The sequence below is a fragment of the Triticum aestivum genome, chromosome 3A (assembly GCF_018294505.1).
Source record: "Triticum aestivum cultivar Chinese Spring chromosome 3A, IWGSC CS RefSeq v2.1, whole genome shotgun sequence".
NCBI classification, from domain to species: Eukaryota; Viridiplantae; Streptophyta; class Magnoliopsida; order Poales; family Poaceae; genus Triticum; species Triticum aestivum.
In genome coordinates this window covers 640,100,870-640,172,958 of record NC_057800.1, presented here as the reverse complement: position 1 = coordinate 640,172,958, position 72,089 = coordinate 640,100,870, and positions in this window count along the sequence as shown.

Genomic DNA, 72,089 nt, shown 5'->3' with positions numbered 1-72,089 from the left:
TACATGGGCCAGGATTCAGGCCCGCAGAAGGCCCAATAGGCCCACAGGCAGTAGCAAGTTTAGGCCCGAAAGCCTGCATTAGAGAGGAGCTCGAATGGGGGGGGGGCACACCAGCGCTTATAAACCAGTGCCGGCGCCCTTCAGCTAGCGATGTGGGACTAAACTTTTGGGCGCGGGGCAGCACAACGGCATTGGTCCCGGTTGGTGGCACCAACCGGGACTAAAGGGGGCATTGGTCCCGGTTCGTGGCACCAACCGTGACCATTGCCCCCCTATAGTCCCGGTTGGTGCCACCAACCGGGACCAATGGCCTTCGCTTCCCGCCCTTTCGGCTGCTGAAAATTGGCCTTTGGCCCCGGTTCGTCGCACCAACCGGGACTAAAGGGAGCATTAGTCCCGGGTCATAGCACGAACCGGGACCATTACTCTGGCTATATAAGCCAACACTTGTGAAATTTTTGGCCAACCGCCTCCCATTCGCCCCGACGCCCCCAGGCCGTTCGTCGTCGTCGTCGCCGCCCCGAGCCCGTCGTCGCCCCGCGCCCGCCGCTGTCGCCCCGCCCCGCCATCGCCCCGCCCCGGCCCGCCGTTGCCCCGTCCCGCCCCGTCGCCGCCCCGAGCCCGTACGGTGTCGCCCCGCGCCGTCGCCCCGAGCCCATCGTCGCCCCGCGCCCGCCGCCGTCGCCCCGCCCCGTCGCCGCCCCGAGCCCGCCGCCGTCGCCCCGCCCCGTCGCCGCCCCGATCCTGTCACCGCCCCGAGCCCGTGGTCGCCCCGCCCCGTGGTCGCCCCGCGCCGGCACCGGCCCTTTAGGTTGATGATGTTGATGATATGATGATATGATGATGTTTTTTTTCTGTTGATGATATGATGATGTTTTTTTCTGTTGATGATATGATGATGTTTTTTTCATATATGCATTTTTTCATATATGTATTAATTTTTTAAGTTGTTAGTAGATATCGATTTTAGGTTAGTGCATTTTATCACTGATTTTAGGTTAGTTGAGCCTCTTTAGTGCATTTTATGTTTGTTGCATTTTAGGTTAGTGCATTTTATGTTAGTGGAGAGGAAAAAGTAAAATAAGGAAAAGGAAAATAAGTAGAGAAAGAAGGAGAAGAAGAAGGAGAAGACGAGGAGAGGAAGAAAAGGAAGAGGAGAAGAAGAAAGGAATAGAGGAGAAGAAGAAAAAATAGAATTTTTTTTCTATTTTTTCTTCTTCTCCTCTATTCCTTTCTTCTTCTCCTCTTCTTTTTCTTCTTTTTTCTTCTTCTTATTTATTTTTCCTCTTCGAGGGGTCGAGGGTCGGGAACTAGGGTAGAGGGTCGAGGGTTCCAGTAGGGTCGTCTAGGGGTCGAGGGGTCGAGGATCGCCGAGGGGTGGAGAGAGGTTTCCTAGTGTCAAAGTATTGAAGAAATCCATGCCTTCATCATTAGCCGGAAGTAACCAGGGCATGTTGGTACGAAGTTCTGCAAAGTTGTTCTGGAATGGAGTCCCGGATAGAATAATCCGCCTTTTCGTATGAATTCAGCGAAAGCCTTCCAAATAGCGATATTCAGAAGGCTCTTGCTGAACTTAGTACCAAAAAGCGAATTATCCTATCTGGGACTCCGTTCCAGAACAACTTTGAAGAGCTTCGTACCATCATGCACATGTTACTTTCGCCTAATGATGAAGACATGGTTTTGTTGAATCCTTTGACACTAGGCAACCTCCCGACCCCTCGGCGATCCTCTCCAACATGAGAGGAAGAAGAGGGTCGTCTAGGGGTCGAGGATTCAAGGGTTCTTCTCCTCTATTCTTTCTTCTCCTCTTTTTTTCTTCTTCTTCCTCTTTTTTTATCGGGAACGAGGGTCGTCGAGGGACATAGATGTAGTGTCATCGTTGTCGATATATACCCCCTCCCGATAGCTTACTATGATTAGGTAGCTAGTTCTATGTTTGGCACTAATATAGCCATCTGTCATGTTTGAATAATAATTGCCATGTTGTAAATATTTGTAGAAACTATGGACACCGCCCTAGACGAAGCAACAAAAGAAGCGTTGTTGAGGGACATAATCGCAGAAGGAAGTGATGCCATCTCGTTGTTTCTCAACGAAACCGATGGTCTGGAAGGAGAGGGTGAACAGGCTGGCTACGGTGACCTAATGCCGGTGCAAGAAGAAGAACATGAGGACGGCTCCGGTGACCGAACCGAGTCCGGCCAGGTATATATATTAGTTAAGCCTATGCTGACTAGCTGATTGATGCATTCATTGTTTTGGTATGTACACATATTAATTAAGTCTTTGTTCTTTTTTCTAGCCCTCCGGATCGAGCACAACTTCGGTAAAGAGACGAGGCCCGAATAAAAAGTTGAGCTCGGATGAAAAGTTTGAGATCATAGCAATCGCGCCCGACGGCCAACCTATTGAACCCCTCCGGACAAAGAGCGCATTTGTTGCTTAGTGCGGGGTTCTAGTTAGGGACAAGATCCCGATAAGCATCCAACAATGGTTTAAGCCGGCTACAGAAGACCCTGAGGTCTCTTATGTCAATGATATGCAGAAAAATGATCTTTGGACTGAGCTGAAGTCAAATTTCACCCTACCGCCTGAGGATAATCCAGAGAACCCAGTTAAAGAGAAATTAATCAAGTCTTTTGCTCTGAAGAGGATGGCAGAACTATTCAGGAGGTGGAAGAAAGAGCTAAATAAGTTTGTCGAAAATAATGAGACACCAGAATTCAAGGGCAGATATGAGAAGATCAGAGATCACTGGCCCGCATTTGTGGCCCACAAGACATCAGAAAAGAGTCAGAAGATGTCGGCGACAAACAAGCAAAATGCTGCAAAGAAGAAGCTTCACCATCGCACGGGGTCAGGTGGCTACCTCGTAGCCCGGCCTAAGTGGTCCAAGACTGAGAATGATCTGGTTCATAAAGGGATTGAACCTGAGACAATTAACTGGCCAGACCGTTGCCGGACTTGGTTCTTCGGGGCTGGCGGAACCCTGGACCCTGTAACAGGGAAGTGCATTTGAATGAATGATCAAATGGACATACCAGTCAGTAAGCTTAAGCAGTATATCGAAGCAGCGCGGGAAGGGACGTTCTTTCCAGACAGAGAGAACGACGAGCTCACAATGGCCCTCGGGAATCCTGAGCACCCTGGACGGACACAAGGCACGCCAGGCTCCATTCCGTGGAAGGTTGGGTTTCCGGACGCAGGCGGTTACAAATCCCATGAGAGGAGGAAAAAAGTGCAGCAGACCCAAATGCAGGCACTGCAAGCAAGGGTAGACGCGATAGAGGAACGAGAAGAAAATCGCAGCAAACGTACTGCCGAAGCCTCCCCCGAAGCTACCCCGCCATCTCAGCGCAGAAGCAGCATGGCTTCCACCGAGCTGCTTCAGCCGGAGCATGCCTTGACGGCTCCTGCCAGCTATCCCGTGGATGCTATAACGGAGTCTCAAAATTGCCACCTTATGACGCAATGGATGAATTTGAAGGTCAAGGCGGCTGTTGGCTCTGTTTATCCTACTGAACCCGGCGCAACTTTTCACTGCCGGCCGATTCCAGAAGGATATGCTAGGGTGATGGTGATGAGATAACGGAGGGATTTGAGGACCTCCAGCTTGACCACCCTACCGGTGAAGGGGAGACTCGGCTGGGGTCTGCTCTGAAGACTCCATGCCTATGGCGGAAGGAGCTCATCAATCTTCCGAACTCGACGCCACCGCCTCCTCCTCCTCCTCCGGCGAGTCAGGGCACTCCGCCTCCACCGCCTCCTCCTCCGGCGAGTGACGATCAGGGCCCTCGGCCGGCTCCTTCTCTGGCGCGTGGCGGCACTCCGCCTCCTTCTCCGCCTGCGCCGACGCGCCCGAGCAGCCAGCCTCCTCCTTCTTCGCCTCATCAGCAAGGGCGGAAGAGACCTGCCGCCGCTCTAGCTGCTCCGGTGCGTCGTAGTCCTTCTCCTCCGCCTCTTAAGCAAGTAAAGAATACAATCGCTACGTCTGCTCGGTCGGCGTCTAGCAGTACAACCAGAGGCGGGAGGACATACAGATTTGGTCCTTCTCTAAAGACTCCAGAGAAGTTACCATATGAGAGGACCCTGGAGGAGAACGCCGAGATCACGCGAGAAGAAGTGAGGAACTTCTTTGAAGGGGTGAAAGAAAAGAAACATCCACCTCCGGAGCAGAAGGTAGATCGGGTGAAAGTGAAGCGCACTCTAGCTGCCCTGACAAAACCACCGAAGTCTGATCCGCCGAAAGGAAACTATGACCGCATTATTGGAAAGGAATTTGCCGAAGCGGAGCGGTCAGGAAGTACTGTCAGTGATCAAAGGCAGAAAGAATGACGAGCTGGGAAACAAATTGCCCAGCTCGGCAAACAAGCGAAGCAATCGTGCCCCCACTCAAGGTGCCTAGCCACAGCGTCGCTAATGATCCGAGGATGGTGCCCGGTTATAGCAATCTTGCAGATTACCTGCCCGACGAAGTACATTATGAACCCATGGACGTGCAGATACAAAGATACGGGTACGGGAAGCCTCTCGTCAAAGATGAAAGATCTCTATCAACGATGATGCGAAGATTGCAGGATTGGTACTTGAAAATCTGCAGAGACTCTGGGGGAGGAGTACTTTGTATGTGAAAGTTAAAAAGGAGCATGACCTCGTTGGAATTGATCTGTTGCCTGTTCCATTTGAGGAGTTCTATCAGTTTTTCAATCAACTGGCCCTCGATAAAACAACGGTCGCCTGCTACTGTCTGTAAGTAGTACTACTTCTGTCATTAAGTTTCTCTATATAGCTTAGCTCTTTCATTGCATGTATTTATAATCATCCTCACTATATTATGCAGATTGAAGATCGCCGAATTGAAGAAAAGACAAGTCGGTGATATTGGGTTCATTAACACATATCTCATAGATGCAACTGAGGTTAAACTTCATGCCGCAGCTACCGAGGCCAACTTGCTTCGATCGTTCGTAATAAATCAAAACAAAGATATAATACTCTTTCCTTACAACTTCAGTTGAGTGTTACTGTCTTGTGCGTATTCGGTTTCCCTTATATATTAGTCAAGGTTATAGTAATGTAATTGATGAGTTATGCATATGTGTGCAGTTTCCACTATATTCTCCTAGAGATTAAGCTTGAGCAGGGAGTAGTAACCGTCTTAGACTCTAAACGAAAAGATCCCCAGGACTATGCAGACATGACTCAAATACTCCAGAAGTAAGTTAAATCGATCATTATCCACCATATCAGCAACTTTGTTCATTTCCTGATATCAAGTAATTGTTTTCTTTGTCTGGCAGGGTTTGGAGAAAATTCACCAAAACAGTTCCGGGACTGCCGAAGGAGCTGGAATTTAGACACCCGAAAGTAAGTACTATAGTAGCATGTTCCGCGCATCTCCTAGTGATTCAAGCGCTAGTTTCATCAATACCATTTAGCATTCTTGCTTATCAGTTTGATTGACCTCTTTTTCTTGTAAAGTGGTTGTGGCAGGAACAAGGGAATGATTTCTGTGGATACTACATCTGCGAGTCCATCCGCCACACGACCTGTGAGCGGGGCGGGTACTCTAACGAACAATATGAAGTACGTAAATAACAACATTCACAATTTTATTTTATTAACATCATTTGTGTTGAGTTTCATTCATTCATATATATATGTATTGACCCCCTTCTTCAAATTAGATGTTTCGGAAGCGGGATGAACCCCTAGCACCAGCTCGCATGCGAGCAATTCAAGAGGAATTGGCGGCATTCTTCCTTGACCACGTGATCCCTGAAGATGGAGAATTCTATGTGGACCCTGAGTCCGTATGATTATATTTGTAAGAGATAATTATTGTATATATGTAGCCGGTAGTGTCAGATAGATATACGAGAACTTGTTGTTCGACCAATCTCTCGGAGAAGGAGAGGTGGTCGATATCACTTCTCTCTGTATGCATATATGTTCATGACGATCTTCTGTTTCCTTCGTTTTCTTACTAGCTAGCCAGCGTGTCTAGTCCTCTCTATACGTATGTATAGTACGTAGCGTCGACCAAGCACGGACATAAGAGAGGACACTTCTCTCTATTAATTATAGCTAGCTAACACAATATATGAAACACCTAAATTAACCCCCCAAAACCCCCAACCCCCCCCCTTCAAAAAAAAACAAAAACCCCAGCCACAGAAATGCTGACGCGTGGATGCCTATTGGTCCCGGTTGGTGCCACCAACCGGGACCAAAGGGTCTCCTGACTGGGCTCTGCGCACTGCCCACGTGGAGGGCCTTTAGTCCCGGTTCTGGATTGAACCGAGACTAAAGGGGGAGGTATTAGTACCGACACTTTAGTCCCGGTTCCGGAACTGGGACTAAAGGCCCTTACGAACCAGGACTGTAGACCCTTTTCTACCAGTGCCAAGAGAGGGAAGATATCCGTGTCAGATTGTTCGGGTTCGGAAGCCGATATTGTCGTAACGTACCTCCGTGGGGACAAGCCCGTCACCGAATCGTAAGTGAGCAAGGGTTCTCTAGACACATCCCATTCTTTTCGGGTCGCAAGTGTAACATTTAAACTATATGTTTGCAGCCCGGCCCGCTATCTTCCCCCACAGTCCTCCTCATCGGGGGACTTGCTTCCGAAGATGATGGAAAGCGAGACGCCTCCACAGGCTTCCTTGCCCCTTAGGGACGACGACTTCAAGGTGTCGTCCCGGAGGATCTCCCCTGACCATCAAGTGGCGCTGGGGACAAAGAAGACAGCACCCGAAGGTGATACTTCGGTCGTCAAGGGTCCAGGGGGCGCACCCCCCAAGGGGACCAACAATGAGGGCCCCGAACTATCCGGTTTACAGCCAAAGACGACTCTAGGGACGAGTAAGCGTACCCCTTTGAAGAGAGTCCATACTCCCGTAGCAGCCTCCAGGAATCCGGAGGTGCCGGATATGCTGATGGGCACATTACAAAGTGTGTCCATCTCAAAGGAACATCGTACATTCTGTCCGCAAGAAGCGGATCGAATGAAGCCTTCACGGGCCTTCTGAGAGGCTTCGAGGTACACAATGTAACGGCTTAACCACTCTTTACATGCAAAATGTGCCTGTGTATAGATAGTAGCCCCTGAGACTCTGGTCGGTTTCCACAGGGAGGCGATCAGAGGATCAAAAAGATATGCTTAGGAAGTAACATAATTAATTGGAAAACGAGCTGTTATGTCAATGGCGACCGCCCAATCTACGAAAGTTGCACATCTAAAGCATATGTCGGATCTCTGGTTCCAGCAAAACCCTTAAGGTTCGAACTCTGGTGTGCGCGCGAAGATCTCTCCCTCACGGATCACGCCCTCACACGCTTTGCGATCTCTAGGCTAGCTCGACGAACTCGCAACACAAGGGACACAGGATTTATACTGGTTCGGGCCACCGTTTTGGTGTAATACGCTACTCCAGTGTGGTGGTGGATTGCCTCTTGGGCTAGGGATGAATAGTACAAGGGGAAGAACAGCCTCCTGAGGAGAGGTGTTCCTGTACTTGGTGAACTTGAGGGTGTGTGGATCGCTCAAGATGAGATTGATCTGCCTCTGAATGAGTTGCCTCCTACGGTGGTGGCTAGTCCTATTTATAGAGGCCCCGGTCCTCTTCCCAAATATTCAGCAGGAAGGGATCCCACAACGGTCAATTTGAAGGGGGACAGCTAGTACAGTTTATCCTGACAAAAGTAGTCTTCGCCTGCCAAAGGCTCTGGTGGTGACGCTGCCTTGGGCTCCTCGGTGATCTCTGTCTTTCCGTCCTGCTGGTCTTGGTCTCATTGCACCGATAGGGAAACCTTTGCTTGACGCCTCGGTACTCCTCGCCTGCGCTTGCCCCCTTAGCGCCAAAGGGGAAACAAGGACACTGCATGCGCTGGCGCCCGCCTGGTCTCGATCATCATGGCTCACATCACGAGAACCTCGCGAGGTTTGCCTTGCCTTGATCTCTCCGCCCCTCGTGAGCCGGCCTGGTGAGGCCGCTCCCGAGGAGGTCTTGCGTCGTCCGCCTCGTGAGGCTTGGCCCCTCGCGAGGGTCTTGAATGCTTGTTGATGAAGATGGGCTGTACGGGCCCGCTCATAGAGCCATGTCGTGGGCCGCATGCAGGCAAGTCTGGGGACCCCCGTTCCCAGGACGCCGATAGTAGCCCCCTGGCCCAAGGCACGCTTGGACTTGGCTTCGAGGCGAAGCCAACGGGCTAGTGCGGAGCGCCGCAGGCCCCAACAACCTACGGCCTTGGTCGACGCGTGGCGGTTGATTGGACGTGGGCGCCTCCACTTCCCCATGCTGCCTCGGCAAACTGCCCAAATTGACAAGTCCTTGCTGCATGCACAGAAAAACCATCATTACCTACGGTCATGGAGGTCGACAGTTGGCCTCCTTCAGACTATAACTGCGGGGGGGGGGGGCATTGCCCGTCTCTTCCTGCTTCACTTGATTCTTCTCTGTTGCTCCATAACCAGCTTCGATTCCAATGTCACCGATTTGAAGGTTTTCCGATGCAGAGAAAGGAAAGGCTCCCCGCGATGAGCTTGGGCCGCTTCCGCCGAAGAAGTGGCCAGCGCATCGCTGTGACATGGTCGTGAGGGCGGAGGTGACGAGGCCCTGGTGTGAGCGGCCGCCTCCTGGATACCCATTGCCCTTGCACGCCCAAGCCGAGAGCTTAGGAGGAAGAGGCAGTGAGTGGCGGCGCGCGCGCCGCGGCCATGGTCTCCTACCATGGTGGCACGCGTCGCTGCCCCTGGAGTCCACACGGCGGACTCTCCGTGTGAGCTGGTGCTGTGGCGGCGATGCCCCCGAGCACCTGGATCCGCTTCCCTTCCTTCTTCTCTGCCGAGATACCGCCAAGGGGGCCCCTCGAGCTTTGGCTGCAGCACGCCGACTGTGACGCGCCGGCGACTGGAGCGGAGGTTGAAGCCGCCTCCTCGGGCAAGATCTTCATGACCCGAGGCTAGGGTGAGGTCGCCCAAGTGTGCCATGAGGAGGGCGCCCTTGCAATCCACTCCGAGTACGACGGCGCCTCCAGGCTGTTCTTCAAGGTCTTTGATGCAGAAAGCCGCCGCCTGGAGTGTTGTTCCGGGAGGGGTTATCGGGTTGACACCGCAGCAGGAGCAGGGCCTGCTATTTGCGTTGCCAGCGGCTCCTCTGGAAGCCGCAGCGACGCTTGGGAGAACTGCGATTCTCCCGAGCTCTACGAGACTCCGGAGATGAGGGACGACAACTACGTGCCCCCAAGCTCTCGCCGAGCCTGAAGCAGAGCTGCAGCATCCGACCGCCACCGCCGCTGATGTGGATGAGGTTGGCGCCGGCCTCTGGTGGCCCACTGTTGATGATGGCATCAGCGACAGGGGCGTGTGTAGATAGGACTCCTTGAAGCTTTTCCCTTTTGTTTTCTGCGAAAAATCGAGAGGTGCCTCATGGGGGCGTGTAAAGGGTCTGTAATGTCTTTTGTCAATATTATCCTTATTATGAACTTGCGCGGGCACGAGTCCTGCTTCAGCTCGGTCTCCCCTTTCCAACCTCGCGATGACTTGGTGCTCTACACTGACAGGTCCCAGTCCCTAGGCAGGCTGCAGCCATCGCTGGTATGCCAGGTCGCGTGCCGTGGTCAAGGCCAGGAGGTGAGCGGCCCGAGGTCCAGTAAGAGTTCCTGAGGCGCGATGCTCAGGAGGTCCCCTTTAGCGCTCAAGCAGCCGTCAGGAGGTAAGAAAGGGGGGTGACTTTGCCGCAGCAGGGCTGCGGCTAGTGTGGTTCCTAGGCCTTAGCGGTTTTAGCCAACCCGGGAGCGAGACTTATCTTGACGGTCTAGAGTCGATTCCTCGTGATGCGCCAGATTCGTGCGTAGGTGTCCGTAGCATAGCTAGGCCAGGCCCATACGAGCCTCCCCCTCTTCTCCACGATCTCCTTGGTGCTCTACGTCCTCAGGTCCCGGCCCTCGAGCGAGCTCAGCCACCGCTGGTATGCTAGGTCGCGTGCCGTGGTCAAGGCCAGGGGGTGAGGGCTGGAGAGCCAGTAAGAGCTCCTGAGTCGTGATGCTCAGGAGCCCCCCTTTTAATGCTCAAGCGGATTGCATGGGAGAAGAGGGAGCTCGCGGTGCCGCCTGTTGTCATCCTCAGGGGATTCCAGCAAGCCAGCACAAGGAGAAACACAACTTGCCATTACGGTTGCCGGTCTGCCACCGGTTGCTCCACGAGGAGATGAAGGCACTAAGGGCCTGGTGAGGTGACATGTGCGGGGCGTGCCGCGAGCCAGAGCTCGACCGCTCAGGTTTGTCGATGTTGCAGGGATGGACCAGAGCACAAGCGCCATGCCAGCGTGAGCAGCTCCCGTGGTGGCTGACAATCGAGCAGGTGATAGTCATAGATAGATTAAGCATGGAAAGCAAACTGGCTCAAGTAAATGCAGGGAAGATACATGCCATTGGGTCAGGCCCAAGCGGCTTGGGGATGGTGCAGCCCGAGGGGCGCCCCCAGCAAGGTAAGCTAACGACATAAAGAAAAAAAAGGATACATGCCACAGGGACGGACCCACGCGGCCTGGGAATGATGCAGCCCGAGGGGCGCTCCCGGCTAATTAAACATGGAAAATGTCACTTGGTTCTGTTGTTGAAGAAATGTTGAGGCAGCTGAAGAGGCGTGGCGAAGGGGTTGCTCCTCACGAGCCACCAGGACCCTGAGCCTTAGGACGCTCTAGGGGTCCAGGCAGTTCCTTGAGGACCGTCTCCATCTCCGTCAGGACGGCACGGTGCCTAGCCTCCTAAGCCGCCAGGACGCGCCGCAAGTTGCGCTGATAAGCGGATGCCATGCTCGGCAGGCCAAATGGCATGCGAATGTAGCTATGCGGTGGGCCCTCGCAGCATCCCACGCGCGAAGGCCAGAAGGGCTCCTGAGACGCGGCCCTGTTGAGTCCTAGGACGTTGATGCAGACATGCAGCCCGGCATCCTCGCATGTATGGGGAGCTGCGCCCAGTGAGCGGCGGTCGCCGCGCATTGCTCTCGCATCCTGCAGTTCCTGAGTGGTCTTGGCGATGAACTCCTGAGCATTGGGCGCCCCTCGCCATGTGTCCTCCTGAGGGAGATGTGCCGCGATGCACGCCTCCAAGTGGTGCCCGAGCACCTCCCTCATGATGTTGGCGAGGTCTGACGCCCTCCAAAAGAGAGCCCCCGAGCCCTGCCCGAGGAGGGCGCCGGGATCGCCTTCCTATGCGAGGGAGGGAGGCGCCCCAGGTGCGGGCGCTGATCCTGATGAGGTACCACTCGCGACGCCACCCTACTGAGGTCCTGCACGGAGTAGCTGCTTCTTCTTCTTGGGCACAACGTCGGGTGGGTATCGAGCTGTGCTGTTGTTGAGGTCTTCAATTGACGCTGCTTGGAAGGCATGCTCGAGGGAGCACATCGCATCTCTTTCTTCGCAGGGGACAGTGATGATCCCACCGCTCCTTGGCATCTTGAGAACGTTGTAGCCGTGGTGTGTCACCGCCATGAACTTGGCCAGGGCTAGATACCCGAGGATGGCATTGTACGGCAGAAGGATGTGTGCGACATCGAAGTCAATGAGCTCGGTGCGGTAGTTGTTGCGTTCTCCAAAGGTGACAGGGAGGCGGACCTTCCCTACCGGTGTGGTGGAACCGTCGGTCACTCCTGAGAAAGGCTTGGTAGGCCAAAGCTGGTTGTAGGGCACTTGAAGGTTGTCGAACATGTCGACGGATAAGACGTTGAGTCCTGCGCCGCCGTCGATGAGGGTCTTGGTGACTTGTACGTTGCTAATGATGGGTGAACAAAGCATTGGGAGAGCGCAAGCGGTAGCCGCGCACTTGAGCTGATCTACCAAACTGAAAGTGATGGCGCACTTGGACCACCTGAGCAGGTGAGTGGCCTCGAGCTTGGGGAGGACTGCGTTCACCTCGTGGGCAAACTGCTTGAAGATTCGATGTGAGGCTGGGGCTTGAGCTCCGCCCAAGATGCAGGCGATAGCATGCGGCTCCTGGAAGCCCCCAGCCCCTTCGTCTTGATGGTGGTCGTCGTTCCTTCTTGGTGGGGACGGCAGCGGAGGAAGCCCAGCATTGCCCTTAGGACGGTCCTCGCGAGGCTGATCCCTCCAGGCACCCTCGCGAGGCTGATCCCTCCAGGCACCCTCGCGAGGCCAGTCGCGCCACTCCTGGCGTGGGCCACGGTCGTCCCAGCGTCCTCCGGCACGTCCTCCTCCTCGGCCATAGCCTCGGTCGTTGCGCTCGGGGTGTCGACCGAAGCGTCCATCGCGAATGGCCCTGAGCTCTTGACAATCGTTGGTGTTGTGACTGTGCATGTTGTGGAAGGCGCAGAACGGTCGGCTGCTCTTGGATGACTTAGGCTGGTCCCTGTCGCGCTTCGTGTCTAGCTCTGCCGCGAGTACGGCTGCTCCCTTGCACTTCACGTCCTTGACCTTGGCTTTCTTCACCTCCAGGTCGGCGACTGGAGCTCGAGAAGGGAAAGGCACCCTTCCTCAGCCCTTGCGCACTTGGTCGCCAGGTTAAACAGCTCCAGGGATGTGCACAGCTCCTCGTGGATGGAGAGCTCCTCCTTCACCTTGACGTCGCGGACGCCAGAGAACGCCGACATGATGGCCTCATCCATCACCTTGGGGCTCTTGAGACGAACATTGTTGAAGCGCTGGATGTACTTCTGGAGGGTCTCTCCTGGTTGTTGCTTGACGCCGTGCAGATCACCCACGGCCGGGGGGCGGTTGCGAATGCCCTAGAAGTTGGCGATGAAGCGGTCGCACATCTCATACCAGGAGGAGATCGAGCCTGGAGGCAGGTTCAGGAGCCACGAACGAGCACCATCTTTGAGCGCCATGGGGAACCAGTTCGCCATGACTTTCTCGTCGCTGTTGACCGCCTCGATGCTCAGCTCGTAGAGCTGCAAGAACTCCACGGGGTCGGGTGTGCCGTCGTAACGAGGAGGCAGATCTGGCTTGAACATGCCCGGCCAGGCGACGCTACGCAGCTCAGGGGTGAAGGCGCGGAAACCGGCCGTGGTCACCGGGGCCCATCTTGGAGGTGGAGCTTGGTCTTGGCACCCGTGCGCCGCCAGGCAAGCGGCGCATGGCCCTGCCGCAGCAAGCGATCCTGACGTGGCGGTGCGTGGAGTGGTGGAGCATTCTCTTGCGGGCGAGGGACTTCTTTGCAGCTTCCTTCTTCGCACATAGGCGCCAGACGCGGTGGGTAACGCCGCGGGGCCGCGCACCTTGGTGCTAGGGCACCGTCTGGGTGCAGAGGTGGTGGAGGTTCTCCGTGAGCTATGTCTCCTGTAGCTGGCAGTGGATGAGGCAGCGAGAGGGACGGTGCAGGGGAGCCCCCTACGGTGTTGACAGGCTCAGTGGTGCGGTCCAGCCAGTCCTCGTAGAGGTCGTCGACGGGGCTGTAGCATAGGAGCTCACATGCCATGCACAGTGCATCTTGCGCGTCCGTGGGAGCATGACGGGCATGGGACGACGAGCCAGCTGGGGTCAGCGATGGAGTGGTGGTGCTGCCTCCCGCTGCACCGAGGGGTGCAGCGAGGAGGCTTGCTGCTCGTTCCCTACCAGGCCAGTGGCGGCGTTGGCGGCAGGCAACGGAGAACGACGAGGTGGCCCACCAACAGGAGCCGTCTGGGCGACGCGGGTGGCGAGGGCAGCCCGGCACTCAGCGCGAGCTCGGCCAGCATCCGCCATGGAGATGACGAAGCAACGGGGTGCGGAGCGATGGATGGAAAGCTTCGACGCACCCCTACCTGGCACGCCAAATGTCGGATCTCAGGTTCCGGCAAAACCCTTAAGGTTCAAACTCTGGGGTGCGCGCGAAGATCTCTATGTTACGGATCACGCCCTCACACACTTCGCGATCTCTAGGCTAGCTCCACGAACTCGCAACACAAGGGACACAGGATTTATACTGGTTCGGGCCACAGTTGTGGTGTAATACCCTACTCTAGTGTGGTGGTGGTGGACTGCCTCTTGGGCTAGGGATGACCAGTACAAGGGGAAGAACAGCCTCCTGAGGAGAGGTGTTCCTATACTTGGTGAACTTGAGGGTGTGTGGATCGCTCAAGATGAGTTCGATCTGCCTCTGAATAAGTTGCCTCCTATTGTGGTGGCTAGTCTTATTTATAGAGGCCCTTGTCCTCTTCCCAAATATTCAGCGGGAAGGGATCCCACAACGGCCAATTTGAAAGGGGACAACTAGTACAACTTATCCTACCAAAAGTAGTCTTCGCCTGCCAAAGGCTCTGGTGGTGACGCCGCCTTGGGCTGCACGGTGACCTCCGTCTTGCCGTCCTGTTGGTCTTGGTCTTGTTGCACCGATAGGGAAACCTTTGCTTGATGCCACGGTACTCCTCGCCCGCGCTTGCCCCCTTAGCGCCAAAGGGGAAACAAGGACACTGCACGTGCTGGCACCCACCTGGCGCCCGCCTGCTCTCGATCGTCATGGCTCACGTCCTTACTAAAGGTGGTCTTCGCCTGACAAAGGCTCTCGTGGTGACGCCGCCTTGGGCTCCACGGTGACCTCCGTCTTGCTGCCCTGCTGGTCTTTGTCTCGTTGCACCGATATGGAAACCTTTGCTTGACGCCTCGGTACTCCTCGCCTGTGCTTGCCTCCTTGGCACCAAAGATGAAATGAGGACACTGTGCGTGCTGGCGCCCGCCTGGCCTTGGTCGTCATGGCTCACGTCACAAGAACCTCACGAGGTTTGCCTTGCCTTGATCTCTCCGCCCCTCGCGAGCCGGCCTAGTGAGGCCACTCCCGAGGAGGTCTTGCATCGTCCGCCTCGTGAGGGATGGCCCCTCGCGAGGGTCTTGAATGCTTGTTGATGAAGATGGGTCGTACAGGCCCGCTCGCAGAGCCACGCCGTGGGCCACAGGAAGCCCAGTCTGGTGACCCCCGTTCCCAAGATGCCGACAACATAAACTTGAGTTAGTGGATGACCCACAAGATGTCCGGAGCTTCCATAAAGGACATCGTGGTCCGGCTATGGCCGGCTGAACCAATTCCGAACAGCTATTTCGGCTTGGTGCAGTGACTTGTCGATGCAGTGCCGCGTATCGACACCGTTAAGCAGTCGGCGTGCATAGAAGGTGCATGGATGGCCTTCGCCCGCGTCAAGATGTACTGGGCAAAGATGAAGGTCAATGATGTTGCAGCGAAGGGCCCACCCGGAGGCATCAAGGACCATCGCACGTCGGAGCATTATTTGGAGGATGTCCTAGATGGAGCCTGCTTGATAGAGGGTCAGTGCGCGAAGGATATTATGTTCGAGTGAATGTATCGGAATTGTGAGAACAATATTATGATACATTAAGGCTGTGTTATATTTATGCCTTTGCCTGAAATTTATTTCCTCCGGTGCGGCTGTTTTTATAGTCTGAAAGTTTGCCAGTCGTCGGCTTCAGCCCCCTCGCATATAATACGGGGGTGTTTGGAATAGCACCTGACCACACTTGACCCAACGTCTTGGTCCGTGATGGAGGTGTCAGTGCGGCGAACTAGGCAATCGGACTATAGGGCTTTAACACATTCACTTAGCCATAGGAGTTTGACGGTGGGTCTATGATGTAGCCCCTGGTATGTGCGCGGTTATCCGAATACGGTTGCGTTACGTAGGTGACTGGGAAACGATCCTTCGTGTTATACGGAAGAAATCACAAAAGATTTTAATAAGTCGCCCAGTGGTTGACTAGCTCTCGCCGCATCATGACAGTCAGTTTTCGGCTTTCTTTACTGAGGTGTTTAACCAGGTGAACCGGAAACACAATCGCAGTAGTTCTCCCTTTACTACCCTAGCCGATAAGACGGAACATAAGGTAGTAAGCACAGGAGCCGGGCAACCCAACTATTGACCAAAGACATGATTCGGAGCTGATGCATATAATGCCAAACTCGTGACGCCAAAGTATGCTGTAGAGCTGTTTGGACTTTTTGGCAGCCAATATGTTGCCGTATCGAGTCCGTGGCGTTTAGTGCCGAGGTGTGTGTGTGAAACAACCGAAGAAGCAAAATACGGTTCTATGAGAAAAAGCAAGTACTGAAGACGGATTATGTTCACTGGAATCTGATTGATACATCAAACGCAATTTTACAGATTATAACACCACTACCCAGGTCATTTTACATGCCAGGGGTCGAAGGCTGAGGAAAAAGGCTCTATACAGGTTTTGAATAAAGTGTTTGGTCTACAAAAGATCTTTTGGACCTCCTGTCGCACATCTGCGCTGCCTTTGCCTTAGCGAAGAGGATTTCTTAAAAGGAGCAATCTTTGGTTACTTGGACGAAACTGGGCTCCGAAAGAGTCCTTGCCGGTCTGTAGGACGAACAGGTTTTGATTCACCTGTGGCAAAAGATAAGAAATAGTTAAAAAAGAGAAGAAAGCAGTAGGAGGACGAACCTTGTTGTAGGCCTGTCTGTATTGTGCCTCCGTCGATGACCAAGGTATTTTAAGTGCATAGTTATGCATGCGCGATACGAACTTCACAGGCATATGCGGCGAACGACGGAGGCGGAACTGCTAATCCAGCTCTAAAATTGACCGGTCCTATGTAGTAGAGGCCAGTGGCTTAATGGCCGATGAGGTATGCGGTTTGATGAGGCCGCTTTGTACTTCAGCTGTGATGGCCGCTGTATGCTCCTCGGTACGGAGGGAGCATTCCGTGTTTCCGTTGATCGTGATGACGCCGCGTGGAACGGGCATCTTAAGTTTTAGATAGGCGTAGTGTGGGATCGCATTGAAACGAGCAAAAGCAGTCCGCCCAAGTAGTGCATGGTATCCACTGCGTAACGGGACAATATCGAAGATCAAGTCTTCGCTTTGAAAGTTGTCTGGCGAACCGAATACGACTTCCAATGTGATTGAGCCCGTACAGTGAGCTTCTACATCGGGTATTACTCCCTTGAAGGTAGTTGTGGTGGGCTTGATCCTTGAGGTATCAATGCCCATCTTGCGGACAGTGTCTTGATAGAGTAAATTAAGGCTACTTCCGCCGTCCATAAGAAATCACATGAGATGGAGTCCATCAATTATTGGGTCGAGGACCAGAGCTGCTGAACCTCTATGACGGATACCGGTTGGGTGGTCCTTGCAATCAAAAGTGATCGCGCAGGCTGCCCATGGGTTGAATTTTGGGGTGACCGGCTTTATGGCGTAGACGTCTCGTAGTGCGCGCTTGTGCTCCCTTGTAGAGATATGCATCACAGATATCATGTTTACTGTTTTTACTTTGGGGGGAAATTGCTTCTGTCCCCTGGTGTTTGGTTGGCGAGTATCTTCGTCTTCGCTGTCACTAGGCGGCCCCTTCCCTTTGTGTTCGGCATTGAGCTTGCTGGCTTGTTTGAAAACTCGACAATTTCTGTTGGTATGGTTGGCGGGTTTGTCAGGGTTGCCATGAATTTGACAGGGAAGATCCAATATCCTGTCTAAACTGGATGGACCATCTTTGTTTGCCTTGAATGGCTTCTTCCATTGACCGGATTTGGATCTACTGAATCCGGTGTTGACCGCCGTGTCTTGGGTTCCTACATAATTGTTTTGATGTTTGTTTTTATTGCGTCGTGGCTGGCCATTGCCGTCCCTGGTTTCGGAAGTGCCAGGATCGCTGGTTCTATTGCTTCGTCGAGCTAGCCAGCTATCTTCTCCCGCGCAAAAGCGGGTCATCAGTGCGGTAAGAGCTGCCGTGGACTTCGGTTTTTCTTTGCCGAGGTGACGGGCCAGCCACTCATCTCGGACGCTATTTTTAAAGGCCGCGAGGGCTTCGGCGTCCAGACAGTCGACAATTTGGTTCTTCTTAATTAAGAACCTAGTCCAAAGTTTCCTGGCTGACTCTCCGGGCTGCTGGATGATGTGACTGAGGTCATCGGCGTCCGGAGGCCGGACATATGTACCTTGGAAGTTATCGCGAAAGGTGTTTTCCAAGTCTTCACAGTTGCCAATGGAGTTTTTTGGAAGGCTGTTTAGCTAGTGCCGGGCTGGTCCCTTTAATTTTAGTGGGAGGTATTTGATGGCATGTAGATCATCACCACGGGCCATGTGGATATGGAGAAGAAAATCCTCAATCCATACTACGGAGTCAGTTGTTCCATCATATGATTCAATATTCATTGGTTTGAACCCTTCTCGGAATTCGTGCTGCATTACCTCCTCGGTGAAGCATAGGGGGTGTGCGGCACCTCTATAATGGGCAACATCCCGACGGAGTTTGGTGGACGTCCCTATGCGGTTTTCACCCCGAGTGAGGTCATGTTGATCACGCCGGGCCTGATAGCCGTCCTCTTGTGTTGGGGCACGTTCCCTTGACCCGTAGATTGCTCTGGCTAGGCCTACCCTAGTGTCCAGGTCCTACCGTAGGTCGTAGGTGTAGCCCCGGGCCACTGTCTCCCCGCCTTTATGGCGGGGTAATGTTGGCTGGTGTTCTGCTTGGGTAGCCGTTCTGCCTCGGCCACGCGGTGGCTGGTCTGGTTTATCAGCTACGTTATGCGCTGATGTTATGGGCTCCCGTGCCTCGACGCCAAATTGGGGTAACAACTTGCACTTCGGGTAGCTTTTGGTTGGTCATGCGAGGCCGTATTCCTCGGCTGCCAGGACATTAGTCCATCTGTCGTTGAGCATATACTGTTCGGCTTGAAGTCGTTGCTGCTTCCTTTTCAGGCTCCTCGCGGTTGCGATGAGCTGTTGCTTAAAGCATTCTTGATCGAGGGGTTCTTCTAGCACGATGAAGTCTTCGTCGCTGAGGCTTATTTCATCTTTGGAGGGTGGCATATCATTGTTGTCCTCCGAGTCTTCGTTCCCGACTGGCTCATCAGGGTTACCCTGCCCCTCCTCTCTATCATCCTGTTCGGATGTTGGTTCGACGGGGGCGTCTGGGTCTTCGGCATTCTTTGGAGTGTTATCATCTCCATTGCTGGTATTGTTTTCTTTGTTGCGGCGTGATTTTGAACGGCGCTGCTGATGTCACCGCTTTGGTGGTTTATCAGTGTTATTGTCCTTGATTGGTTCTTTACTGCCTTCATCGCCATCTTCTTTTGGCGTATCCACCATGTATACGCCGTATGTGGAGGTGGCCGCCCAGTGTCCGGTATGCGGTGGGTTTTGGCTTTGTTCGTCTCCGGCATCGATGTCCATGCCATAGATGTCTTCGGAGTTACGTCAAGCATGTCGGTTATGTCCTTGACAGTGGCTATGAAGTGGGAGGTGGGTGGATGTATAATTCCCCGCTCTCAGCCCATAGTCCGGGTTGGGTGTAGTTCGGACGTTGCCCCTCTGTAATGACGAGGGATCGCATTAAGTCCATAGCCTCGCTTAAAGGCGAGGTTTGGCCAGGGAGAAGAGAGTCCGTGGAATATGGCAGGAAGGCAACTCCTTGGCCGAGCTCACACGATGCTGACTCCGAGGATTCAGAGCCAGTGTTCGGAGAAGAGTCCGGCTTCATGATGATGACCGGTGTCACTACTTCCTCCGACTCTCCCGTACTAGGCTCAAAAGCTGCAGAGAGTCTGGCAAGCTCGGGAATCCCGTCTTCGGACCTAGTGATGCGCTCCGGATCTAAGGCCAGAGCGAAGGTTGGGGTCGCGAACCCTTGGAAGACCAAGTCTCCTCGGATATCAGCGACATAATCCAGATTCCCAAAGCTAATCTGGTGACCTGGGGTGTAGCTGCCGATCTGCTCTAGATGGCCAAGCGAGTTGGCCCGCAGTGCGAAGCCACCGAACACAAACATCTGGCTGGGGAGGAAGACCTCCCTCAGGGCAGCATTGTTGTAGATGACAGATGGAGCCATGGAACCTTCTGATGACGACACAGCGGAACTCTCAATGAAAGCACCAATGTCGGTGTCAAAACCGGCAAATCTCGGGTAGGGGGTCCCAAACTGTGCATCTAAGGATCAACGGTAACAAGAGACAGGGACACGATGTTTACCCAGGTTCGGGCCCTCTTGATGGATTCCCTACTTCCTGCTTGATTATCTTGGATGAATATGGGGTTTACAAGAGTTGATCTACCTCGAGATCGTAATGGCTAAACCCTAGATGTCTAGCCTGTATGATTATGATTGCCTCTACGGACTAAACCCTCTAGTTTATATAGACACCGGAGGGGCCTAGGGTTGTAGAGAGTCGGTTTACAGAGGAAGGAATCATCATATCTAAACGCCAAGCTTGCCTTCCACGCCAAGGAGAGTCCCATCCGGACACGAGAGGAAGTCTTCTGTCTTGTAGCTTCACGGCCCATTAGTCCGGCCCACATCACATAGCTCGGACGCCCGAGGACCCCTTAATCCAGGACTCCCTCATCCATGCTTCCAATATTCTTTGGCCCTTGAACATCGCGGATGTGCAGCACCACCTCATGGATCTCGATGGTTTGAGGGTGTTGCAGCACCTCCGCAAGGTAGGGGTTGATGATCTTCTCGAAAAACTTGTCCTTGGGGGTGCTTGGAGACGTCATGGTGATCTAGATCTGTCAGAAAAACAGTTCGAAACAAGAACAGAGGATTTTGTTGTGGTATGGTGGTCAAAACCTTCGGGACATTATATAATGAATTTTTACCGACCCAAAGAAGTGTTGTGCATGAAAACGGAGTCCAGAGGGCACACGAGGTGGCCACAAGCCATAGGGGTGCGCCAAGGGGGGAGGGCGCGCCTCCTTCTGTACTCTTTGAATATTTAATAGCAGCATGATCGGTGTGAAGAGTTACTTTGGAATCAACAATATAAGATCTGAACTTATCACAAGCAAAGAAAACTACTAAATATTCCTTTTCGGTACTGGCATAATTTCTCTGGGCACTGTCTAGAGTTTTACTAGAATAGTGGATAACATTCAGTTTTTTATCAACTCTTTGTCCTAGAACGAATCCAATAGCATAATCACTAGCATCACACATAATTTCAAAGGGTAAATTCCAATCAAGTGGTTGAACAATAGGTGCAGAAATCAAGGCTTTCTTAAGTATTTCAAATGCTTCTCCACAATCACCATAAAAAACAAAAGGAACATCTTTTTGCAAAAGATTAGTGAGAGGCCTGGAAATTTTAGTGAAGTATTTAATAAACCTCCTATAGAAACAAGCATGACCAAGGAAACTTCTTATACCTTTGATATCTTTAGGACATGACATTTGTTCAATAGCATCTACTTTAGCTTTATCAACTTCAATACCTCTTTCAGAAATATTATGCCCCAAGACAATACCTTCAATAAACATAAAGTGGCACTTCTCCCAATTCAAGACAAGATTAGTTTCTTCACATCACTGCAAAACTTGATCAAGGTTGCTTAAGCAATCATCAAAAGAAGTTTAGTAAATGGAGAAATCATCCATGAAAACCTCAACAATCTTTTCAAAAAAGTCAGAGAATATTGCAGTCATACATCTTTGAAAGGTAGCAGGTGCATAAACTAAAAGACATCCGTCTATAAGCAAAGGTACCAAAAGGGAAAGTAAAAGTGGTTTTTCTTGATCCTCTTTTGACACAGGTATTTGAGAAAAAATAGAATAACCATCTAGAAAGCAAAAGTGTGTATGTTTTGATAGTCTTTCTAGCATTTGATCAATAAAGGGTAGAGGATAATGATCTTTCCTAGTAGCTTTATGCAACTTCCTAAAATCAATAACCATTCTATAACCTGTAACAATTCTTTGTGGAATCAATTCATTCTTATCATTAGGAACAATAGTAATTTCTCCCTTCTTTGGGACACAATGAACATGATTTACCCACCTACTATCAGTAATAAGATAAATTATACCTGCCTCCAGAAGGTTTAGTATTTCATTTCTTACCAGTTCTTTCATCTTGGGATTTAACCGTCGTTGATGATATATAACAACTGGTTTAGCATCAGGCTCCATATTAATTTTGTGCTGACATAGAGTGGGACTAATGCCCTTAAGATCATCAAGAGTATATCCAATAGCGGCACGGTGCTTCTTTAGAGTTTTCAATAATTTCTTTTCTTCATGCTCTGAAAGATTAACACTAATAATAATAGGATATATCTTCTTTTCATCAAGATAAGCATATTTCAAAGTATAAGGCAATTCTTTAAGCTCAAACATGGGATTACCCTTGGGTGGAGGAGGATCCCCAAGAATTTCAATAGGCAAGTTGTGTTTCAAAATAGTCATTTGGTTAAAGAATATTTCATCTAATTCCTTCCTTTCATTCATGAACATATCATTTTCACGGTCTAATAAATATTGTTCTAAAGGATCAATAGGAGGTACATCAATAGAAGCAAGGCCAATAATTTCATCTTTACTAGTAAACTCCTTATCATGGTGTTGTCTACAAAATTTAGAGAAATTAAAATCAGGAGACACATCCCCAAAACTTATAGTAACAGTTTCCTTTTGACAATATATCTTAGCATTGACAGTGTTCAAGAAAGGTCTACCAAATATAATGGGACAAAAATCATCTTGTGGGTAACCAAGAACAAGAAGATCAGTAGGGTGTTTTATTTTCCCACACAAGACTTCAACATCTATAACAATCCCAATTGGTGATATGGTATCTCTATTGGCAAGCTTAATAGTAACATCAATATCTTCTATCTCAACAGGTGCAATATCATTCATAATTTCTTAATATAAAGTAAAGGGAATTGCACTCACACTAGCACCCACATCACATAAGCCATGATAACAATTATGAAAGTGCGTTATATCGACTAGAGGGGGGTGAATAGGCGACTTTTATGAATTCTTCACTGAGGAATTTGCGGGTGAGGACATTCCTTAGTGAAGAACTACTAGCAGCGGAATAAGTACTCAAAAGTAAACATAACAGAAGACAAGCATAGTCATCATGATGAAATGAAAACAAGCACAGAGTACTGAAAGTGTAAACACAGGATAACACAGGATGAAGACAAACAGACTGAAGAAATTGAATTGAGGAAATTGAGAAAGTCTTCAGTCAAAGTCTTCAAACACAGATATGACAAGCACACAACACAGTAATGAGGAAATGAAAGAGTTGAGGAAATAGAACCAGTTGGCTTGGTGAAGATAATGATTTGGTAGACCAGTTCCAACTGTTGTCTCAGTTGTACATCTGGTTGGAGCGGCTAGGTATTTAAACCTGAGGACACACAGTCCCGGACATACAGTCCTCACCGTATTCTCCTTGAGCTAAGGTCACACAGACCTCGCCCAATCACTCATGGTAAGTCTTCAGGTGACTTCCGAACCTTCACAAACTCGGTCACTCGGTGATCCACAATTCTTCTTGGATGCTCTAGACCATGACACCTAACCGTCTGGAAGAAGCACAGTCTTCAAAGGTAACAAGCATCAGATCCACGCAGGATCAATCTCTTCAGTGATGCTCAATCACTTTGGGTTTGTAGGTGTTTGGGTTTGGGTTTTCCTCGCTTGATGATTTTCTCTCAAAGTCCTCGGAGGATGGGATGCTCTCAAATGACAAGTGTTAGTTTCTCTCAGAGCAGCCAACCAGCTAGTGGTTGTAGGGGGCGGCTATTTATAGCCTAGGGAGCAGCCCGACAAGATAAGACATAAATGCCCTTTAATGATATGACCGTTAGGTGGATAAGATATTTTGGGACAGCTGGCGCATAGTACAGCAACGGTCGTAAATTTGAGGTTCAAATTCCTCAGGGCTATCATTTTCTTCACTGTGTAGGCAATCTGCACTGGCGAATTCCTAACTCCTCGGTCAGAACAAATTCCTTAGAGACCAGAAGAACTTCGTCTCTGTCACTAAAGAATATGACTGAACTGTTTGATATTTCCAATGGCTTCACTCGAAGGGATTGGTAGGTGTAGGATTTTGAGTTGAGCATCACATGGAAATTTTTCCTTAGTATTTCCTCGACCCCCTTTGACAGTACGGTGTTTCCTATGACTCAAGAAAGAGAAAATGAAACTACGAAAACAAAAGTCTTCACGCTTCCTGTTCCTCGTATGAATACCAAGTCTTCAGGGTTACTCCAATTTTTTCACTTTCAAAGTCTTCAGAAAGTCTTCAAAAATCCAAAGTCTCCAGTTGAAGAACTTCATTTTTAGGGGTCGACTTTCTCTATAAGTATCAAACTCCTCATAGACTTATAGACCTGTGTACAGTCACAAACGCATTAGTCCCTTAACCTATAAGTCTTCAATACACCAAAATCACTAAGGGGCACTAGATGCACTTACAATCTCCCCCTTTTTGGTGATTGATGACAATATAGGTTAAGTTTTCAATGGGGATAAACATATGAAGTGTAAATACTGATATTGAGGAATTTGATTGCAACATATAGAAGAACTCCCCCTGATGATGTGCATAGTGAGGAATTTGCTATTGAAGCAATGCACACTTGAAGAGTTGAATCATGGAGATCTCCCCCTATATCTTGTAATTCATACACGCATTTGACATATAATATGAAGAATTTGAAATGCATGATGAAATATGGCGACTGATGTAATTTAGCATGCGTGCAATAACATTAACGAGGAATAAGCATGCAGAAAAACACAACAAGAGTATCAGGTCACCATAGAGTTTAACTTTACAACTCGATCCAGCAAAGTTTTAGAAGAACGAGAGTTGTAACTTAGCAAAAAAACGCCCATTTAAGATAGACCCACTTGAAGACTAACTCAAATTTCTCCCCCTTTGTCATCGAATGACCAAAAGGATCGAAAATGAGGACTAACGCCCCTGAAGAATATCAAGTTGATGAAGGAGCGCCAGCGTTGTTGGAGTCGTTTGTTGATGTTGGGACTGCCGCAGTGTCGTCCAAGTCTTCATGCTCGTCGGTGTCGCACGATGAAGAATAGGAGCTGGCCACCAAGGAAGGAACCTTGACCTTCTTGTATTTCTTCGGTGGAGGTGCCAACCAGTCAAAGTCTTCCTTGAGACCCATTTTCTTCAGATCTTCTGCGTTATAGACATGAGACAGAACAACGCAGGTACGGTTGAAGGTTTCATGGAGGTAGTAGTGATTTTTCTTCACTGCATTGTGGGTCGCAGTCATGTTGTAAAGAATTGAACCAAACTAACGCTTGACCCATTTATGATTGCGATCAACCTTCTGATGAAGACTAAGGAGAAGCTCACGATCAGTCATCACCCTGGGTGCTGTGCCTTGAGGATTTTGCTTGGTTGTGTTGGCGACAGAGTCATGGGTGACAGAGTCATCATTGGTTGAGTAGGATGCAACCTTGCGAAATTGACCATCCAATGGACGAATGCCTACATCTATAACAGCAGCGGCCTTGCCCTTGTCATCAGCTGAGGAAAATGTCCATTTGAGGACTTCAATCGGAGGCAAGTAGCTGCAATTGTTCAGTGTATCAGCTTTGTAGTTGAGTGAAGACCTTGTTCTGATGAATCTCATAATCCAAGGTGCATAAGGCTTCAGCTCAAATGGTGACATAGCGACATTGGCTAGAGTCCTCATGAAGAAATCATGGAAGTTGACGGGAATGCCATGAATGATGTTGAAAAGTAGATTCTTCATGATTCCAATGACTTCTTCTTCATTCGAGTCATGGCCCTTGATTGGACTCAATGTCTTCATCAAAATGCGATAGACAGTCCGAGGCACATACAGTAATTCCTTCACGAGGAATTTGGATCATGGGGCCTGACCTGTCGGTGTTCTGGGAATAGGGGTCCCCAGCCTTACCTGCCTGCGGCCCATGACGTGGCTATGCTGCGGGCTGTACGGCCCATCTTCATCAACAAGGCATCCAAGACCTTCGTGAGGGTCCAAGCCTCATGAGGTGGATGATACAAGGCCTCCTCTAGAGTGGCCTAGCCAGGCAGGCTCACGAGGAGCAGAGATATCAAGGCGGGGCAAACCTCATGAGGGACTCGTGACGTTTGCCATGACGAAAGGCGCCAGGCGGGCGCCGGTGGCGCAGAATCCTTGTTTCCTCTTTGGTGCTAAGGAGGCAAGCGCAGACGAAGAGTACCGAGGCATCAGGCAAAGGTTTCCATAATGGTGTAACAAGACCAAGACCAGGAGGATGGCAAGGCAGAGGTCATCGTGGAGCCCAAGACAGCGTCACCCCAGGGCTTTTCGCAGGCAAAGACCGCTTTTGTCAGGATAGCTCGTACTGGCTGTCCCCCTTCAAATTCGCCTGCCGTTGTTGGCTCCCTTCCCGCTCAACATTTGGGAAGAGGACCAGGGCCTCTATAAATAGGACTAGCCACCACAGTAGGAAAGGAGGACGGATCCACAACTCGAACAGAGCGAGAAGCCAACAGCCACACAAGCACACCTCGACCTCAGGAGGCTGTTCTTCCCTTGTATTGTTCATCATCAGCCCAAGAGGCAATCCATCCACCACCACACTGCAGTAGGGTATTACACCACAACGGTGGCCCGAACCAGTATAAACCTCGTGTCTCTTTCTGCGTTGTGAGTACGTCGAGTTCGTCCGTGAGATCTTAGCGAGCTTGAGCGTAGATCGATAGGAGGGAAAGACTTCACGCGCACCCTAGTGTCCGAACCTTAAGGGTTTGCCGAAGCCCCACATCTGACATTTGGTGTGCTAGGTAGGGCTGCACCGTGGTTTCTCTTCCATCGGTTCGTCACTCCGTCGCTCCGTCGTCTCCATGGCGGATGCTCGCCGTGCTCGAGCTGAGCGCCAGGCTGCCCTCTCCTCCCGCGTAGCTCAGACGGCTCCAGTAGGCGGGCCACCTCGTCGTTCTCCATCTCCCGTCGCCAACGCTGCCACCGGCCCGGCGGGGAACGAGCAGCAGGCGTCCTCGCTGCACCCCTCGGTGCGGCAGGACGGTCGCACCGCTACTCCATCCCTCACCCCTGCTGGTTCTTCATCCCACGCACACCGCGCTCCCATGGAGGCACGAGCCGCGCTCATCATGACGAACGAGCTCCTCTACTACCGCCCTATCGACAATGTCTACGAGGAGTGGCTCGACCGCGTCGCCGAGCTCGTCCGCGCCGCAGGGGGCTCTCCAGCGCCGTCCAACTCTCTGCCTCCCCCTCAACCAGCCGCGGGCGACGGGGCTTAGCGTGCCTCCACACCCTCACCCCCAAGACGGTGCCTTGGCACCAAGCTGCGCACCTCCGTGGCCTGATCCACCACGCACGGCGCACGCGCATGAAGAAAGAAGCTGCCAAGAAATCCTGCGGTCGCGAGAAGCTGCACCCGCGGTCCCCGCGCCACCTCGTCAAGACCGCGCACCGCCCGCAGTACCGCAGCGCGAACCCCGTCAAGACAAAGCTCCACCCCCGAAGTGGGCCCCGGCAACCACAACCGGCTGCCGCACCTTCATCCCTGAGCTGCGTAGCATCGCCTGGCAAGGCAAGTTCAAGCCAGACCTGCCTCCTCGCAACGACGGCACCGCCGAACCTGCGGAGTTCCTGCAGCTCTATGAGCTGAGCATCAAAGCGGCCAATGGCGACGAAAAAGTCATGGCGAACTGGTTCCCCATGGCTCTCAAGGATGGAGCCCGCTCTTGGCTCCTGAACCTGCAGCATGGCTCGATCTCCTCCTGGGACGAGACGCACGACCGCTTCGTCACCAACTTCTAGGGCACTCGCGACCGCCCACCGGCCGCGGGCGACCTGCGCCACATCAAGCAACAGCCAGGAGAGACTCTCCAGAAGTACATCTAGCGCTTCAACAACACCCGCCTCAAGATCCCCAAGGTCACGGACGAGGCCATCATCTCCGCGTTCTCCGACGGTGTCCGTGACGTCAAGATGAAGGAAGAGCTGGCTATCCACGAGGAGCTCTGCACTTCTCAGGAGCTGTTCAACCTGGCGACCAAGTGTGCAAGAGCTGAGGAGGGGCGCCTCTCTCTCCTTGAGCTGCCAGTTGGAGGAGCAGAAGAAAAGAAGGCCAAGGCCAAGGACGTGAAGCGCAAGGAGGCAGTGGTGCTCGTAGCGGAGCCCGACACCAAGCGAGGCAGAGATCACCTAAGTCGTCCAAGAACAATCAGCCGTTCTGCGCCTTCCACAACCTGAACACCCACAACACCAGCGACTGCCAGGAGCTCAGAGCCATATGAGAAGGACGCTAGGGTCGAGCCTCAAGCACAACGACCGGGGCTACGACCGCGGAGGAGGACGTGGAGGCGGACGCTGGGACGACCGTGGCCCGCACCAGGAGTGGCGTGACCGGCCTCGCGAGGACCGCTGGCAGGACCAACCTCGCGAGGGCGCCAGGAGGGACCCGCCTCGTGAGGAATGCCCCTAGGGTAACACAGGGCTTCCCCCGCTGCCGCCACCAAGAAGGAACGACGACCACCACCAGGATGAGGGTGATGGGGGCTTCTAGGAGCCGCGTGCGATCGCTTGCATCTTGGGCGGTGCACAAGCCCCAGCCTCTCAATGCATCTTCAAATAGTTCGCTCACGAGGTGAACGCTGCGCTCCCCAAGCTCGAGGCCACGCGCCCACTCAGGTGGTCCCAATGTGCCATCACCTTCAACTCGGCAGACCAGCTCAAGTGCGCGGCCACCGCAGGCGCGCTCCCTATGCTATGCTCCCCAGTCATCAGCAATGTGCAAGTCACCAAGACTCTCATTGACGGCGGCGTAGGGCTCAACGTCCTGTCCGTCGACACGTTCAACAACCTTAAAGTGCCCTATGAGCAGCTCCAGCCAACCAAGCCTTTCTCAAGAGTGACTGATGGTTCCACCACACCGATAGGGCAAGTTCACCTGCCCGTCACCTTCAGCAAGCGCGACAACTAACGCACCAAGCTCATCGACTTCGACGTCGCGCACATCCGCCTGCTGTACAATGCCATCCTCGGGTATCCAGCCCTGGCCAAGTTCATGGCGGTCATTCATCACGGCTACAATGTTCTCAAGATTCCAGGAAGTGGAGGAATCATCAGGGTCCCGTGTGAGGAGAGGGATGCGGTGTGCTCTCTTGAGCGTGCCTTCCGAGCCGCAGCAATCGACGACCCCGATAGTAGAAGTGAAGGCCCCCCGGAGACCGTCCCCAAGAAGAAGTTGCCGCGCCACGCCGGACCCCAAGGAGATGGCACCGTGTCAGGAGCCTGGTCAGGATCAGCACCCATTCCAGGGGCGCCTCCCTCCATCGCATAGGAAGGCGCGCCCGGCGCCCTCCTCGGGCAGGGCTTGGGGGCTCTCTACTGGAGGGCCTCAGACCTTGCCGACCTCACGAGGGAGGTGCTTGGGCACCACTTGGAGGCGTGCTTCGCGGCACATTTCCCTCAGGAGAACAGAGGGCAAGGAGTGCGTGCCACCCAGGAGTTCATCACCAAGACCACCCAAGAGTTGCAAGAAGCAAGAGCCATGCGCGGCCACAACCGCACACAGGGCGCAGCACCTCATCCGGGCGAGGATGCCGGGCTACGCCTTTGCATCGACGTCCCAGGTCTCAACAGGGCCGCATCTCAGGAGCGCTTCTGGCCATCACGTGCGGGCCGCTGTGAGGGCCCACCACACAGCTACGTTCGCATGCCGTTCGGCTTGCCGAGCGTGGTGTCGGCCCGACAGCGCAACTTGCGGCAGGTCCTGTCGTCTCAGGAGGCCAGGATCCGCGTCGTTCAGGAGGAGATGGAGTCGCTCTTCAGGGAACCTCCTGAGCCCCCAGAGCCTCCCGAGGCTCAAGGTCCCGGTGGCTCATGAGGAGTCATTCCTTCAACGCGTGGCTTCAGCTACATCAACTCTACTTCGTCTACAGAACTAGGTGACATCTCCCAAGTTCGTTTAAGCTGGGAGCGCCCCTCGGGCTGCATCATTCCCAGGTCATGAGGGTCCGTCCCTGTGGCATGTATCCCCTTTCCTTAAGTGTTTAGCTTACCTTGCTGGGGCCGCCCCTCGGGCTGCATCATCCCCAAGCCGCTCGGGCCACACCCAGTGGCATGTATCTTCTTGCATTTATCCAAGTCAATCTGCCCTTTATGCCTAACCTGCCAACGGCTATCGCCTACTCAATCATCTCCTCCCCCGGGGCCTCCACATAGGCACGGCACTAGTGCATGGGTCCATCCCTGCCACATCCAACAAATCCGAGTGGTCGAGCTCTAGCTCGCGGCACGCGCCGCACACATCACCTCACCAGACCCTCGGTGCCTCCGCCCCACTCAGAGAAACCAGCGGCAGGCTAACAGCCGTAACGATCAACCATGTTCCTTCTTGTGCCAGTTCATAGGAGTCCCAAGGGAAGCATAGCATATGGCACCGCGAGCCTCCTTTTCCTCGTGTGATCCTCTTGCACGTTAAAAGGGGGGCTTCTGAGCATCGCGACTCAGGAGCTCTTACTGGCTCTCCAGCCCTCACCCCGTGGCCTTGACCACGGCATCATGACCTGGCATACCAGCGGCGGCTGAGCTCGCTTGAGGGCCGGGACCTGAGGACGCTGAGCACTAAGGAGAGCACGGGTAAGGGAAACTCGTCCGGGCCAGCCCGTCTATGCCACACAGATTGGTGCACAACCCAGCGCAGCGTCATGAGTCGCCACAAAATCAATGAGATAAGACCTGCACCTGGATCGACTAAGTGTTTTGAGCTTCATGGCAGCTCGCGCCCTGCCACAACTCCCGCTGCGGCCACGTCAACTCCCTTTCTCTCTTTACCATGGCTGCTTGGGCGCTAAGGGGCACCTCCTAAGCATCGCGCCTCAGGGGCTCTTACGGGACCTCGGGCCGCGCACCTCCTGGCCTTGACCACGGCACGCGACCTGGCATACCAACGACGGCTGTATCCGCCTTGGGACCGGGACCTATCAGAATAGAGCAACAAGCTGTCGCGAGGAAAGAAAGGGAGGGATCGAGCCTCAACGGGACATGCGTTCACCAAGTTTTTATAACAGGGAAGATGAACAAGAAAGACATTACAGACCCTTACATGCCCCCACGGGGTGATTCGCGATCTTTCGCAGGGAACAAAAGTTGTCACTAAGAGGAATCCTATCTACACCCGCCCGTGGCCCTGCTCTGAGCACGGCGAGAGCTCGAAGGGACGTAGCTGTCCTCGCTCGTCTCCGGAGTCTCGTAAAGCTCGGGAGAGCTGCTGGACTCCCACGAACTGCTGCTGCTACTGGAGTGCTCGCGGGTGGGATGCGCGTCGACCTGGTGCTCCCCTCCAGGGCAGCACTCCAAGCGGCGGCCCTCCACGCCGAAGACCTTTAAGAAGAGCGTGGAGGCGCTCTCGTACTCGAAGTGGATCGCGAGGGCCCCCCTCGCACGGCAAACCCGCGCGATCTCGCCCCAGCCGTGGGTCATGAAGATCTTGCCGGTGGGAACCGCCTCAATCTTCGCTCCGGTCGCCGGGGCACTGCAGTCGGCGTGCTGCAGCCAGAGCTCGAGCGGCCCCCTCAGCGGCATCACGTCGGAGAAGAACCGTGGGAAGCGGATCCAGGAGCTCGGCGGCATCGGCGCCCACAGCACCAAATCGCGCGAGGAGTCAGCGGCATGCACTCCAGGGGCGACGGCGTGTGGCGCCGTGGCACAGCAACCCCGAACGTGGCGCGGGCGGTGCTGCTCGTCACTCCATCCTCCTGATCCCTCGGCTCGGGCGTACAAGGGCAGCAGGAAACCCGGTGGAGGCCGCTCGCACCAAGGCCTCGTCACCACTTGCAACGCCGCCTTGTCACAGTGGTGGATCGCTTGTTTCTTCGGCGTAAGTGGGTCTGGATTGTCACGAGGAGCTTTCCCTTTCTCTTTGCCCGAAAACCTTCTAATGGGTGCCACTGCTGTCAGCAGGAGAGTGAGGAGGACGAAGCAAGCAAGGAGAAGATGGGAAACGGGGGCTTCGCCCCCTCCCCATTTATAGCGAGAGGAGGCCAACCGGCGTCTCCCACGATCGCAGGTAATGATGGTTTTCCTTGCATGTCGCAGGGACTCGTCAAATCGTGCAGTTGCCGAGGCAGCGTGGGGAAGCGGAGACGCCCATGTACATTCAACCGCCATGTGTCGACCGAGGCCGCAAGCTTTTGGGTCCCGCGGCGCTCCGAACTTGACCCTTGGCTTCGCCGTGAAGCCAAGCCCGAGCGCGCCTTGGGCCCGAGGGCTACTGTCGGCGTTCTGAGAACGGGGGTACCCAGACTTGCCTGCCTGTGGCCCATGGCGTGGCTATGCTGCGGGCCGTACGACCCATCTTCATCAACAAGGCATCCAAGACCTTCGCGAGGGTCCAAGCCTCGCAAGGTGGACGACAGAAGGCCTTCTCTGGAGTGGCCTAGCCAGGCAGGCTCACGAGGAGCGGAGATATCAAGGCGGGGCAAACCTCATGAGGGACTTGTGACGTGACCCATGACGAACGGTGCCAGGCGGGTGCCAGGCGGGCGCCGATGCGCGCAGAGTCCTTGCTTCCTCTTTGGTGCTAAGGAGGCAAGCGCAGACGAAGAGTACCGAGGCATCAGGCAAAGGTTGCCATATTGGTGCAACAAGACCAAGACCAGGAGGACGGCAAGGAAGAGGTCATCATGGAGCCCAAGACGGCGTCACCCCAGGGCTTTTCGTAGGCGAAGACCGCTTTTGTCAGGATAGCTCGTACTGACTATCCCCCTTTAAATTCGCCCGCCGTTGTTGGCTCCCTTCCCGCTCAACATTTTGGAAGAGGACCAGGACCTCTATAAATAGGACTAGCCACCACAGTAGGAAAGGAGGACGGATCCACAACTCGAACAGAGCGAGAAGCCAACAGCCACACAAGAACACCTCGACCTCAGGAGGCTGTTCTTCCCTTGTATTGTTCATCATCAGCCCAAGAGGCAATTCATCCACCACCACACTGGAGTAGGGTATTACCCCACAACGGTGGCCCGAACCAGTATAAACCTCGTGTCTCTTTCTGCGTTGTGAGTACGTCGAGTTCGTCCGCGAGATCTTAGCGAGCTTGAGCGTAGATCGATAGGAGGGAAAGACTTCACGCGCACCCCAGTGTTCGAACCATAAGGGTTTGCCGGAGCCCCACATCCGACATGACCTGGCTTCAATGGCTTCATCAGTCCTTGCATGTAGTGATCTGTAAGCTCAGGTTCACTATAGACGCAACGAGAAGCTTCAAGGGGAGGACTGAGTGGTAAGGCATGAAGCAATTCAGTATCTTGTGCCTTGTAGTGAGTATTTTCAGACATCCAGTCCAACACCCATGAATTCACATCTTCAGAATCTCCGGTGATGTGCAGCGTCGCATAAAATTGAAGAATGAGTTCTTCATTCCAATCCCAGATGTCAGTGCAGAAATTTAACAATCCAGCATCGTGAAGAACACTGACGACTGGCACGAAGCACGGCAGAGATTCCATATCCACGTGAGGAATGTGCGCATGATCGAATACTTTGTCTTTATTGAACAGCACTGAGGAATAGAAATTTTCCTGGCTGGCAGTCCAGAAATGCCTCTTTCTAATGCGAGCAGAGTCATAGGGGTTGTAGTCAGTGAAGAATACATGCTCGCCGAAGAAATCATCAGCCTTGAATTTTTGCTTCCTGGAGAATGCATCCTTTGGCTTGGGTAGAGGAGTATCAGTGAGTTGCATCACAACCTCAAGAATCGCAATCTCAGGTTCTTCAGCTGAGGAATTTCTTGTTCCTCTTCAGTGGCAGTCTGCGTCTTCAGATGTTCAGCAGCAGCAGTTTCTTCAGCACTAGTGGCTGGAATTTCTTCACGTACAGATGAAGTGGGGTGAGTTTCTTCAGAGCCCATTTGAACAGTTTGTGCATGGGACTGAGGGATTTGCTGTAAAGGTGTGAACAGTGGAGAGTTGGGATGCTGACTTTCCCAAAAATCATCATTCATCAATGGAGTAGTACTCCCAATGTCCATGTCAGAATTGTGTTCATCTAATTCTTCAACACCGGCCTCTTCAGTTGTGAACTGAGGCATAGGCGAAGAAAGAACTGGTGTTGAAGGGATTTCATACATTCAATTTCTTCATCCATCTGCTCTGTCGAAGTAGCATAAGGATTTTCTTCATCAGATCCGCTAGGGATCACATATTCTTCATCAAAAGGAACAAGGTCCTTTGATGGCATGGTTGAGATCGGAACAACATCAATGGGATTTGTGAACGAACTTGTCATAGACTTCATTTTCTTCGGAGCTGAAGAATCTGAAGTAGCTAATTCTTTCCTTTTCTTCACAGCTGCACGCTCTGCAGCCTTGGTCTTCTTCACATCTGATGCAGATGGAAGGATCGGAGTTGGGGTAGGCGCGGGAGGAGCAGAGGAATCTGGTTGATTTTCTTCAGGCACAACTGATGCAGTTTCCCTGACCTCTTCATTTTCTTTAGGCGCACCACTAGTGGATGCCCTGGCAATTTCTTCAGCAGCTGGAATGCAGTCATCAGCCCTGGAACTCACATTTTATTCAGCAGTCTGAAAATCATCAGTGGTGCTGGCATGTTCTTCAGTTGGCTGAGCAGATGCTTCAGCCTGAGGAATTTCCTGTTGCGATGGAGCTGCAACATTGGAGGTGAACTTCTCAGTCAGTTTAACAAACCTGACCTTGGCTCCATGCCAATCAGCATAGTAAGCATTGAAATCATCGCTGAGGGCTTTGATTTCAGACTGGATCTTCACAAGATCATCAGTTGTCATAGAGACAATGTTGTTCTTCAGAAATTTCTCCTTCTTATACCGCGCTTTCTTGATCTGCCTGGCCTTCTCATATTTCCATTTTTCTTCTTGGATGAAATGAGTTAGCATCTGACTTTGGCCAGGAGTCAACTTCAAATCAGGCATAGGAGTGTTTGGGTCCTTGTGCGAGAGATCAATATAGTCGAGGATCAACCTTGGATCCAAAAGCAGTGGAACATTTGTGCCTTTGGCTCTAGCGGCCCTGACTTGCCTATCTCTGATAATCTTAGCAAGTTCTCTTCATCATCAGCTTCGTCTTCTTCAGACGGCACTTGGAAGGCGACCTGCTTCTTTTGAGGACTAGGGCGAGGACCTCGTCCAGCAGTGGCCTTTGTCTTCAGCAGAGGGGTCCCGTTGAAGAATTGGGTGTAGCTGAGGAACTAGCTGAGACTCCTGAGGCAATGGAGATGCATGTAGTCCTTTGGCACATGGCAAGATGCACAGGTGCTAAGGACTTTGTCGGAGCAGCTGAGGACTTTGGAGGAGCTGAGGATTTTGGAGGAGCAGGAGCAGCGTGAGGAATTGGCCGTGAGGGCTTTGAGGATTCTGGCCGTGAGGGCATAGAAGGTGAAGCATTTGGCTTACGCACAGGCTTCTTTGCCATAGATTTCTTCGGCTTGACAGTGGTCTCAGCAGAAGTTGTAGAGTCTTCGTTGAATTTTCTCACTGCTTCTTTTGCTTGTTTGGCCAACTTGGACTGGCGCTCGGCCCATTCCTCAGGAAAGTCCTCACCGCGCTTGACGCTGGTGGGATCCGCTTCTTGGCCAGGTGCCAATGGAGGTCTTGAGCATGGAGGGGTAACAGCGAATTTCTTCATGTATTTGGGACTAACATATCTGTACTCCCTCCATTCTCTGGCCCATCTCCTCTCTATCTTCTGAATGCGCACCTTGCGCTGATTTTTATCTTCCTCAGGAGGTGTGCAGTACCCAGCATAGATGTCATAAGGGATTTCAAAAGTTGTGTTGACTTCTGGCTTCTTTCCTCCTTTCTGTGGCTTCTTACCGTCTGCCGTTTTCTTCAGTTAAGGAATTTGAATAATCGAATTCTCTGAAGAAGTATGCAACTTTTCTTCGACGAATGCTGCAAATGAGTTAAGTTGATGACAACCTAGTGATTCAACAGCAGACATGAGTACCTGTGAACAGAGTATAGTTGGGAGGAATTTGGAGAGGTCATATGCGTTCTCAGAAGATTTTTCAAAAGGAACAAGTTTGAGGAATTTGACCAGATGAGTCTTGAAGAATTTCACTAAGCGTTTTTTGTCTTAGGTTCCAGAGTTGTATAGATCAAAGATCCGCACAATTGAGGAATCTCGAAGAAAATTTTTGCTTAGAGAAACGAATCAAGAACAAATGACATGTGAGGTTTTTAGTGTGGGAAGAATTGAAGAAAAACACCTTTCAAGATTTTGTAGAAATCATTTGAATCAAAGAGGGCAGTAAAAGTAACTTACCCTGGACGAAGAACATGACGAATTGTGAGGTGGAGAAGTGAAGTTCGTCTATGCAGATCTTCCACGCCCCAACTCGGCGGAGGAAGACGGCTACGGCGGCAGCGGAGTGAAGATTTCCGCAGTCGGCGCGAGTACGACAGCGACGAGGTCGAGGCAGTGAAGCTCTTCCTCACCGACGATGATGAAGTAGCGGCGGCGCTAGGGTTTGAGAAGCTCGAGTTGGAGAAGGAGGTCGAGCGGAGTAAAGGAAGTGAGGAAGGGGAGAGGGGGTATTTATAGCCACGGTGAAAAACTGTTTGTCCAAAGAATTTGGATGAACGTGCCCCTGACCCTTCTCATTCGCATGACATGTGTCACCCACGTACTGAGAAGTGGAGATTGTGTTAGATCGTGGGTGAATAGATAAGTATATCATGGGATGCGGAACAGTTTGAGCGGCAAAGCCAAAAATTTGGATAAGATAAGTCTTAACGTTCCGTTCGCAAATTCTTCACTGACAAGGACACAGTGAAGATTTTGAACGAGTTTCAAATAGAACGCACATGAAGAATTTGTGAATAGATTGGGTTGAGTTTAGCATAGAGGGGGAAGGGTCCGATCACATTCACTTAGCAGAAAAAAAAACAACTTGAAGAATTAGCCATAAGTGAATGTTGTAGAGGACATAAACCCACATATATATAGCCAATGAAGAAAAACAACGGAAACAGTGAAGACAATGCAAAGTTGAAGAATATGAACAACTATGGAATTTCAAGAAACTAAGGAAAAACTCAAATTGAAGAATTTCAACTTTGGACGTGGCGTGACCCACCATATAAGAATGATGATTTTAGACACCGCGTACAATTGTCGTAGGGTTCTGAGAATCAAATTCTTCGTTAATTTCTTCACACTTAGAGTGTTATTCTTCATTGATTGAAGAAAAACGTTTCTTCATGTGTTGCACATCTAAGTCATTAATTTTGCATAAGTGTTAGGATGAGTGTCCTTTTCAGAGAACATTCAAAGATTCTAGGATATTTAGCTCACACCGCAACTTGCTAAATCTCTTCTCATCCAAGGGCTTTTTGAAGATATTGGATAGCTGTTCTCCAGTCTTCACATGCTCAACAGAAATGTCGCCCTTCAACACATGATCACGAAGAAAATGATGACGAATCTGAATATGCTTTGTCTCTGAGTGCTGAACTGGATTGTGAGCAATCTTAATGGCACTCTCATTGTCACAGAGGAGAGGCACATTCTTCACGTTGACACCGTAGTCCTTGAGAGTTTTCTTCATCCATAGTAGTTGAGAACAACAAGAACCAGCAGCAATGTACTCAGCTTTAGCAGTAGACAGTGATACGCAGTTCTGTTTCTTCGAGGACCAACAAACCAAAGATCGTCTGAGGAAATGACATGTACCAGATGTTGACTTGCGGTCCACACAATCGCCGGCATAGTCAGAGTCAGAATATCCAATGAGATCAAAAGCCGAGCCTTTGCGGTACCAAAATCCAAGTGTTGGTGTGTGAGCTAGATATCGAAGAATATGCTTCACAGCCTTATGGTGTGATTCCTTCGGTGTAGCTTCAAATCGGGTACACATGCAAACACTAAGCATTATATCTGGCCTAGATGCACACAAGTACAATAAAGAACCAATCATGGAGCGGTATACCTTATGATCGAAGTCAATACCATTTTCATCAGTGCATAGATGGCCATTTGTGGGCATAGGAATTTTGACGCCTTTGCAATCTTGCAAGCCGAATTTCCTCAGTTCATCCTTGAGGTATTTCTCCTGAGATATGAATATTGCATTGCGATGTTGATGAATTTGAAGGCCTAAGAAGAATTTCAATTCTCCCATCATAGACATTTGATATTCTTCACTCATCATATAGGCAAATTCATCACTATAACATTGGTCAGTACAGCCAAAGATAATATCATCAACATTTATTTGGCACACAAACAATTCATCATCATAAGATTTAGTGAAAAGAGTAGGGTCGAGTGAATCGGGTTTGAAGCCTTTCTTCATGAGGAATTCCTTCAAAGTATCATACCACGCCCGAGGGGCCTGCTTGAGGCCATAGAGGGCCTTATTGAGTCTAAAGACTTTGTCAGGATTCTTTGGATCTTCAAAACCTGGGGGTTGAGCAACATATACTTCTTCCTCAAGCTTACCATTGAGTAATGCACTTTTCACGTCCATTTGATATAAAGTGATATCATGATGGTTAGCATAAGCAAGTAATATGCGAATAGCCTCAAGTCTAGCAACAGGTGCAAAAGTTTCATCGAAATCAATTCCTTCAACCTGTGTGTAGCCTTGAGCTACAAGCCGTGCCTTATTCCTCACCACAAGGCCATTTTCATCTTGCTTGTTGCGGTAGATCCACTTTGTGCCAATGATATTGTGCTTGCGAGGATCTGGACGTTTGACCAGTTCCCAGACGTTGTTGAGCTCGAATTGATGTAATTCTTCTTGCATGGCCTGAATCCACTCAGGCTCTAGAAATGCTTCATCTACCTTAATGGGCTCTGTGATAAAGACAAAAGCATAGTGCCCACAAAAGTTAGATAAATGTGAAGCTTTTGAGCGTGTGAGAGGACCTGGTGCTTCAATGTCATCGATGATATTTTCAACTTGCACTTCTTTTGCAACACGAGGATGAGCTGGTTGTCGTCGAAGAAGTTGATCAGCATTTTCTTCAGCACCATTTTCTTCAGCGTTTTCTTTAGGTGCATTAGCTCGACGTTCTTCATGTTCTGGAATGGATTCTTCACCAGATACTTCGGTAGGAATGACATCTTCAGTAGCCTTGAACTTGATAGTTTCCTCAGGTGCTGGTTCATCTATCAGAAGTAGGTGTTCTCTTTGCGAGCCATTAGTTTCATCGAACTGCACATCTACATTTTCAACAACCTTGTGAGGAATGTTGTTGAAGACTCTACAGGTGTGCGAGTCCTTTCCGTAACCAAGCATGAAACCTTCATGTGCTTTTGGTGCAAATTTAGAGTTGTGATGAGGATCTCTAATCCAGCATTTAGCACCGAAGACTTTGAAATAACTCACATTGGGTTTCTTGTCAGTGAGGAGTTCATAGGCAGTCTTCTTGAAGAATTTGTGAAGATACACTCTGTTGATGATATGGCACGCAGTATCAATTGCATCAATCCAGAAACGATGAGGCGTTTTGTATTCATCAAGCATAGTGCGAGCCATCTCAGCAAGAGTCCTGTTCTTGCGCTCCACAACGCCAGTCTGCTGAGGAGTATAAGGAGCAGATAACTCATGAGTAATACCAAGTTCATCAAGATAGTCATCAGGACCAGAATTCTTGAACTCAGTTCCATTGTCACTTCTGATGTGCTTGATCTTCACACCAAAATTGGTTGAAGCCCTCGAGGAAAATCGTTTGAAGACTTCCTGCACTTCATGTTAAGTAACAATGTGTACCCATGTGTATCGAGAGTAATCATCAACAATAACAAAGCCATATTGAGATGCATCATTTGAAACTGCAGAATAATGGTTAGGACCGAAGAGATCCATATGAAGCAATTCAAATGGACGAGTAGTGGTCATGATAGTCTTCGCTCGATGCTTGGCCTTGGTCATCTTCCCAGCTTCACAGGCTTCGCATAAGTGATCCTTGAGGAATTTGACATTCTCAATGCCAGTGACATGCTTCTTCTTCGCAAGCGTGTGCAAATTCCTCATGCCTGCACGACCATGTCATCGATGCCATAGCCAGCCTTCTGAAGCTTTTGCAAGTAGGCACACGGCTGGTTGCGGTCCTGTAGAGAAATCAACAATATACAAGTCTCCTCTCCTAAAGCCTTCGAAGACTTTGGAATTTTCAGCTTCCATAACCACAACAAAACGATACTCGGCCTCCAATATGTACCATCAGCATTGAGTTTCCTCTCAAAGTCAGTACCCTCTTTCCTAGGGTTCCTGTTGAGGATCTGCTTTTTAAGCACATCACAAAGAGTCTGATGCCCTTTGAGGCTTTTGTACATGCCTGTCATGTACAATTCCTTCAGCTCTGCAACGTCAGTGATACTAGCAATGTCCTCAAATGAGGAATTAGTGATAGCAGAGGCAGGTGAAGAGTTTGTAACATTAGAAGCATTTGAACATTCAGGTGAAGAATTAGCAGATTCACGTTCAATGCATTTCAAACATGGAGGAACAAATTCTTCCTGAGAAGCGCTGATTTGTTGAGCAAGTAATGAATCACGCTCCTTCTGAAGATCTTCATAACTCACTCTTAGCTTCTCAAGATCTTGCTTTCTTTGAAGAAATTCATAAGAAAGCTTCTCATGATCAAATAAGAGGGTGTTATGTTGATCTTGAAGGGTGTCATACTTAGTATGAAGTCTCTGAAGACTTTCAGCCAAAGCTTTTGACTGATCCATTTCTTCCCCCAACATATCATCGCTCTTATTCAGCATGTATTGAACATTTTCCAAAGCTCTTTGTTATTTAGTGGAAAGGGAAGCAAGTTTGACATAGCTGGGTCCAAATTCATCACCAGATTCATCATCACTTGACTCGGATAGGTAGCATTCAGTTACCTTAGTACTTTTTGCCATAAGGCATGATGAAAAGGATGATGATTCTGGTTCGAATGTCATTGCTTTGAGAGATTCCTTGATGTCCTCAAACCAAGGATCATGACGGGTTCGATGACCTTCATAGACCTCAGAGAGACGGTCCCAGATAAGCTTCGCATGATCGAGATGCATGATGTTCCTAAACTGATTTTGAGACAGACAGGAGCAGATGACGTCCTTTGCCGTGAGGTTGAGAAGAGTGTACTTGTGAATGTCATCAGCTTCCGCCGTCTTGCACAGATCGGTAAGACCAATCTCAGTGACGGTCCGCAGTTTGCTGTTCATCGCCATGAGGAGCTTCTTCATCATGGCCTTCCACTTGGGATACTCGTGACCGTCAAAGATGGGGCATGCCACTTTCTTCATTCCTGTGGTCGACACAACTAAAACTCCAGGCGGTTAAACCAAAATCACACAAAACAAGGGAGTACCTTGCTTTGATACCAATTGAAAGTGCATTACATCAACTAGAGGGAGGGTGAATAGGCGATTTTTATGAATTCTTCACTGAGGAGTTTGCGGGTGAGGAAATTCCTTAGCGAAGAACTACATGCAGCGGAATAAGGACTCAAAAGTAAACATAACAGAAGACAAGCATAGTCATCATGATGAAATGAAAACGAGCACAGAGTACTGAAAGCGTAAACACAGGATAACACAGGATGAAGACAAACAGACTCAAGAAATTGAACTGAGGAAATTGGGAAAGTCTTCAGTCAAAGTCTTCAAACATAGATATGACAAGCACACAACACGGTAATGAGGAAATGAAAGAGTTGAGGAAAAAGAACCAGTTGTCTTGGTGAAGACAATGATTTGGTAGACCAGTTCCAACTACTATCTCAGTTGTACATCTGGTTGGAGCGGCTAGGTATTTAATCCAGAGGACACACAGTCCCGGACACACAGTCCTTACCGTATTCTCCTTGAGCTAAGGTCACACAGACCTCGCCCAATCACTCGTGGTAATTCTTCAGGGGACGTCCGAACCTTCACAAACTCGGTCACTCGGTGATCCACAATTGCTCTTGGATGCTCTAGACCATGACGCCTAACCGTCTAGAAGAAGCACAGTCTTCAATGATAACAAGCGTCGGATCCACGCAGGATCAATCTCTTCAATGATGCTCAATCACTTTGGGTTTTCCTCACTTGATGATTTTCTCTCAAAGTCCTTGGAGGATGGGATGCTCTCAAATGACAAGTGTCAGTTTCTCTCAGAGTAGCCAACCAGCTAGTGGTTGTAGGGGGCGGCTATTTATAGCCTAGGGAGCAGCCCGGCATGATAAGACATAAATGCCCTTCAATGATATGACCATTAGGTGGATAAGATATTTTGGGACAGCTGGCGCGTAGCACAACAACGGTCGGAAATTTGAGGTTCAAATTCCTTAGGGCTATCATGTTCCTCACTGTTTAGGCAATCCGCACTGGTGAATTCCTAATTCCCGAGTCAGAACAAATTCCTCAGAGACCAGAAGAACTTCGTCTCTGTCAATGAAGAATATGACTGAACTGTATGAGATTTCCAATCGCTTCACTCGAAGGGATTGGTAGGTGTAGGATTTTGAGTTGAGCATCACATGGAAAAATTTTCCTTAGTATTTCCTCGACCCCCTTTAACAGTACTGTGTTTCCTATGACTCAAGAAAGAGAAAATGAAACTACGAAAACAAAAGTCTTCATGCTTCATGTTCCTCGTATGAATACCAAGTCTTCAGGGTTACACCAATTTCTTCACTTTCAAAGTCATCAGAAAGTCTTCAGAAATCCAAAGTCTTCAGTTGAATAACTTCATTTTTAGGGGTCGACTTTCTCTGTAAATATCAAACTCCTCATAGACTTATAGACCTGTGTACACTCACAAACGCATTAGTCCCTTAACCTATAAGTCTTCAATACACCAAAATCACTAAGGGGCACTAGATGCACTTACAAATGATCTCCTATTTTAACAGAAACAACAAGCATGCCAACAATAGGTCTATGTTTATGTTTAGTATCAGGTCTAGCAATTCTAGCAGCTTCATCACAGAAATAAATAACATGCCCATCAATATTATCAACCAAGAGATCTTTAACCATAGCAATACTAGGTTCAACTTTAATTTGTCCAGGGGGTGTAGGTGTTCTAGTATAACTATTACGAACCACAGCCGAAGCTTTAGCATGATCCTTTATCCTAACAGGAAAAGGTGGTTTCTCAATGTAAGCAGTAGGAATAAGAGGATCAACATTATAAATAGCAGTTTCTTCTTCAACTCTAATAGGTTCTACTACTTTCCCTTCAATGGGAGGATGATATCTAAACCACTTGTCCTTAGGGAGATTAACAATAGTAGAAAATTATTCACAGAAAGAAGCTACTATCTCAGAGTCAAGTCCATATTTAGTGCTAAATTCACGAGAAGCATTGGTATCCATGAAAGATTTAACATAATTAAAACTTAAGGTTTATACCTGAATCGATACCTTCGTCAAGTTCCCAATCTTTAGAGTTGCATTTAATTCTTTCCAATAAATCCCATTTGAATTCAATAGTCTTCTTCATAAAAGAACCAGTACAAGAAGTATCGAGCATGGATTGATCATTATGAGAAAGTCGATGATGCTTGCTTGAACTATGTCGATATTTCCCCAAAGAGGAAGGGATGATGCAGCACAGCAATGGTAGGTATTTCCCTTAGCGATGAGACCAAGGTTATCGAACCATTAGGAGAACCGTGCAACACTACGTGAACGGCACCTGCACACCAATAACAAATACTCGCAACCCAACATATTAAAGGGGTTGTCAATCCCTTTCGGGTAACAGCGCCAGAAATTGGCAAGTGGACGGGATAAAAATATGATAGATTGGATAAATAGATCTTGAATAAAAGCAAATTAAAATAAAGTGCAGCAAAGTATTTTTGTATTTTTGGTTTAATAGATCTGAAAATAAAAGCAAATAAAAATAGATCGCGAAGGAAAATATATTAAAGAAGAGACCCGGGGCCATAGATTTCACTAGTGGCTTCTCTCGAGAAAAATAGCAAACAGTGGGTAAACAAATTACTGTTGGGCAATTGATAGAACTTCAAATGATCATGATGATGTCCAGGCAATGATCATTATATAGGCATCACATCCAAGATTAGTAGGCCGACTCTTGCCCGCATCTACTACTATTACTCCACACATCGACTGCTATCCAGCATGCATCTAGTGTATTAAGTTCATGGAGAAGCGGAGTAATGTGATAAGAACGATGACATGATGTAGATAAGATCTATTTATGTAGAAATAGACCCCATCTTGTTATCCTTAACAGAAACGATACATACTTGTCGGTTCCCTTTCTGTCACTAGGATCAAGCACCGTAAGATCGAACACATCACAAAGCACCTCTTCCCATTGCAAGATAAATAGATCAAGTTGGCCAAACAAAACCCAAATATCGAAGAATAAATACGAGGCTATAAGCAATCATGCATATAAGAGATCAAGAAGACTCAAATAACTTTTATGGATAAAAAGATAGAATTGATCATAAACTCAAAATTCATCTCATCCCAACAAACACAAGCAAAAAGACTTACATCATATGGATCTCCAAGAGACCATTGTATTGAGAATCAAAAGAGAGAGAGGAAGCCATCTAGCTACTAACTACGGACCCGTAGGTCTACAAGAGACTACTCACGCATCATCGGAGAGGCACCAATGGACATGATGAACCCCTCCGTGATGGTGTCTAGATTGGATCTGCTGGTTCTGGAACTTGCGGTGACTGAAATTGATTTTCGTCAACTCCCCTAGGGTTTCTGGAATATTGGGGTATTTATAGAGTAAAGAGGCGGTCCGGGGCACCTGACGGATTTCGGGTTCCGGCAAAACCCTTGAGGTTCGAACACTGGAGTGCGCACGAAGATCTCTCCTCCCTCTAGCTCGCACGCATCAAGATCTCATGACCTAGCTCGGCAAACCCAAAGAACAAGGGGACACAAGATTTATACTGGTTCGGGCCACCGTTGTGGTGTAATACCCTACTCCAGTGTGGCGTGGTGGATTGCCTCTTGGGCTGAGGATGAACAGTACAAGGGAAGAACAACCTCCTGAGGAGAGGTGTTCTTGTGCTTGGTGAGCTTGTGTGGGTGAGGATGGTCTCAATCATCCGTCCCCTACTACGGTGGTGGCCTTGGTCCTCTTCCCAAATATTGAGCAGGAAGGGATGCCACAACGGCTAGTTTGAAGGGGGACAACTAGTACAAGCTATCCTGACTAAAGGCGGTCTTCGCCTGCCAAAGGCTCTGGTGGTGACGCCGTCTTGGGCTCCACGGTGACCTCTGTCCTGCCGTCCTGCTGGTCTTGGTCTGGTTGCACTGATATGGAAACCTTTGCCTGATGCCTCGGGACTCCTCGCCTGCGCTTGCCTCTTTAGAACCAAAGAGGAAAGAAGGACACTGTGCTCGCTGGCGCCCTCCTGGTCTTGGTCGTCATGGCTTACGTCATAGGGACATCGCGAGGTTCCCCTTGCCTTGATATCTCCGCCCCTCGCGAGCCAGCCTGACGAGGATGCCCGCAAGGAGGTATTGCATCGTCCGCCTTGCGAGGCTTGGCCCCTCGCGAGGTTCTTAAGGGTTTGCTGGTGAAGATGGGCCATACGGGGCCGCTAGTGGAGCCATGCCGTGGGACGCAGGCAGGCAAGTCTGGGGACCCCCGTTCCCAGAATGCCGACAGCACCCGAGGTGGGCACAACCTACCAGAGCGTGCCTGGGCCTCCAGGTGTGCCCTGGTGGGTTGTGCTCCCCTTAGAGTAGCCCCCAGGTGCTTCTTCGGCCCACTAGATGTCTTTTCGTCCAAAAAAATCCACAAAAAGTTTCACTATGTTTGGACTCCATTTGGTATTGATTTCCTGCGATGTAAAAAACATGCAAAAAACAGCAACTGTCACTTGGCACCATGTCAATAGGTTAGTACCAAAAAATGATATAAAATGACTATAAAATGATTATAAAACATCCAAGAATGATAGTATAATAGCATGGAACAACATATCAGCATCCCCAAGCTTAATTCCTGCTCGTCCTCGACTAGGTAAATGATAAAAATGGAATTTTTGATGTGGAATGCTGCCTAACATGTCATGTCATATTCTTTTCTTTGTAGGATGGACATTTGGACTTTTATATGTTTCAAAGCAATAGTCTAGTTTTGACATGAGGACTTTAATACTCAAGCATACCAACAAGCAACCAAGTCTTTCAAAATATCAATGCTAAAATAAGTTATCCTAGCCCATCATGCTCAATCATTGATCCTAGTGCTCAAGTACGATCATAGTGCCCCCTAGTTGGTGCAATATAAGAGAAGATGGAGAGTCAAATCAAAAATAAAAATTTCATAAAGTAAAAGAAAGGCCCTTCATGGAGGGAAGTAGGGACTTGTAGAGGTGTCAGAGCCCAAAGCAAAAATGATATAGATAAAATATTTTGAGTGGCATGCTTTTCCCACCAACGAAAATGACTTAGAGCTCCCAACACTTTCCATGCTAGATATATCATAGGCGGTTCTCAAACAGAAAATAAAGTTCATTCCTTTTTCAACCATACTTTCAATTTCGATGGATAACTGTATCCATGGGTGACCTCCATACCAACACTTTCCAAGGAATTTATTATTTGAAAACATAAAGTAAATTCATTTTCCATTTCGGGACTAGGCACCCCCGTTCGCAGAACACCGATAGTAGCCCCCGGGCCCAAGGCGTGCTCGGACTTGGCTTCGAGGCGAAGCCAAGGGGCAAGTGCAGAGTGTCCCGGGCCCCAACAGCCTGTGGCCTTGGTCAACGCGTGGCGATTGATTGGACGTGGGCGTCTCCGCTTCCCCACGCTGCCTCGACAACTGCCCAACTTGACGAGTCCCTACTACATGCAAGGAAAAACCATCATTACCTGTGATCGTGGGGATTGCCGGTTAGCCTTCTCCTAATATAAATGAGGAGGGGGCGGAGCCCCCATCGCCCATCTCTTCCTGCTCCGCACGTTCCTTCTCCCTTGCTTAATTGCTAGTAGCGACTCCCATGGTGCCAATTCGAAGGTTCTCGGCCGCGAAGAAGGGAAAACCCCCTCGCGACGAGCCCGAGCCACTTCCACCAAAGAAAAGGCCAGTCCACTACCGTGACGCAGCCGGGGGGCTGGAGGTGACAAGGCCTTGGTGCGAGCGGCCACCTCCCGGGTATCTGCTGCCTCTATACGCCCAAGCCAAGGGCTCTGGAGGAAGAGGCAGCGGGCGGCGCCGCCCACGCCGCAGTCATGGTCGATGCGCCGTGGCGACACACGCCGTCGCCCCAGGAGCCCATGCCGCGGACTCCTCACGCGAACTCGTGATGTGGGCGGCGATGCCTCCGCGCACCTGGATCCGCTTCCCGCAATTCTTCTCCGCCGAGATGCCGCCGAGGGGGCCCCTCGAGCTTTGGCTGCAGCACGCCGACTGCGACGCCCTGGCGATTGGAGCGGAGGTTGAAGTTGTCTCCCCGGGCAAGATCTTCATGACCCATGGCTGGGGTGAGGTCGCCCGGGTTTGCCATACGGAGGGTGCCCTCTGATCAACTTCGAGTACGACGGCACCTCCACGATGTTCTTCAAGGTCTTCGACGCAGAAGGCCGTCGCTTGGAGTGCTGCCCTGGAGAGGGCTGCCTGGACGGCACCGTGGCAGGAGCCGGGCCTGCTGCCTACCTCGCCAGCGGCTCATCCAGCAGTAGTGGCGTCGCTTGGGAGTCCAGCGACTCTCCCGAGCCCTATGAGACTCCGAAGATGAGCGACGACAGCTATGTGCCCCCGAGCTCTCACCATGCCCGGAGCAAGGCCGCAGCATCTGGCCGTCCCCGTCGCTGACCTGGATGGGGTTGGCGCCGACCTCCTAAGGCCCACTGTTGATGATGGCGTTGGTCGCTCCGGCGCGTGTAGATAGGACCCCTAGAAGCTCCCTTATTTTGTTCCCTGTGAGGTATCTAGACGAACCCCACGGGGCGTGTAAAGGGTCTGTAATGTCTTTTGTTGATATTGCCCTCTTCACGAAAATTTGCGAGCGCATGTCCTGTTTCGGCTCGGTCCCCCCTTTCCAGCCCTGCAACAGCTTGGTGCTCTATGCTTACAGGTCCCGGTCCCCAGGTAGGCTGCAGCCGTCGCTGGTATGCCAGGTCACGATGCTGTGGTCAAGGCTAGGAGGTGAGCAGCCCGAGGTCTGGTAAGAGCTCCTAAGGCGCGATGCTAAGAAGGTCCCCTTTAGCGTGCAAGCGACCACCGGGAGGTAAGAAAGGGAGGCGACGTTGCCGCAACAGGGCTGCTGCAAGTGAGAATCCTATGTCGTGGCGATTGGTTGACCCGGGCGCGAAACTTATCTTGGCAGTCCAGAGTCGGTTCCTTGTGATGCACCAGACTCGTGCGTCAGCGGTCGTAGCGCAGCCAGGTCAGGCCCGTGCGAGCCTCCACCTCTTTTCCACGCTCTCTTATGTGCTCTGCATCCTCAGGTCTCGGCCCTCGAGCAAGCTCAGCCACCGCTTGTATGCCAGGTCGTGGTGCCATGGCAAGGCCGGGGGTGAGGGCTGGAGAGCCAGTAAGAGCTCCTGAGTCGCAATGCTCAGGACCCCCCCTTTTAACACGCAAGCGAATCGCATGGGAGAAGAGGGAGCCCGTGGTACTGCCTGCTGTTGTCCTCAGGAGGTCCCTACAGGTTAGCGCGAGGAGGGACATTGATTGCCACTATGATTGCCGGCCTGCCACAAGTTGCTCCACAAGAGGATGAAGGCACTGAGGGCCTGGTGAGGTGACGTGCACGGGGCGCGCCGCGAGTCAGAGCTCGACCGCTCAGATTTGTCGGCGTTCCAGGGACGGACCCGAGCACAAGTGCCATGCCATCGTGAGTAGCTCCCGTGGTGGGTGATAATCAAGTAGGTAATACCCATAGATAAATTGTGCATGGAAAGCAAACTAGCTTAGGTAAATGCAAGGACGATACATGCCACTGGGTCAGACCCGAGCGGCTTGGGGATGATGCAGCCCGAGGGGCGCCCTCAGCAGAGTAAGCTAAAGACATAAAAAGGGATACATGCCGCAGGGACAGACCCATGCGACCTGGGAATGATGCGGCCCAGAGGGCGCTCACAGCTAAATAAACTTGGAAAATGTCACCTGGTTCCGTTGTCGAAGGGGTGTTGGGGTAGCTGAAGGCACATGGCGAAGGGGTTGCTCCTCACGAGCCACCGGGGCCCTGAGCCTCGGGAGGCTCTGGGGGTCTAGGCGGTTCCTTGAGGGTCGTCTCCATCTCATCCAGGACTGCGTGATGCCTGGCCTCCTGAGCCGCTAGGATGCTCCGCAGGTTGCGCCGATAGGCGGCCACCATGCTCGGCATGCCGAAGGGCATGCGAACATAGCTGTGAGGTGGGCCCTCGCAACATCCCACGCGCGAAGGCCAGAAGAGCTCCTGAGATGCGGCCCTGTTGATCCCTGGCACGTCGATGCAGACACGCAGCCTGCCGTCCTCGCCTGGATGGGGAGCTGTGCCAGGTGGGTGGCGGTCGCCGCGCATGGCTCTTGCTTCTTGAAGCTCTTGGGTAGTCTGGGTGATGAACTCTTGAGCACCTAGCGCTCCTTGCCTGGTGCCCTCCTGAGGTAAACGTGCCGCAAAGCACTCCTCCATGTGATACTCAAGCGCCTCCCTCATGATGTTGGCCAGGTCTGAGGCCCTCTAGAAGAGAGCCCCCGTGCCCTACCCAAGGAAGGCGTCGGGCGCACCTTCCTACGCTTGGGAGGGAGGTGCCCTATCTGAGGGCGCAGGTCTAGAGGTGGTGCTGCTGGTGACGCCGCTCTCCTGTGGCCCTATACGGAGCAGCTACTTCTTCTTCTTGGGGATGGCCTCAGGAGGGTGTAGGATTCCTTCGTTGTCAGGGTCTTCGATTGTTGTGGCCTGCAAGGCACGCTCAAGGGAGCACACTGCATCCTTCTCCTCAGAGGCGACTGTGATGGCACCACCAGTCCTGGGCATCTTGAGGACGTCGTAGCCGTGGTGGGTCACTGCCATCAACTTGGCCAACATTGGGTACCCAAGGATTGCGTTGCATGGCAGATGAATGTGGGCGACGTCGAAGTCGATGAGCTCGGTGTGGTAGTTTTCGCGCCCACCGAAGGTGACAGGGAGGCGGACCTGCCCAATTGGGGTGGTTGAACCATCGGTCACTCCTGAGAAGGGCTTGGTCGGTTGCAGCTGATCATAGGGTACTTGAAGGCAATCAAACGTGTTGACGGACAGGACGTTAAGCCCCGCACCACCATCGATGAGGGTCTTGGTAACTTGGACGTTGCTGATGGCAGGCGAGTAGAGCATTGGCAGAGCACCGGCGGCTACGGCGCACTTGAGTTGGTCTGCTAACCTGAAAGTGATGGCATACTTGGACCACCTAAGCGGGCAAGTGGCCTCGAGCTTGGGATGAGCCGCGTTCACCTCGCGAGAAAATTGCTTGAAGATACACTGAGACGCTGGGGCCTGATCTCCGCCCAAGATGTAGGCGATAGCGCATCGTTCCTGGAAGCCCCCAGCTCCTTCGTCCTGATGGTGGTCGTCGTTCCTTCTAGGTGGTGGCGGCAGCGGAGGCAGACCAGCGTTGCCCTGAGGGTGGTCCTCGCGAGGCTGATCCCTCCAGGCTTCCTCACGAGGCTGATCCTGCCAGCGGTCCTCGTGAGGCCGGTCGCGCCACTCCTGGCATGGGCCGCGATCGTCCCAACGACCTCCACCTCGTCCTCCTCCCCGGCCGTATCCCCGGCCATTGTGCTCGGGGCGTCGACTGAAGCGTCCATCTCGAATGGCCCTGAGCTCCTGACAGTCGTTGGTGTTGTGGTTGTGTACGTTGTGGAAGGCGCAGAATGTTCGGCTGCTCTTGGACGACACGGGATGGTCTCGGACGCGCTTCGTAGCAGGCTCTGCCGTGAGTACGGCCACTCCTTTGCACTTCACGTCTTTGGACTTGGCTTTCTTCTCCTCTGCGTCGGTAGCGGGGAGCTCGAGGAGGGAAATTCGCCCTTCCTCAGCTCTTCGCGCTTGGTTGCCAGGTTGAATAGCTCTAGTGCCGTGCATAGCTCCTCGTGGATGGCGAGCTCCTCCTTCATCTTGACGTCGCGGACACCATCGGAAAATGCCGAAATGATGGCCTCGTCCGTCACCTTGGGGATCTTGAGACGAACGTTGTTGAAGCACTGAATGTACTTCTGCAAGGTCTCTCCTGGCTATTGCTAGATATGGCGCAGGTCACCCGCGGCCGGAGGCGGTCGCGAGTGCCCTGGAAGTTTGTGATGAAGCGGTCACGCATATCATCCCAGGAGGAGATCGAGCCCAGGGGCAGGATCAGGAGCCATGAGCGGGCGCCGTCCTTGAGAGCCATGGGGAACCAGTTCGCCATGACCTTTTAGTCACCGTTGGCCTCCTCGATGCTCAACTCGTAGAGCTGCAAGAACTCCGCAGGGTCGGGGGTGCCGTCATAGCAAGGAGGCAGATCTGGCTTGAACTTGCCCGGCCAGACAACGCCACGCAGCTCAGGAGTGAAGGCACGGAAGCCGGCCGTGGCCACCGGGGCCCGTTACGGAGGCAGAGCTTGATCTTGGCGTCCCCGCGCAGCCACGGCATGTGGCGCGTGGCCCTGCCGCGGCAAGCGATCCTGATGTGGAGGTGCTGGGAGCGACGGATCATTTTCTTGCGGTCGGGGAACTTCTTGGCAACTTCCTTCTTCCCGCGCGGGCGCTCGGCGCGGCAGGTCATGGCCGCGCGTCTTGGTGCTAGAGCACCGTCTTGGGGCAAAGGTGGCGGAGGTGCTCCGTGAGCTACGTCGCCCGCAGCTGGTGATATGTCCATTTTGCATCATGCTTTCATATTGATATTTATTGCATTATGGGCTGTTATTACACATTATGTCACAATACTTATGCCTATTCTCTCTTATTTTACAAGGTTTACATAACACTACTAGGAAAAGGCCTACTAATGGCGCACCGGTTTTGCCTACTAATGGTGCACTACCGATGCGCCATTAGTATCACGCCACTAGAATTTTTTACTAGTGGCGCACCACAGGTGCGCCATTAGTATCTGGTATGCTAATGGCGCACCAGGAAGTGCGCCATTAGTATGTAACACCATGCGCCATTAGTATGCCTCCCGGGGGGGGCCATATGTAACCATCTGCTTTGTCATACTAATGGCGCACTCTATCTTTATGCGCCATTAGTATCCTTTGGCATACTAATGGCGCACCTTGTGGTGATGCGCCATTAGTACGAATATTTGTTTTTATTTATTTTATACTTTTCTAATTTTTGCACAGGTTACAAAATATATTATTGGACAGAATATAGACAGCAGCACACAGCAACAGCAGATTCATCGAATACAATAGAAGATTAGTCTCCGAATACAATTCATCATATTAGTCTCCGAATTCAAAAGACCGAACAAAGATAAAAAATTACAAGTCTCAAGACCGCGAGTATCGAGTTTGTCTTCACATTACAAGTCGATATCGATCATCTAAACTACCATCACATAGAAGAGAGCTGCGGTCATCATGATGAGCATCATCACGATCAAACTGGTCTTCATCCGGTTCCTCTAATGCTCCCTCCTCTCTCCCGCTGGATAGCGGGCGTATCTAGATTCGGCCTCCGCCCTAGTGGTGTACCCTTTGTAACTGTTACCGCTGAAATGGTGAACCTGTCTCCGACACTCCTCCCAGTCGTCGTAGACTCCGGGAACCTTACCCTTGTACACGACATCGACGACATCTCTATGCACAAGCCAAACAACAGACAATACATAAGCAATATGTAAGTATGCAACAAAAGGATCGGAAGAGAAAAGCAAGACATTAATAGCACGATTCATGGTCCTACTAATAAATAGCATCGATTACATCTAAGTTGAACAACTTTCCAAACCAAAGAGACATACGAATTCATTAAAGTTTAATTACAACATGAGCCAATCAATGTTTCAGAACTACACATCACTACCTTCGACTCGACTCATCAGACAGGAGCGTGGATGAAGCCGCCGTCTGTCATGATGGTCATGAAATCGCGGGTGTTGTCACCCTGTATTTGTAGCGTTTCATCTATCTCACTGTTGGATGGTTGATATCTGAGGAAGAACTACCCCGAGGTATGAAGGACATCTTGATGGATGATGTCCGCAAACTGCGACTGGATGCGAAAGAATTCTTGTCTGAGGTCCGCGTCCTGGATTGCCGACAAGCTCGCGGCCCAATCTTTGAGATTATCTGGTAGCAGAAGGTGATGATGGTCCCTTACGATAACCCGCATGTGATGGAGGGCGTAGTAGGCATCCTTTTGACCGCCAGGTGGCTGCTTGACGCAGCAGAACTTCGTATTGTGTGAGAACATGTGCTTGTCGTACTTACGAACTGCCCTGGTGAAGGTGCCTCCAGATTTGGCGTAGGCGGGGAGAACATCATCAAGAACTTTCTTGACATTTGTGTAGTCTATCTTGGAGTTACGGTTCGGGTCTAAATACGTGGCCATGGAATATTTCGGGCTTAAGAGGATGAGTGTGCAATGTGTGTCACTGCACAGAACACTGAATGTTAGAAAAAAAGAACGATCAAAATCTAAGAAATCATATGTTATGGGGTGGTTAAGGGATGACTTACTCGGGAAAGTAAGGCACAAGGAAGTTATCCTTATCTGCGTTTGCCAGAATGACGCCTTCGAGGTGTGAACTCGCAACTTGGCGGTCCCCAGCGCTGCTCAAGTGCTTGGCACGCATGTAGAAGGGGTCGACTATCATGATGTCCGGGGTCTTGTCTCTAATGATCCGCATCTCCATACTCAGCGAAAACAGCCGAACGAAGGTGTAGTGCAGTGGATGAAGGTTAAACATAGCAAAGATGTCATCAAGCCGCAGGACGATCGTACCCCCGATGTCGCCATCCACAAAGCCCTTGCCCTCTGGCACCTTGGCCACGAAAACCAGGTATGCCACATCCTTCTCTCTGAGACGCCGCTTCTCCAAAGAAAGAACACTGTCGTGCAGACTCCGCATAGCATATTTGGCGGTAGCATCGCCCTACCCGCCACATGCACCCTCCTCGAGATATCCTTAGGTGAAGGTGGCCCGTCCTGAGCACGGATCAAACTCGGTGCCGGCTGGCTCGCACCGGCGCCCTTTTTAGTCTTTCGTTTCCGTCCCTTCTTCTTGATCTCCTGTAATGGGACCGAGTTCTGCTCATAGACCGCCTTCTTGAGCGTGTTGGGGCTGACAATATTTCACACCTCAGCTATCTGAGGCTCGGTGAAGGCGGGAGCTGGAGGCGTGTCCTGAGAACTGAACGCCAGACGACGCCTGTTGCAATTGGATTTCTCCGCCGTACCAGCTAGATCGCGGTCGTCTTGGTTGGGTTCTTGAGAAAGAGGCCCGCAGAACTCGTCAGTGTACCCATGTTCGGCAAAGTACTTATCAACTTTGGTAAATGTACCGTCGTCGTTGTCGTCGCCGTACGGATCCTGTGCCATAGGGTTGTCTGGATCCTGTGCCATAGGGATGTCCGGCAGGTCCGGTAGCGTTGCAGCGTTCTTGCTGGCACCGGCACGACTTGCGGTCTTGTCTGTGGGGTGGTGTCCCCCGCCCCAGAACGAATCTGGCTCTTCGGCCAAAGCAGGGACCAGTTTACGCAGGCGCTGAGGGTCATCTCATCTACTTCGTCGGCCCCAGCGGGTCGAATCGGAGGTAACAGCTCGTCGCAGCCTGGCAGCACCCGAACCACTTCAACCCTATACACTGTGGGTGGCATCGGATTACCGTGGAACATGGGGTTGCCTGGTTGAACGATTCTGCCCTTGGTGACATCGACCAACTCGCCGCCCACGAAGTGCAGAAGAGTGCAAGGAATGTCGGCGGCACCCTGCGAAAACATGTAGGGCGTCCGGGATGCCCAGTCAAAGGCAAGGAGATGAAGTCATCGGCCGAGAGGCTTAGTTACCGTGATGTCGTCGAGCTCGGCTAATGTCGAGGCACCGCCATCGGCGGGTGTGCAATTGACGGAGGGGCCGCTTGCTGGCGAGGTGCCAGCCGGCGTACACCCGGGTGCATTATGCTCCAATGCCCGTGCCGGAGCCGGAGACACGAATACCGCCTCTGCCGGAGACACCAATGGCGCTGCCGGAGATAGCAATGGCGCCGCCTATGTGCTGTGCGAGTTGCTGGCCATGAAGCTGGGAATCGGGGGAGGCCCCTGTTGGCCACCCGCAATCCACGTCGTCAGCCCATGAATCAACGTAGGCACCATGGCGTTGAGCTTCGTTCCCAATTGTAGTTCCACTTGCTCTTGGACAAGCTCCGGAATCCGCGCCACTTGTGCCTTGAGTGCCTCAACCTCGCGCGACTGGCTTTCCGAGCTGGTCTTTTTCTCCTTTCGCCCACCAGCGGTATAGTATGACGACCATTTTGTGGACAAGCCTTTGCCGGCCACACGACCAGCTGACCTCGTCTTACTGACCTTATCCTTGTTTTTCATTATGTTCAACGCCCTATTTAAAGGGGTGTCAAAAGGGGAGCTCTGAGACGACCCCGCGCTACTGCTTTCAGTCTCATTCGCCAGAAGAAGCTCAAGCGCCCTGGTCTTAGGATCCGTGGTAAGCTCCTTTGTTATCGGGTCCTCCTTGTACCGGGCCCTGAGATAGTTCCTGGTCTGCTTGTCACTGCTGTATTTCTCGAAGCGGGGCGGTAGGCCTTGCTCGGCATGCTCCGCGTCCTCCTTGTCCCATATAGGCTCCGCCACTCTGTAACCACCGGGACCGAGTTTGTGTTCCCCTAAGTTCAACTCCCGCATTTGTTTCCCCCACTTACTTGATTCGGAGGTTGCACTGCTCTCGCACTTGATCTTGAACTCCTTGAAGTCCTCTTCGCTAATCAAAGGATATTTCGCCTTGATCTTGTCATAACTATCACCTTTGTCAATCATTCTCTTCACCGTGCTTTTCCATGTAGACAGGGTCGTGCTCATCCTCGTGAGGGCGGCACCGTTCACTTTATTCCCTGCGAGGCTTGTGTTTTCAAATTCAGCGGGGGACTTGTATCGTTCGTGCAGCTTCGTGAAGAGGAGGTTGCACAAATTCCCTCAGTCCTTATGCCTAAGGTTCTCGGTGTTGATCGAGACGGTGCTCCGGAGAATGCACCCGAGCTGAACCGAGTACCCCTTGACTATATGTTTGGGTTCCGTTGGATGCCCGTCGGAGTCCACTAGAGTAAATTCCTCCTTGACGGTGCGGAGCGCGTTCGGGCACTGGTCATTCCGTTGCTTCTTCGGTTGGCTGCCATCTGTGCGTGCGCCTCCATAAGGAGGGAGAATGCCGGCGGCTGGAATTCTGGGCTGGAAAAAGAGCAAATATTAGAGACCTATTCTGCACAACTCCAAAAGTCCTGAAACTCCACGAAAGTTATTTTTGGAAATAATAAAAAATACTAAGCGGAAGAAATACGTCAGGGGGGCCTCCACCTGTCCACAGGGTGGGTGGCGCGCCCTACCCCCTGGGCCTGCCCACCTGCCTCGTGGGCCCCCTGTTGGCCCTCCGGTGCCCATCTTCTGCTATATGAAGTCTTTCGTCCGAAGAAAAATCATAAGCAAGCTTTCGGGATGAGACTCCACCGACACGAGGAGGAACCTTGGCGGAACCAATCGAGGGCTCCGGCAGAGCTGTTCTGCCGGGGACACTTCCCTCCGGGAGGGGGAAATTATCTCCATCGTCGTCACCAACGCTCCTCTCATAGGGAGAGGGCAATCTTCATCAACATCTTCACTAGCACCATCTCCTCTCAAACCCTAGTTCATCTCTTGTATCCAATTCTTGTCTCCAAGTCTGGGATTGGTACATGTAGGTTGCTAGTAGTGTTGATTACTCCTTGTAGTTGATGCTAGTTGGTTTATTTGGTGGAAGATCATATGTTCAGATCTTATATGCATATTAATACCCCTCTGATTATGAACATAAATAAGCTTTGTGAGTAGTTACGTTTGTTCCTGAGGACATGGGGGGAAGTCTTGCTATTAGTAGTCATGTGAATTTGGTATTCGTTCGATATTTTGATGAGATGTATGTTGTCTATCCTCTAGTGGTGTTATATGAACGTCGACTACATGACACTTCACCATTATTTGGGCCTAGAGGAAGGCATTGGGAAGTAATAAGAAGACGATGGGTTGCTAGAGTGATAGAAGCTTAAACCCTAGTTTATGCGTTGCTTCGGAAGGGGTTGATTTGGATCCATATGTTTCATGCTATGGTTAGGTTTACCTTAATACTTTTGTTGTAGTTGCGGATGCTTGCAATGGAGGTTAATCATAAGTGGGATGCTTGTTCAAGTAAGAACAGTACCCAGGGACCGGTCCACCCACATATCAATTATCAAAGTAAGGAACGCGAATCATATGAACGTGATGAAAACTAGCTTGACGATAATTACCATCTGTCATCGGGAGCGCTTTTCTCTATATAAGAGTTTGTCCGGGCTTGTCCTTTGCTACAAAAAGGATTGGGCCACCTTGCTGCACTTTATTTACTTTTGTTACTTGTTGCTCGTTACAAATTATCCTATCACAAAACTATCTGTTACCTATTATTTCAGTGCTTGCAGATAATACCTTGCAGAAAACCGCTTATCATTTCCTTCTGCTCCTCGTTGGGTTCGACACTCTTACTTATCAAAAAGACTATGATAGATCCCCTATACTTGTGGGTCATAAAGACTCTTTTCTGGCGCCGTTGCCGGGGAGTGAAGCGCCTTTGGTAGGTGGAATTTGGTAAGGAAAAAATTTATATAGTGTGCTGAAATTTACTGTCACTTGTTACTATGGAAAGTAATCCTCTGAGGGGCTTGTTCGGGGTATCTTCACCCCGACCAGTAGAGCAAAGAGTTTCTCCTCAACCTACTGAACCTACTGAAGATGAAAATGTTTACTTTGAAATTCCTTCGGCTATGTTAGAGAAACTGCTAGCTAATCCTTTTGCAGGAGATGGAACAAAGCATCCTGATGAGCATCTAATATATGTGGATGAAGTTTGTGGATTATTTAAGCTTGCAGGTGTGCCTGGTGATGTTATTAAGAAGAAGGTCTTCCCTTTATCTTTGAAGGGAGATGCATCGACATGGTATAGGCTATGTGATGATACAGGGTCATGGAACTACAAACGATTGAAATTGGAATTTCATCAGAAGTTTTATCCTATGCATCTTGTTCATCGTGATCGCAATTATATATATAATTTTTGGCCTCGTGAAGGAGAAAGCATCGCTCAAGCTTGGGGGAGGCTTAAATCATTGTTATATTCATGCCCCAATCATAAGCTCCCAAGAGAAATAATTATTCAAAGTTTTTATGCTCGGCTTTCTGATAACAATCGCACCATGCTCGATACTTCTTGTGTTGGCTCTTTTATGATGAAGACTGTTGAATTCAAATGGGATTTATTGCAAAGTATTAAACGCAACTCTGAAGATTGGGATCTCTACAAAGGTAAGGAGTCAGGTATGACACCTAAGTTTCATTGTATTAAATATTTTATGGATACCGATGTTTTCCGTAAGTTTAGCACTAAATACGGACTTGACTCTGAGATAGTAGCTTCTTTCTGTGAATCTTTTTCTACTTATGTTGATCTCCCTAAGGAGAAGTGGTTTAAATATCATCCTCCCATAGAAGTAAAAGTAGATGCACCTATTAAAGTTGAAGAAAAGACTGTCACTTATAATGATCCTATTGTTCCTACTGCTTATATTGAGAAACCACCTTTCCCTGTTAGAATAAAGGATCATGCTAAAGCTTCAACTGTGGTCCGTAAAAGAAATATTAGAACTTATACACCTCCTGAGCAAATTAAAGTTGAACCTAATGTTGCTATTGTTAAAGATCTCTTGGCTGATAATATTGATGGGCATGTTATTTATTTCTCTGAGGAAACTGCTAGAATTGCCAAACCTTGTGCTAAAGATAAACATAGACCTGTGGTACGCATGCCTGTTATTTCTGTTAAAATAGGAAATCATTGTTATCATGGCTTATGTGATATGGGTGCTAGTGCTAGTTCTATACCTCATGACTTATACAAAGAAATTATGCATGATATTGCACCTGCTGAGATAGAAGATATTGATGTTACCATTAAGCTTGCCAATAGAGATACCATATCACCCATTGGAATTGTTAGAGATGTTGAAGTCTTGTGTGGGAAAACTAAATATCCTACCAATTTTCTTGTTATTGGCTCCCCACAAGATAGCTTTTGTCCCATATTTGGTAGACCCTTCTTGAACACCATTAATGCTGGGATAGGCTGCGAAAAGGATGTTGTTACTATTGGTCTAGGTGACATGTCTCATGAGTTTAATTTCTCTAAATTTCGTAGACAACACCGTGAAGAGGAATTACCTAGTAAGGATAAAATTATTGGTCTTGCTTCTATTGCCGTACCTCCTAGTGACCCTTTAGAACAATATTTGCTAGACCATGAAAATGATATATTTATGAATGAAAGAAGGGAAATATATGAAGTATTCTTTAAACAGGAACCCATCCTAAAACACAATTTTCCTGTTGAAATCCTAGGGGATCCCCCTCCACCCAGGGGTGATCTCATGTTTGAGCTTAAACCGTTACCTGATACTCTTAAATATGCTTATCTTGATGAGAAAATGATATATCCTGTTATTATTAGTGCTAACCTTTCAGAGCATGAAGAAGAGAGATTATTGAAAACTCTGAAGAAACACCGTGCTGCTATTGGATATACTCTTGATGATCTTAAGGGCATTAGTCCCACTCTATGTCAACACAAAATAAATTTCGAGGAAGATGCCAAACCAGTTCGTGATCATCAACGACGGCTGAATCCTAAGATGAAGGAAGTGGTAAGAAAAGAAATACTAAACCTCCTTGAGGCAGGTATAATTTATCCCGTTGCTGATAGTCAGTGGGTAAGTCCTGTCCATTCTGTCCCTAAGAAGGGAGGTATTACCGTCGTTCCTAATGATAAAGATGAGTTGATTCTGCAAAGAATTATTATAGGTTATAGGATGGTAATTGATTTCCGCAAATTAAATAAGGCTACTAAAAAGATCATTACCCCTTACCTTTTATCCATCAAATGCTAGAAAGATTATCCAAACATACTCATTTTTGCTTTCTAGATGGTTATTCTGGTTTCTCTCAAATACCCGTGTCAGCCAATGATCAATCAAAGACTACTTTTACTTGCCCTTTTGGTACTTTTGCTTATAGACGTATGCCTTTTGGTTTATGCAATGCACCTGCTACCTTTCAAAGATGCATGATGGCTATATTCTCTGACTTTTGTGAAAAGATTTGTGAGGTTTTCATGGACGATTTGTCCGTTTATGGATCCTCTTTTGATGATTGCTTGAGCAACCTGGATCGAGTTTTGTAGAGATGTGAAGAAACTAATCTTGTCTTGAATTGGGAAAAGTGCCACTTTATGGTTAATGAAGGTATTGTCTTGGGGCATAAAGTTTCTGAAAGAGGTATTGAGGTTGATAAGGCCAAGGTTGATACTATTGAAAAGATGCCATGTCCCAAGGACATCAAAGGTATAAGAAGTTTCCTTGGTCACGCCGGTTTTTATAGGAGGTTCATTAAGGACTTCTCAAAAATTTCTCGGCCTTTGACTAATCTATTACAAAAAGATATACCATTTGTCTTTGATGATGATTGTGTAGAAGCATTGAAATACTTAAGAAAGCATTGATTTCTGCACCTATTGTTCAGCCACCTGATTGGAATTTACCCTTTCAAATTATGTGTGATGCTAGTGATTATGCTGTAGGTGCTGTTCTAGGGCAAAGAGTTGATAAGAAATTAAATGTTATTCAATATGCTAGTAAAACTCTAGACAATGCTCAAAGAAATTATGCTACTACTGTAAGTGCATATAGTGCCCCTTAGTGATTTTGGTGTATATAAGACTTATAGGTTAAGGATCTAATGTGTTTATGAGTGTACACAGGTCTATAAGTCTATGAGGAGTTTGATATTTACAGAGAAAGTCGACCCCTAAAAATGAAGTTCTTCGACTGAAGACTTTGGTATTCTGAAGACTTTCTGAAGACTTTGGAAGTGAAGAAATTGGTGTAACCTTGAAGACTTGGTATTCATTCGAGGAACATGAAGCGTGAAGACTTTTGTTTTCGTAGTTTCATTTTCTCTTTCTTGAGTCATAGGAAACACCGTACTGTTAAAGGGGGTCGAGGAAATACTAAGGAAAAATTTCCATGTGATGCTCACCTCAAAATCCTACACCTACCAATCCCTTCGAGTGAAGCCTTTGGAAATCTCATATAGTTCAGTCATATTCTTCAGTGATAGAGACGAAGTTCTTCTGGTCTCTGAGGAATTTGTTCTGACTGAGGAGTTAGGAATTCGCCAGTGCGAATTGCCTACACAGTGAGGAACATGATAGCCCTGAGGAATTTGAACCTCAAATTTCCGACCGTTGCTGTGCTACGCGCCAGCTGTCCCAAAATATCTTATCCACCTAACGGTCATATCATTGAAGGGCATTTATGTCTTATCATGTCGGGCTGCTCCCTAGGCTATAAATATCCGCCCCCTACAACCACTAGCTGGCTGGCTGCTCCGAGAGAAACTGACACTTGTCAATTGAGAGCATCCCATCCTCCGAGGACTTTGAGCAAAAATCATCAAGTGAGGAAAATCCAAAACCCAAACCCAAACACCTACAAACCCAAAGTGATTGAGCATCACTGAAGAGATTAATCTTGCGTGGATCCGACGCCTGTTACCTTTGAAGACTGTGCTTCTTCCAGATGGTTAGGCGTCATGGTCTAGAGCATCCAAGAGGAGTTGTGGATCACCGACTGACCGAGTTTGTGAAGGTTCGGAAGTCACCTGAAGACTTACCACGAGTGATTTGGCGAGGACTGTGTGTCCTTAGCTCAAGGAGAATACGGTGAGGACTCTGTGTCCGGGACTGGGTGTCCTCAGGTTTAAATACCTAGCCGCTCCAACCAGATGTACAACTGAGAGAGCAGTTGGAACTGGTCTACCAAATCATTGTCTTCACCAAGCCAACTGGTTCTATTTCCTCAACACCTTCATTTCCTCATTACTGTGTTGTGTGTTTGTTCATATCTGTGTTTGACGACATTGACTTAAGACTTTCTCATTTCCTCAGTTCAATTTCTTCAGTCTGTTTGTCTTCATCTTGTGTTATCCTATGATTACGCTTTCTGTACTCTGTGTTTGTCTTCATTTCATCATGATGACTATGCTTGTCTTATGTTATGCTTACTTCTGAGTACTTATTCCGCTGCAAGTAGTTCTTCGCTAAGGAATTTCCTCACTAGCAAATTCCTCAGTGAAGAATTCATAAAAATCGCCTATTCACCCCCCTCTAGTCGATATAACGCACTTTTAATTGGTATCAGAGCAAGGTACTCCCTTGTTCTGTGTAATTTTGGTTTAACCGCCTGGAGTTTTAGTTATGTCGACCGCAGGTATGATCAAGGTCTCTGCTGGGTGTCCTACCTTCAATGGGACGGACTACCCCTACTGGAAGAATAAGATGCGAATGCATCTTAAAGGAATTGATAACAATCTCTGGTATGTTGTGGAAAATGGTGTTCCCTCTGTCTCACCCTCACCGAACGATACCGATGTGAAGAGATTCAAGCAACTCGATTCTCAAGCGAAGAATATCATATGTGGCCATCTGAGCAAAGGACAGTATGGAAGAGTGAGCACTTTGGAAACTGGTAAGCTTATCTGGGATAGGCTGTCCAAAGTGAATGAAGGAGTCTCAACTCAGCGTGACTCTCGAGTTGATGTTCTTCGCACTCTCTTCAACCACTTCAAAAGACTCGATAATGAAAACGTTCAGCAAACCTTCGATCGCCTCACTGACATCTCAAATGAGCTTCAAGCACTTGGTGCCACTGACATCACCGACCATGAGGTGGTGAAGAAATTGCTGAGATCGCTTGATTCCTCATTTGATACTCTGGCATTGATGATACAAGAGCGTGCTGATTACAAGTCACTTGACCCCGCTGATATCCTCGAGAGGCTAAACACTCATGAGTTCCAGCTTGCTGAAAAGAGAGATCTCTATGGTTCGAGCTATGGCAGATCACGTGCACTGAAGGCCAAGGCAGTATCTGAGTCCGAAGATGAAGACTCTGGTAGCAGCCTTGGTGATCCTGAAGAACTGAGTCATGATCTAGCACTGCTCATGAAGAAATTCCAAAAGTTCTCAAGACGTGGCCGCTTTGGAAGACCCTCAAGGAGCAATGATTCCTCATCCAGTGACTACAAGAAGAGGCTTTGTCACAAGTGCAAGAAACCTGGACATTACATTCAAGATTGTCCTCAGTGGAAAAAGGAATCAAAGAAGAAGAAATACAAGGATTACAGTTCTGATGATGCGAAGAAAAAGAAGAAGTCCTCAAAATCTTCATCATCAAAATCCTCAAAGTCTTCATCTCACAAGAAGAGCAGCTCCAAGAAGGCTCGGGCATTCATTGGCAAGGAAATGGACTCTGAAGCTGAATCTGAGGAACAAGAGGAAGAGGAGGCATCTGAGGACTCCGAGTCCGGTGTGGCGAGCCTAGCCCTCACTACTGCATTCGTCAGCAAGTCTATCTTCAACTCTAAAGAAAATGACCTCACCAACAAGGCTGATGAAGGCAATGATGACTACGCTCCCACCTATTGCTTCATGGCAAAGGGTGCCAAGGTACCTAAATATACCTCCTCTGAGTCTAGTGAAGATGAATCTGATGAAAATCTAAAGCCCAGCTACTCTAAACTTGCTAAGATTTCTGTGAAACAACAAAAGGCTTTTGAAAAGGTTCAAAACATGCTAGACACAAGTTATGATATGTTGGGTGAAGAAATGGATCGCACTAAAGCCCTAACTGAAAATCTTCAGAGACTTCAGACCAGGTTTGACAACCTTCAAGGTCATCATAACACTCTCTTGTCTGATCATGAGAAGCTTTCTTATGAATTTCTTCAAAGAAAGCAAGATCTTGAGAAGCTAAGAGTGAGTTATGAAGATCTTCAGAAGGAGCGTGATTCATTACTTGCTCAACAAATCAGCGCTGCTCAGGAAGAATTTGTTCCTCCATGTTTGAAATGCATTGAACGAGAATCTGCTAATTCTTCACCTGAATGTTCAAATGCTTCAAATGTTACAAATTCTTCACCTGCCTCTGCTATCACTAATTCCTCATCTGAGGACATTGCTAGTATCACTGACGATGCAGGGCTGAAGGAATTGAACATGACAGGCATGTACAAAAGCCTCAAAGGGCATCAGACTCTTTGTGATGTGCTTAAAAAGCAGATCCTCAACAGGAACCCTAGGAAAGAGGGTATTGCCTTTGAGAGGAAACTCAATGCTGATGGTACATATTGGAAGCCTGAGCAGTACCCCAAAACCACATGGGTTGCTGCAAAGGGACCTCCAGTTGATCCATCTAATTTATCTGGCTATACATGTGAATCTTCTCATTCTTCTGATGAGTCATTTGACTCCAACTATAAACTATTCAAAAATCAGAATGGTGAGGTATTTGCTAGATATATTGGCACTAACTACAGGAACAGTTCCCCTATGAAGAAAATCTAGGTTCCCAAAAGGTGCCTTGAAAGTCTTCAGGTGAATGTCCTCATGACACCACCTATGAAGAATAGGAACCCCAGATCAAATTCTTCATATGGACCAAATTCTTCATATGGATCCAAGTCCTCATACGGACCAAATTCCTCACATGGATCAAATTCCTCAAGAGGATCAAAGTCCTCATATGAACATCATCGTGCTAACAACTATGTTTCGCAGGAAAGAGACAAGGGCTATGAATATGAGCATTATTCTTCTAATCATTATGTTCATAAGTCCTCGAAGAATTTCTCTGCTTATTCATATGCTTACCCTAAACCCTCTTATGTGAAATGAAATGGGTTGGCTGCTATGCCACTATTCTCATATGGAGCTCGCGGAGTGATGAACTCTTTGCCACCCCTTCCGATGTGGGTGGTGAAGAAAAAGAACTAATTTCTTCTGCAGGGTCAGGTCTCCAGACGTGCTCAAACGTCTGAAGAATTTGTTGGGGACCTAACAAATTGCCTGAAAGGACGCAGGATAATCATGAAGAAATGAACTTTCATTTCTCACATCCTCACACTGCTTTATCTGTCTTACTGCTGACAAAATTGATCTGATGAATTTGATATCATATTCTTCACTGATGAAGTATATGAGTTCGTAAGCTGCACTAATTCATCTGCAGGATGATCAACCCAAAGCCACTGAGTGGGTCCTCGATAGTGGATGTACAAATCACATGACTGGTGACAAGAATCTATTGATGGATGCTCCCTTATCGTCATCACATCTGAAGCATATCATCTTTGCTGACAAAAGCAAAAGTCAGGTATTGGGTCTAGGTAAGGTTGCTATCACAAAGGATCGACACATGGACAAAGTCATGCTTGTTGAGTCCTTAGAATACAACCTTATGTCTGTCTCAATGCTTTGTGATCTTGATATGGCTGTTATCTTTGGCAAGTATCGTTGTGTTGTGATTATGGAAGCTGACAATTCCAATGTCTTCAAAGGCTTTAGGAGAGGAGACTTGTACATTGTTGATTTCTCTGCAGATTCACAACCAGCCATGTGCCTACTTGCAAAAGCTTCAGAAGGATGGCTATGGCATCGATGACTTGGTCACGCAGGCATGAGGAATTTGCACACGCTTGCAAAGAAGAAGCATATCATTGGCATTGAGAATGTCAAATTCCTCAAAGATCACTTATGCGGTGCCTGTGAAGCTGGAAAGATGACCAAGGCCAAGCATCCAGCAAAGACTATCATGACCACTACTCGTCCATTTGAATTGCTTCACATGGATCTCTTCGGTCCTAATCATTATTCTTCTATTTCAAATGAAGCATCTCAATATGGCTTTGTTATTGTTGATGATTACTCTCGTTACACATGGGTACACCTTGTTAATTACAAACATGAAGTGCAGGAAGTCTTCAAACGATTTTCCTCGAGGGCTTCAACCAACTTTGGTGTGAAGATCAAGCACATCAGAAGTGACAATGGCACTGAGTTCAAGAATTCGGGTCTCAATGACTATCTTGATGAACTTGGTATTACTCATGAGTTATCCGCTCCTTATACTCCTCAACAGAATGGCATCGTGGAGCGCAAGAACAAGACTCTTGCTGAGATGGCTAGCACTATGCTCAATGAATAAAAACGCCTCGTCGTTTCTGGGTTGTTGCAATTGATACTGCGTGCCACATCATCAATAGAGTATATCTTCACAAATTCTTCAGGAAGACTACCTATGAACTCCTCACTGACAAGAAACCCAATGTGAGTTATTTCAAAGTCTTCGGTGCTAAATGTTGGATTAGAGATCCTCACCATAACTCTAAATTTGCACCGAAAGCACATGAAGGTTTTATGCTTGGTTACGGAAAGGACTCGCACACCTACAGAGTCTTCAACAATGTTCTTCACAAGATTGTTGAAACTGTAGATGTGCGGTTCGATGAAACTAATGGCTCGCAAAGAGAGAACCTACGTTCTATGATAGATGAACCAGCTCCTGAGGATTCTATTAAGCTCAAGGCTATTGAGGATGTCATTCCTACTGAAGAATCTGGTGAAGAATTCATTCCAGAATGTGAAGAACGTCGAGCTGATGCATCTGAGGAAAATGCTGAAGAAATTGGTATTGAAGAAAATGCTGATCAAATTCCTCAACGACAACCCGCTCACCCTCGCGTTGCAAAAGAAGTGCAAGTGGATAAGATCATTGATGACATTAGAGCACCAAGTCCTCTCACCCTCTCAAAAGCTTCACATCTATCTAACTTTTGTGGGCACTATGCTTTTGTCTCTATCACAGAGCCCACTAAGGTAGATGAAGCATTTCTGGAACCTGAATGGATTCAGGCCATGCAAGAAGAATTACATCAGTTCAAGCTCAACAACGTCTGGGAACTGGTCAATCATCCAGATCCTTGCAAGCATAATATCATTGGCACAAAATGGATCTACCGCAACAAGCAAGATGAAAATGGCCTTGTGGTGAGGAATAAGGCACGACTAGTAGCTCAAGGCTACACACAGGTTGAAGGAATTGATTTCGATGAAACTTTTGCACCTGTTGCTAGACTTGAGGCTATTCGATATTACTTGCTTATGCTAACCATCATGATATCATCTTATATCAAATGGATGTGAAAAGTGCATTCCTCAATGGTAATCTTGATGAAGAAGTATATGTTGCTCAACCCCCAGGTTTTAAAGATCCAAAGAACCCTGACAAAGTCTTCAGACTCAATAAGGCCCTCTATGGCCTCAAGCAGGCCCCACGGGCGTGGTATGATACTTTGAAGGAATTCCTCATGAAGAATGGCTTCACACCTGGTTCACTCGATCCTACTCTCTTTACTAAATCTTATGATGGTGAACTGTTTGTGTGCCAAATATATGTTGATGATATCATCTTTGGCTGTACTGACCAACATTATAGTGATGAATTTGCCTATATGATGAGTGAGGAATATCAAATGTCTATGATGGGAGAGTTGAAATTCTTCTTAGGTCTTAAAATTCGTCAACAGCGCAATGGCATATTCATATCTCAGGAGAAATACCTCAAGGATGTACTGAGGAAATTCGGCATGCAAGATTGCAAAGGCATCAAAATTCCTATGCCCACAAATGGTCATCTGTGCACTGATGAAAATGGTACTGACTTCGATCATAAGGTATACCGCTCCATGATTGGTTCTTTATTGTACTTATGTGCATCTAGGCCAGATATAATGCTTAGTGTTTGCATGTGTGCCCGATTTCAAGCTGCACCGAAGGAATCACACCATAAGGTTGTGAAGCATATTCTTCGATATCTAGCTCACACACCAACACTAGGATTATGGTATCCCAAGGGCTCGGATTTTGATCTCATTGGATATTCTGACTCTGACTATGCTGGTGATCATGTGGACCGCAAGTCAACATTTGGTACATGTCATTTCCTCAAATGATCTTTGGTCTGTTGGTCCTCGAAGAAACAGAACTGCGTATCACTGTCTACTGCTGAAGCTGAGTACATTGCTGCTGGTTCTTGCTGTGCTCAACTGCTATGGATGAAGCAAACGCTCAAGGACTATGGTGTCAATGTGAAGAATGTGCCTCTCCTCTGTGACAATGAGAGTGCAATCAAGATTGCTCACAACCCAGTTCAGCACTAGAAGACAAAGCACATTCAGATTCATCATCATTTTCTTCGTGATCATGTGTTGAAGGGCGACATTTCTATTGAGCATGTGAAGACTGAAGAACAACTAGCCGATATCTTCACAAAGCCCTTGGATGAGAAGAGATTTAGCAAGTTGCGGTGTGATCTAAATATCTTAGAGTCTTCGAATGTACTTTGAAAAAGGCACTCATCCTAACACTTATGCAAAATTGATGACTTAGATGTGCAACACATGAAGAAACGTTTTTCTTCAATCAATGAAGAATAACACTCTAAGTGTGAAGAAATTAATGAAGAATTTGATTCTCAGAAACCTACGACAATTGTACGCGGTATCTGAAATCATCATTCTTATACGGTGGGTCACGCCACCACAAAAGTTGAAAATCTTCAATTTGAGTTTTTCCTTAGTTTTTTTAAATTCCTCGGTTATTCAAATTCTTCATCTTTGCAAAATCTTCACTTGTTCCGTAGTTTTTCTTCATTGGCTATATATATATATATGAGTTTATGTCCTCTACAGCATTCACTTATGGCTATTTCTTCAAGTTAGTTTTTTCTGCTAAGTGAATGTTATCGGGCCCTTCCCCCTCTATGCTATACTCAATCCAATCTATTCACAAATTCTTCATGTGCGTTCTATTTGAAACTCGTTCAAAATCTTCACTGTGTCCTTGTCAGCTGAAGAAATTGCGAACGGAACTTTAAAACTAATCTTATCCAAATTTTCGGTTTTGCCTCTCAAACCGTTCCGCATCCCACAATGCATTTTTCTATTCACCCACGATCTAACATGATCTCCACTTCACAGTACGTGGGTGACACATGTCATGCGAAGGACAAGGGTCAGGGGCATGTTCGTCCCAAATCTTCGGGCAAACCGTTTTTCACTACCACTATAAATACCCCCTCACCCCTTCCTCACTTCCTTTACTCCGCTCGATCTCTCTCTCCCGCTCGAGCTTCCCAAACCCTAGCGCCGCCGCTACTCCATCATTGCCGGTGAGGAAGAGCTTCACTGCCTCGACCTCGTCGCCGTCGTACTCGCGCCGGGCGCGGATATCCTCACTCCGCCGCCACCGTAGCCGTCTTCCTCCGCCAAGTTAGGGCGTGGAAGATCTACACCGACGAACTTCACTGTTTCACCTCACTGTTCGTCGTGTTCTTCTTTCAGGGTAATTAAAAGTTACTTTTACTGCCCTCTTTGATTCGAAATTTTTCTACAAAATCTTCAAAGGTGTTTTTATTCCTCAAATCCTCACACACAAAACACCTCACAAGTCTTCTGTTCTTGATTCATTTCTCTAAGCATCATTTTCTTCAAGATTCCTCAATTGTGTGGATCTTAGATCTATACAACTCTGGAACCTAAGACAAAGCACGCTTAGTGAAATTCTTCAAGACTCATCTGGTCAAATTCCTCAAACTTGTTCCTTTTTGAAAAACCTTCTGAGAATGCATATGACTTCTCCAAATTCCTACAACTATATTCTGTTCACAGGTACACATGTCCACTGTTGAATCACTAGGTTCTCATCAACTTAACTCATTTGCAGCGTTCCTCGAAGAAAAACTGCATACTTCTTCAGAGAATTCGATTGTTCAAATTCCTCAGCTGAAGAATATGGCAGATGGTAAGAAGCCACAGAAAGGAGGAAAGAAACCTGAGGTCATGACAGCTTTTGAAATCCTTGAGGACATTTACAAAGAATACTGCACACCTGATGAGGCCAAGTTTGGCAAAGAAAACAAAAATCAGCGCAAGGTGCGCATTCAGAAGATTGAAAGGAGATGGGCACGAGAATGGAGGGAGTACAGATACGTTGCTCCAAAGTATATGAAGAAATTCGCTCTCAACCCTCCATGCCCAAGACTTCCACTGGCACCTGGCCAAGTGGTTGATCCCACTAGTGTCAAACGCGGTGAGGACTTTCCTGAAGAGTGGGCCAGACGCCAAGCCAAGTTGGCAAGACAAGCCAAAGAAGTAGTGAGGAATTCAGTGAAGACTCTGCTACTGCTGCCACTGAGGCCTCTGTCAAGCCAAGGAAATCTATGACAAAGAAGCATGCTCGTAAGCCTAGTGCTTCACCAACAGTGCCCTCACGGCCAAGTTCCTCAGCTGCGCCCTCACGGCCAGAAACTTCAAAGTCCTCAAGACCAATTCCTCAAGCTGCTCCTGCTCCTTCAAAATCCTCAGCACCTCCTCCAGAGTCCTCAGCTGCTCCGTCAAAGTCCTCAGCACCTATGCATCTAGCCTCATGCCAAAGGACTGCAGGCATCTCCATTGCCTCTGGTGTCTCAGCAAGTTCCTCAGCTGCACCAAATTCTTCATCTGGCCCCACTCTGCTGAAGACCAAGGCAACTGCTGGACGCGGTCCTCGGCCAAGTCCTAAGAAGAAACAGGTTGCCTTCCAAGTGCCACCTGAAGAAGATGAAGCTGATGATGATGAACTTGCAGAAATCATCAGGGACAGACAAGAAAGGGCCGCTCGAGCCAAAGGCACACCTGTGCCACTGCTTTTGGATCCAAGGGTGATCCTAGATTACATTGATCTCTCGCACAAGGACCCAAATACTCCTATGCCTGACTTCAAGTTGACACCTGGTCAAAATCACATGCTGACTCATTTCATCCAAGAGGAGAAATGGAAATATGATCAGGCCAGGCAGATCAAGAAGGCCTAGTACAAGAAGGAAAAGTTTCTGAAGACCAACATTGTCAAAATGACAACTGATGAACTCATCAAGATTCAGTCTGAAATCAAAACCCTCAGTGACAAATTCAAATCATATTATGCTGATTGTAAAGGAGCCAAAGGCAGGTTTGTGAAATTGACTGAGAAATTCACCAATGTTGCAGCCCCAACGCAACAAGAAGTTCCTCAGGCTGAAGCTTCTGCTCAGCCAACTGAAGAACATGAGCACCACTGATGACTTTCAGGCTGCTGAAGAGAATGCTAGTTCCAGGGCTGATGACTCCATTCGAGCCGCTGAAGAAATTACCAGGGCATCCACTAGTGGTGCGCCTGAAGAAAATGAAGAAGTCAGGACAACTACATCAGTTGCGCCCGAGGAAATTCCAACAGATTCCTCAGCTCCTCCCGCGCCTACACCAACTCCTATCCTTCCATCTGCATCAGATGTGAAGAAGACCAAGGCTGCAGAGCGAGCTGCAGTGAAGAAAAGGAAAGCATCAAGTGCTTCAGAATCTTCAGCTCTAAAGAAGATGAAGCCTATGACTAGCTCTTTTGAAAATCCGATCGATGATGTTCCAATTTCTACCATGCCATCAAAGGACCTTGTTCCTTTTGGTGAAGAATATGAGATCCCAAGCGGATTTGATGAAGAAACTCAATCTGCTGCTTCATCAGAGCAGATTGATGAGGAAATTGAAGTGGATGAAATCCCTTCAACACCTGTTGTATCCTCACCAATGCCTCAGTTCACAACTGAAGAGGCTGGTGTTGAAGAATTAGATGATGAAGACGTGGATATTGGAAGTACAATGCCCGTAATGAATGATGACTTTTGGGAAAGTCAGCATCCCAATTCTCCACTCTTCACCCCACCACAGCAAATTCCTCACTCCCCTACACCAACAGTTCAAATGGGCTCTGAAGAAACTCATCCCACTTTGTCTGTCCGTGAAGACATTCCAGCCACTAGTGCTGAAGAAACTGCTGTTGCTGATAATGTGACAACACAGACTACACCTGAAGAGGAACCAGAAATTCCTCAGCCTGAAGAACCTGAGCTCGCGATTCCTGAGGTCGTGATGCAACTCACTGACACCCCTCTGCCAAAGCCAAAGGATCCGTTCTCAAGGAAGCAAAAGTTCAAGGCTGAAGACTTCTTTGGCGAGCATGTATTCTTCACTGATTACAACCCATATGATTCTGCTCGCATAAGGAAGAGGCGTTTTTGGACTGCTAGTCAAGCAAATTTCTATTCCGCGGTGCTGTTCAACAAAGACAAAGTCTTCGATCATGCACATATTCCTCACGTGGACATGGAGTCTCTGTCGTGCTTCGAGCCAGTCCTCAGTGTTCTTCATGATGCTGGGCTACTAAACTTCTACACT